This window comes from Syzygium oleosum, unplaced genomic scaffold, assembly GCF_021117445.2.
Source record: "Syzygium oleosum isolate NSW1041296 unplaced genomic scaffold, Sole_v2.1 Sole_v2.14, whole genome shotgun sequence".
Classification (NCBI taxonomy): domain Eukaryota; kingdom Viridiplantae; phylum Streptophyta; class Magnoliopsida; order Myrtales; family Myrtaceae; genus Syzygium; species Syzygium oleosum.
The window spans coordinates 4,053,467-4,125,555 of NW_026607498.1; the positions used below are offsets into that span (position 1 = coordinate 4,053,467).

The 72,089-nt window shown below is 41.5% G+C and overlaps 1 long non-coding RNA gene and 1 pseudogene across 2 annotated transcripts; both read right to left on the bottom strand.

Annotated features, from left to right (window-relative positions):
• Window positions 1-18,734: 18,734 nt before the first annotated feature.
• Window positions 18,735-51,032, bottom strand: LOC115663243 (uncharacterized). Of its 2 annotated transcripts, XR_008817922.1 has the most exons (3): window positions 49,233-49,869; window positions 19,493-19,893; window positions 18,735-18,978 (listed from the first exon to the last, which is right to left on the bottom strand). It is a non-coding gene; the product is annotated as an uncharacterized LOC115663243 (long non-coding RNA). The 2 variants fall into 2 exon arrangements; XR_008817921.1 differs by lacking the exon at window positions 18,735-18,978 and having other exon boundaries at window positions 19,019-19,893; window positions 49,233-51,032.
• Window positions 51,033-62,919: 11,887 nt separating this feature from the next.
• LOC115661402 (uncharacterized) lies at window positions 62,920-63,445 on the bottom strand (annotated as a pseudogene).
• Between the last annotated feature and the right edge of the window lie 8,644 nt (window positions 63,446-72,089).

Here is a 72,089-nt window from a genome sequence, read left to right on the forward strand (position 1 = left end):
TCCTACTTTAGGAACTCTGTCTTGACAAAGATCTGTCACATGATAGATGAAGACAAACCTATTCTTGAGAAAGCAATTAGAACAGAGATAGAATGGTATCCAGGAAAATGCTTGACGCAGAAGCTCCTCAAGAAAAAGTTGTCAAAGAAGCTAAAACACGGGATTACCCAGGAGTTTTCCAAAAGAGTCCCGATGGTGGAGAAAAAGGCTGGTGACAACGCTAAGATGATCACCAATTTTCACCCTTACACACATTTTTGAGCCTAACGATCTTTTCGTTTCTCAACTCCGTGAACCGAGCCCACGTTACATCCCTCATGAAGTCTCTTCTGATTAGGGCACTTGATTTAACGTGAAATTTCAAATGTTTATAAACAACGCTCGAGGAAGTGCGAGCAAGACTATTTCTATCTCGTTTTGCAGGGTTCTTGACTTGTAAACCCGGAGATGATTGCAGAATATTTTCTTTCATGGCCTTGACTTGGACAGTCACCTTTGTTAAGCCATTGACCAAACCTGCATTACGACCCTGAAGAAGACATCTCAAATTGGCAGCGTCGTACCGCTTGCGAGAAAACTCAGACCCTTGTTGATGTGATAGTGGTCAGATTGAGTGCTTTCGATGTTCCCGCATTAATGGACGGGACAAATAACCCTTTTCAATGAGAGTGAGTGAAAAGTCCTTTCTGACCGAACATTCCTCGTTCAGCATCTCGAGAAGTCCACCTTGCGAGCGAATATTGTCTTGATTGATAATTACCCTCGGTGGATGTTTGGTGATGCAAACATGGCAAAATCATCATGCATGAACTTTCAAATGCGCATTCTGGAATAGTTTAGCTTGTCTATCCTTGATGAATGCATGCATGTTTGCGCTAACCCTCTTTGACAGGTAAAATATCCTCAAAGACTCAAAGAATATATGACCTTTGGAGCGTCTCCAAAGATGTCACAAAAATTTCTTCCGTTCCTCAAGTGGAATTGACACAGCATGCTTTTGCAGCTCAGAGTTCTAATCCCCAGTGATAGAACACGAAAATTCGGGCGTTGGAGAAGCCCTCATCATCATTCCAAGAGAAATGCCCCGAAAAATGTCGGGTATTCAGCAGATGATGCATCAAACCTCCGGGTAAGAAATCCCAGGTATTTCATCATAAATTCTTTTCAAACTACCCAGAAGGTAAACAAGGTGTTCCTTTGAAAAAAGAAAAGCATCTTGACTAGCTGGTCAAGATATTTCATACGATATTCAAGAATAGCCTCAGTTGTCTATTTCTCCGATGAATACGTATGTCTTTGTACAAAGAAAAACTTGTCTGACAGGAGACACGCCCTTAAGAGGCAGGAACGTGCCCAGGTAAGTACATTTTACCCATGCCCGATTCCAAAAATCCATGTACCTACGATTGTTATGGTACCCTTTGAACATCGGATTGACCCCTTTGTTCACCCTCTGAACATCGGATTGACCCCGTTGTTCACCCTCTGAACATCGAATTGACCCCGTTGTTAACTTTCCTGAGCATGGAACTGACTCCCTCTGTTCACATCAAATCCTCGGGCGAGGACCCCCAGGTGCTCATCGTTTGAGCTTTTTCAAGACCTGCCTGGCGAGGACCCACCAGAGCAAACAATCAAATCCTCGGGCGAGGACCCCCAGGTGCTCATCGTTTGAGCTTTTTCAAGACCTGCTGGCGAGGACCCACCAGGTAAACAATCAAATCCTCGGGCGAAGACCCCCAGGTGCTCATCGTTTGAGCTATTTCAAGACCTGCTGGCGAGGACCCACCAGGCAAACAATCAAATCCTCGGGCGAGGACCCCCAGGTGCTCATCGTTTGAGCTTTTTCAAGACCTGCTGGCGAGGACCCACCAGGGAAACAATCAAATCCTCGAGCGAGGACCCCCAGGTGCTCATCGTTTGAGCCTTTTCAAGACCTGCTGGCGAGGACCCACCAGGCAAACCGTCAAACCCTCGGGCGACGACCCCCAGGTACTTTGACAAACAAAATCCAGTCAGTCAAGGCGACCGAAGAAAGGTTCGGGTCCTAGACAGACCAAACAAAATCCAGTCAGTCAAGGCGACCGAAGAAAGGTTCGGGTCCTAGACAAAAGCAATCCCCGTCAAGGCGACCGAAAAAAGGTTCGGGTCCTAGACAAACCATTTTTCCCGTCAAGGCGACCGAAGACAGGTTCGGGTCCTCGACACACAATATCAACTCTCTGGAATTACTCTACCTTTCGGCAAGGTAAGTAACCTCAGGTATGTTTTTATTTGCTTTAGCATGCATCATCTTATCGCATCATAAAAATGGGACTCTAGTCTCGCCAAAAATAGGATTCATTGAACATGCATGGGCCAAATTTATGTGCCATTTTATCTTTGAACGTAACCTCTGCGAGCTCAATCTCTGCGAGCTCACCTTCAAAGAGGGGCAGCTGTTGACACCTATTTTTAATTTGCCCAAAATTAATTGCACAAAATTTATGAGTTAATTTCTTTAATTCCTAAAACAAAAATATTTCAATTTAAATGCATTGCATATAGAAATTAGGCACATTTTGCATTAATAGAGTCTATTAGAGAAGATTAATTAAAAAATCAACAAAAAAAAAAAAAAATTTCGAGTCGGGCCGGGTCGGGGCCGGGCCGACCCGGCCCTTTTCTTTTTTCTTTTCTCTTTTCTCCCCCCCACGCGGGCCCAGCCCACGTCCTTTTCTTTTGTTTTCTCCCCCGCGGGCCGGGCCCGGGTCCGGCCCAAGACCTTCTCCTCCTTCCTTCTCCTCCGCCGACGTCCCTTTCTCTTTCCCTGTTCACCCCGCGGTGACGTAGAACGACGAGCGGCGGAGCAGCTCCCGCGCCGTCTCCATCGAGCCGAGAGGAGGGCCGGGGGAACACGCCACAGGGACTGGCCATTAAGGCCAGTCCCGTCTTCCCTATCTCCCGGGCTCCCTCTCTCTCTCCTTCTCTCTCTGCGTCCTCACAGAATCGACCCCCCCTCTGCACCGGCCTAAACGGTCGCGAAAGTCGCGGGCCAGAGTAGGCCGGTGCAGGCCGTCGTCAGCAGACGCAACGGAGCAGAGAGTGAGCGTGGTCGTCGGCCTATACAGGCCAGAAGAGAGAGAGATAGGGGCGGTTTTTCTCGGTCGGTTTTGAGCAGAGAGAGAACAGAGAAACCGTGAGAGAGACCCAGAGAAATTGAGTGAATTCGAGAGAAGACAGAGTGAACAGGGAGCCTCAGTCAGCCTTGCCGTTGCGCGTAACCTCCGGCCGCCGAGCCAGGGGCGGTTTTTGAGAGAAAAACATAGAGAGAGAGAAAAAGAGCACCGAGAGAAAACAGGGAGAGAGAGAGCAAACCGAGAGCTCGCCAGAGCAAGAAGGAGAACCAGCAGTGTCACTGTCGCCCACGGAGCATCCAGAGACCCCTAGAACGTGCCGTCGACCGGTGAGTCTCTCCCGGCCGAGAACCGCCTCTGTTTTCCCCTGTTTTCCGGTGTGGTTGGGCCGGGACTCGCGCCGGCCGTTTCATACAAATCCCGGCCCATACCGACGTCGGTCCCGGTCCCTGCTCACCGTTGGAGGCGAACCAAGGCCGTCGGAGCCGACCGAGTCGCCTGAGGAGGCCGAAATCCCTTGATTTTTGCCGCGCACGCTACCTGCTCGATGAAATGCCTCAAAGAGGCTGGTTTGTTTTTGGCCGCCGGCCGGCGAACGGGTGATCGGACGGTGACCGGTGGGTGGAGAGGTTCGTTTTTAGTCACGGGGGCCGATTTGGGGGTGGCGCCGGTGCTGGGTCCGCCCGGCGAGAGGCCGATTTTCGACTTCGCCGGCGGTGCTCCCACGGGGTTCGATCGACCCGGTTCACCGGCCGGACCCGGGTCAACGCCCCGGGTCGGATCCATTGACCCGGGTCGGTCTGACTGACCCGGTTCAGCTGATCCGACCCGGGTCAACGCCCGGGTCGGATCCGTTGACGCGGGTCGGTCTGACCGATCCGGTTCAGCTGATCCAACCCGGGTCAACGCCCGGGTCGGATCCGTTGACACGGGTCGGATCCGACCCGGTTAATATTATATTATTATTTTATTTTATTTAAAAAAAATTAAATTAAAAATTTTAAAAAAAATTTAAAAAAAATTAAATTTTTTTTTCCTTCTTCTGTATTATTTTTTTTTCTTTCGAAAAAAAAAATTTTAATTAAAAATAATCTTTTTTTTATTTTTTTATTTTTTTATTTTATGTTATATCTAAGTGTTTTAATTTATTGTATTATTATGCATGTTTTTGTCTTGTTTAAATTAGACAAGCCCGAGGTTGCGCGGTAGTATTTTGCATGTTAGTTTTTATTATCGCTGTATTATTATGCATGATTTTAATACAATTGCATGAGCTGTTGTGTTTTGAATGTCATCTGACTTAGTTAAGGTTAGAACCTTAGGCTGCATGAATTGTTGTGTTCCTGATTGCTGATCGTTTCTGATTATGCACTCGCTTGATCACCTCACTTGTTAGGAGAAAGGTCATAAAATCAATCCAAATTGCCTGACAAATGTTTTCAGAAATGAACAGGGTAAAATGGTACCGAAAGGGCATTAATTATCCAACTAGTGTAACCAAGTCCCCGAACTCATTTAATCTCTGGTTCATAGGAATAGGGTGATTCTCCCATCACCCTATTTGGGTTTCTAATCGACCCACCCCAAATCGATTAGTGGCGACTCCTTGATATAAACCACTTGCATGTTAAAAACTTAAACCCTAAGTCGCGATATGGTATGGGCTTGGGAGAGCCCGAGTTAAGTCCCGAATCTAGACTTAGCACGTACCAGGCGAGCCCCCTTTTTTCATGTTCGATAAAAAAGGGCTCGAGAGTTCGGTCGCGACACTTTGATTCTTTTTGTCAGATTCATTCTTTTTGTGTTAAATCATGTGAGTACTTAGTTATTTCTAGAGCTGGATTAAACCGATTTTCAAAGCCAAAACTTTTTGTTATACAACTGATGTACAGCAAGTATTTTGGATGAAAAAGTACCCATCGATGAAGGCTTGTCTAATCTTTCGTGGTGCCTTCAAGATATCCTAGGATGTTTTATCAAGCGTTTACGCTTTTCTTTTGACGCCTAAAATAGGGGCTTTCTTTACTACTTATTTTATTCTGATCGGAAATCTTAAAGCATGAATAAGTACTACCAAAGTGCACAATATACTTCATTTCCCGTGATTTTCTTTTCAAATTCTATTCGACGAAAGCACGCCACATACATTCTCACACGATTTAAACCTTTTAGGAGGCTGGCGTCCTTCGTGGCATGACCGGCACTGGTATAAATGATTTTTGCAATTTTTTTTTCAAATTTTCCAGAATTTCTCTTCTTCTATTTTTTTTTCCTTTTGCCTTTTTCTTTTTCTCCTATTTCCTGGTCATTGGGGCCCTAGTGATCGAGGTCACTGGCCACAGCCCTCGCCAAAGGTTGATGACCTCCGTCGACCATCGCCGAGGCCCCGGCAAATGATGTAAGGAAGTAGGAAAAAAGAAAAAAGAAAAAGGAAAGCAAAGAAAAGTAAATAAATGGAAAAAAAGAAAAAGATCAGAAATTTTGTTTAAAAAAGTTGCAACAACAATCATGTCGGTGATTTCCGGTTAAAATTGACTGGAATGACTATATTGACAAATCGTCAAAAGGTTTAGAACTAAATTGATCAAATTGAAAAGTTTAGGGCTGAATTGGTATATGTACAATAGGCTTAAGATTTTTTTGGTAATTTCCTGAATAGGAAACATCACATTCTATTCCAAATAGAAAGATGAAACTTTATTGAAACTCTAATAGGGCTCAGATCCTAATAAATAGATAAGACTACTAATTCAACTAGAAGAAAAATCCCAGCAGTCTGCATCTTAAAAACATCATGTTGTTCATTTAAGTTTTGTATACACGAGCGAGACTCGTAGTTACCATGGACAATAGTACCAAGATCAATCCAGATCTTGAAACAACCTTGCTGCATAGATTAACAATCAAAACCAGCATTACAATAGAAAACTTTAACATATTCCCAATGGTATGACTGCCATTTCTCAATGAAAACAAGTATACTGAAAGCTATCCACTTTGTCACATTAATGGCATGTTTGCGTATGCTTCAATGAAAGCCAAAAGTTTCCGCTTGAATTTAAAGAATTATTTAAACTTCAAAAAATTATGAAAAAGAATATGAATTTACGTATCAAAATTTGTATATTGTGAAAGTTTCGGTTGTTACAAATTTAGAAAAAGTCAATATGTGAACGTCGCAAAATGTGGATTGAAAAAAAAAGCAAAAAATAGAAGCCCGTCTTAACACGCCTTAAACATTCACAATGAATCCCAAGTGAGTGAACTGAAATACCTAAGCACAAGCATGCAGCACAACATCATATTCTTACTCCACGGCTAAAATCCAATCCCTTCCAAGAACAACTCATGGGATGCTCTGAGTAACAGTACTTTCTTTTGTTTCCGAATAAAAGGCACTTGCAACTTGCGAGGGTAGTGTCAAGACTGTTGGGAACAATCACGTTGTTCCTTAATTCTGAATTTGCAATAATTCTAGTACACGGTTTCCAGTGTTAGCCGTGCATACACAATGGAAATGGAAGTTTTTGCTCTCCGTACAGATATTTGATACGTTAGCTTCCTGGAATTTGAAGAATGGACCTTCCAAGAATGGAAAGTCGAGGGTTAAATAAATCAACGGTTGAAGCTTCCTAGAATGGCAAGTCATGACTTGCCATTCTTGGAAGGTCCATCCTTCGAACAGTGATTTGTGATAGGGACGGGCCTCATGTCTTCAACCGTTGGTTTAACTCTCGAGGGGATCTAACGGTCAAATGTGATGAACCTTTGCAAAAGTCAAGTCCACCTTAACTAGGTTAACAAATAAATAAGTGCAGAGCAGATGACCCCATATATACTGCAACGAAGAGCCTGTTCCCCTTACTTCTTCACAGAACTCAAAAACAATCACAGAGTTCAAAGAGCTTCAACTTCTGTTGAACATGGCTGATCATCTAGAGACACCCGAAAGGTACTCAATTCATTTGAATGAATATATTCTCAAGAACTCTGCTTAGAGCGCGAGTTAAGTAGTTTTTTCTTTCTTTTTTTCTTTTGAATCTATTTTTCTTTCGGTTAATGTAACTTTGATTCGATACAGAGACGGCGAGCAACCACAATAGCGACAACAACGAGAAAGTTTTGATTCAACCAAGCGATTTCACATCTCATTCACCTCGTTCAAACTGCTCGTCATCACGCATTTTAATTCGCAGCATACTAAGCCGCTGAGCGACGCGATTTTGCAGCTTTACATCATTTGCGAAGTCATATATCTCATAGGACTTATCAAAGTGACTGGCCCCGCGAGCCCAAACCCGATATATCGATGCTTGTATATCATTTTCGGGACTCTTGGTTCCGAGTTGCTTCTCTAGACGAGCCTGTGTTTGTCCATGTGGCTGATCGTCAATATGTGCTTGCTAGTGTTTGCTTTGGCACGTATGCTCTCAGGAGGTTCTGGCCATTTTCGAGAGATTGTTCAGCTATTCGATGATGCGCCATTTTCCGAAGTTCAGTTGGATTCTTAAAGCTCCTACAATCATACTGTATTTGGGTATCAATCTTGTTGCATATCATTTGTAATAGATACTTCTAATATATTTTTGTAGACCCATGAATATTTTTGGGTCAATCGTCATAGGTTATATAGATAATTATGAAGCTTTGATATTTCCATGTATAAAAATGGAACAAAACTCAATTTAAGAAAATCGTGGAAAAGTATTACACAAAAATTTCTGACAGCACATGGTCATCTAGCATTAATGGACACCATGAAAGATTGATTATAGCTTAAATCATCCCTAAACCAGTTTTCAGTGAATAACTATTAAAATTACAAAAGTAAAACAGAAAAAATGGAAAGAATTCACGGGCCACTTCAAATCTTGATGGATCGGAATATTTTTAAATTTTTAAGTATTTTCAGATATTTTATATATACAAGAGTAGAAGTTTATATGATATATATCTTTCTAGACGTGGTCTCTTCGACTAAATTAGATCGAATTTGTGGCACCAAGAGAAAAAACAGGAGATTTGTTCTAGTAGCTTAGTTCGTTAAATTATTTTGGTAATTTCTTATTTGCTAATTTTTTTCATGTTTAATTTGTTATAAATTGGTTAGTTTTTTTGGTACGCTATTTTCCATAGTTAAGGAGAAAAATTGCTAAGAATTGGAGGTCGAGTTAGGTTGGATATGAGTTAGGTCCGGTTCGGATCGGGTATAGGTTGCTAAAATTGTTTTACATAAAGTTGGTCAACTGAGGTCGGACCCGTTTTTGACCCAACCCAACCCAACCCACCCTTTTGATAGGTCTGGCACCTAATAAGTGTATTGGTTTCACCAATGCATCAAAACAATCAGCAAAGAAGAGAAATGTATTCTCACCTCAAGATAAAGCATGTCATATTCACTAGATCTCCATGCACAAGTTTGCAATTCTGATGTAATGTTCTCATAGCAATAATCAGCCGACAAAAGTAAACTTATGTCAGTTATAGTTAACAGGCCTCCAGCAAAATATGACATAAATTCCTTTGGATGAAGCCTCGAAGTAGAAGTAAAGACCTAGTTTTTTGGAAGTGATAGGGTCATTAATCATAAATCCCAATAAGCAAAAGACGCCAAATACCCTCATCCACATCCACCCAACCCCCTTTTTTCTTCTCAAAAGAACAAAAAAGCAGATGAAGTATAAGAAAAGGAAACCATGCAATCTCTCTTGCAGAACATCAAATGGCAACTCTCACTTGCTCACAGTGCATCTAACTTCACATCAACCATCACAGTTCACAGTGAGATGACCCATAGTTACCAAATCACTGTATAGCGCAACCTTAATGTTGACAAACCTCCCGACAACCTTCGCGCAACTTGTCCAAAGCCGAAGCAGCATCCTTAAGACGAGGTGCAGCCCAACCTACCTTGCCTACAAAAAGGAAATTAAACGAAAAGTATCGTTAGTAACTCCTGTAGCTTTAATAAAGCTGAAAGCCAAAATGAAAAGAGGAAAATTATAATGTAACCAGAAAAGACCGAAGATCCATTGACTAGAACAAAGGCATCCACAACATGTTCATGACCATCCCGACACTATCATTAGTAGTCAGTAGAATGCTTATAAGCACGAATAAATTGGGTATGAAACGCATGAAATTATTAAACTGGGGAATCCAGTTTTGCTTTTCTTTTTTGTGAAAAGTCTACTCTCTGCGTCATTTGATAAGAAAAAAGCCACATATCTTTATGCAGATACTTATAGACGATGAGGATGTTCACTTCTATGAATATAAGGCCCAAAATGCTTCTCGACCTATGACGACGCTTATTAGTCTCAGTGTACACTAGTTCCAAAATATGCTCCTGAAGACATTTTCATAATCTTAGCTTATGCCTATAGCTTGTAAGAACAACTAGCCATCTGTAAATGCTCAAACTGAATCAGTGAGCAATTACTAGGAGCAAAAATTTAAAACCAGCTCTTGAGTCATGTATACATAAATTCCAATCGCAACTTTCGAAATTTAAAAAGGACATACATAATCATGGATACAGATCCAGAAAGAATACCTATGAAATCCATGAAAAGAACATGAAGTTTCAGAAGATGAGGAGCTGGACATCTAATTCGAGCTGCCATCAGCCTGCGGATGTTAGCAAAGTCATCATATATCAAACATGACTGATGCTCCAATCATCTCTTGTAAGAAAAACACAATACCTAAACAGCCTGCCTAAATTAAATTTCTACCCACATACTGAGAACAAATTTGTAAAACACCGAGAAGATTATCCGATGGAAAAGAATTACAAGCAAAGCATTATTCACATGAATGGCACCAACTTGATCATCAATTTTTGTTGAGAAATGAAAGAGGATGAAATCGTTCAACTGTAAAAGAACAGCACTACCTCATAAGATTCCTCATTTCCTTTTCAGCCCATGTTTTTACCATTTTCCTTGGATTATGTTTTTACCGAAGCGGCTGAGCACGATGGAGCTTTGGCGGCTGAGCGACCCGAAGGACGGAGATGGGTGAACGAAGGAGAGCGGCGACCCTCTGTGGGCTGGGTGAACTGAACGAAGGCGCGCGGGCAGGGGCATTAACGAGGAGCCGTTAACCAAGAGGACCGGTTTGATTCAATATCTCAATCCCCGAAAAGGAAAGAGGTTCTTTTAGGCAAGGTTTATTTCTCGGAAAATATGATATTTTTTTAAAAAAAATTTCGGAAAGTAATTTTTCAGAAAAATGACAATATTTTCGGTATTCGGTTGACATCCGAAAATAAACTAGGAAATATTGTTCGTCGTTTGGTAAGGAAAATTTCTTTTGATTTTTTTAAATAGACATATACTATTCAGACACTAGTGACTTGAATTCGATATAGACACTGGGTCTCAAGTCCGGATCCCTGACTCCCGGGCACGAGCACAGACACTAGTCTTGGGTCCACCTAAACTGAGCCCGAAAACTCAATGCTTGTGCTCGGTCTACAAAGTTCTGGCCTAAGTCCCTGGCGCTTGGGCCTAGGTCCATCAAGGTTGGGCCCTAGACCCAAACCTAGGTCAATCGAGGCCGGGCCTGGGACTTCGATATCTATGTTCGCGCTTTGGTCCATTGAGGTTGGGCCCGGAACCCTGGCGCTTGGGATCAAGACGCGATGCACGGTCCTAGATCTAATGAGATCGAGCCCAGGACCCCGGTACTATACTTGGGTCTCTAGCATCCGAGCCCGGGTCCCAAGCGCCTACGTCCGTGTCCATCGAGGCTGGGCCCGTGCCCGAGACGCCGGCACTTAGGCCCGAGTCAATCAAGGTTGGGCCCGTGCCTGAGACGCCGGCACTTAGGCCCGAGTCCATCAAGGTTGGGCCTTGACGCCTGCACTCGGATCCATCGAGATCGAGCCCGAGACCCTAGCGCTAGGGATAAGATTCTCAGCATCCGGGACCCCGTTGCGAGTGTCTCAAGTCCTCGACACCCGTACTCGAGTCCATTGAGGCCAAGCCAGGGTCTATGAAGCAAACCTTCCATGACCTTTTCTCTGTACATGTGTTTGGGGTTTCTTGCTTGCGAGACAAGTGAACATGATCTTATGAATTCACATAAGAGAATTTATAATACCGTAGCTTGGAAATGAATCTCTGAGTTGGGACCGTTTTCCATATAGATACAAGGGTAAAAAAAGAGGCGTGAACCACTGCAAGAAGAATGATGGAGCGAGAGATTACGCGCTCACGGAAGGCCTTTCGAGGAGATTTTTTTTTTGTTTTTCTGCTAGAAGGCCTTTCAAGGAGATGCGCGTTATGTCGGTGCGAGAGAGAGAAGGAAGGAGCCAGGAAGCAGCAACAAGGTGGAGAAGTTCAATGCTGACGAGAAGGAGAAAGTCCAGCTACAAAAAAAAGTAGAGGTTGTAGAAAATTTGCCCAGCTTGAGAGTTTCTCTTGAATTGCGTGCATCACATTTAGTTATAAATAGAGGAACACGGAATATGATGAGCAAGAGAACACGATAGAACTATTGTATTCCCCATTCCAAAACCATCCCTCAGTCCCTTACATACGTCAATACGCCACTTTACCCGTACCTTTATCGAAATTCATTTAGAATTTGGACCCTAATTACTCTAACATGACAACTCAACCCTCTCTCTTTTTTCCAAATCTAGAGGTCTCGGTAGTTTTCTTTTCCTGATACGAAATTTATCATTTGAATTCATACTTGGTGTGTTTTAATTTAATAGGATTTTAAAATAAAATCACGAGATATGCAATGTATTCACTTCGGTCTTTAGCCATACTTATTAATGCTTTGAGATCTCCCATGAGACTAAATTAAAAAAAATTATATTGTAAGCGTAAAAAAAAAAAAGCAAACGCTTTTAAGAAGTCATATGGTATTTTAGAGGCGTCACAGAAGATTAGACAAGCCTTGATTGACCGACTTTTTTCTCATTAGAAAAGCTTTAGATTTTTTGGGATAAGTACATTGGAAGTCCTAAAACTTATCACGAAAGTATAATTAAGTCATAAACTTTCAAAAAGTTCAATTAAGTCATAAAACTTATCACGAAAGGGCAATTGAACCCTAAGAATTTTAATAAGTACAATCAAGTCCTAAAACTTGTCAAATTGATCCAATCAAGTTCTTCCGTTGATTGCAATTTTTGAAAGTTTTAGGACTCGATTGCACTTTCGTGACAAGTTTTAGGACTTGATTGCACTTATTGAAAATTTTATTATTCGATTACACTTTCGTGATAAGTTTAGGATTAGATTGTACTTTTTGAAAGTTTTAGGACTCAATTGCACTTTCGTGATAAGTTTTAGGACTTTTAGTGCACTTATCCTTGAATTTTTGTAAATACTCGTTGTACATAAATTGTATAACAAGTAAAATAAAAATTGGCTTTGAAAATCACTTTAATCGAGCTCTTAAATAGCTAACTAAGTTGTAAGTACTAGCATGATGAAACACGAAAGGAAGCAGAGATTTAGTCAAGAGTTAAAAAAATAGGAAGCAGTTGCCCCGCGCATGAATAAAAAATAAAAATAAAAATTAAGGGTTGAGGATATGCGTTTCAGGGCGGGAGTTCATGACCTTAACCGCTGATCCATGTCCTCATAAATCACCGGTTGAGACGAAAATCTTAGATGAGTCATCCTTAGAGGAAATTTTCCACGAAGAGGCTGCCCCCACCAAGAGGAACTTCTAGGAACTCTTTTGGATTGTAGCCTGGTGGGGGGCAGACAATCCTAAAGAGTTCCTAAAAGTTTCTCTTGGTGGGTGCAGCCTCTTCGTGGAAAATCAACCGTTGATTTATGAGGACATGGCCTCAAGACATGGCCTCTCAACCGTTGATTGGAGTGGTTGATAATCTGGACAAGTCAAGAAATGGCTTCACACCTCTCTCTCTCTCTCTCTGTCTCTCTCTCTCTCTCTCTCTCTCTTAGATCATGCGTCGGACTATCTATAAATGCGCACGAGCAAGCCCCCATTGCTTTGCTTCACTCGCATACACAGAACAAAAGCTCGAGATCAGAAAACGTTCAAGCGAGTGGAGGAGCTCCTGGGCACCTCCAAAGTCTCTTCCTGCTCTTCGAATCCTCCTTAGCCTCTGCTCTTGCTCCCCCCTTCTCCACAGCATGCCGAATCAAGCAGCAACTCCAGAAAGGTACGTAATCCATTCATGTGAATATGCTCTTCAGATCTCTTTGCTAAGAGCACGATAAAGCGGCCGGTTCCTTTTCTCTTTCAAATCTATCTTTTCTTCCAATGAATTTCTTCCCGATGTAACGTAGGGTCGACGAGCAACCACAACAAGAGCAACAACAAGAAAGTTTCGACTCCACCAAGAGATTCCACATTGCATTCACCTCATTCAAGCTGCTCGTCATCACGCATATCAATTCGCAACATACCGAGCCACTGAGCATGGTGGTTTTGCAGTTTTATATCATTTGCGAAGCCATCTATCTGATAGCTCTGATCAAAGTGACTAGACCTGCACGCCCAAACTTGATATACAGGTGCTTGTACATCGTTTTTGGGACTCTCGGTTCCGAGTTACTTCTCTGGACGAACTTGTCTCTAGTTATATGGTTAATTGTCAATATGTGCTTGCTAGTGTTTGCTTTAGCATCGTCCGGTCTACTCACGCAAGCTTTCGACCATTTTCGAGAGATTGTTGAGCTATTTGAGGATGTGCTGTCTTCCCAAGTTTAGTTTGATTTCTAAAGCTCCCACAATCATTCTGTATTTGTTATGAACTTTGTTGTTGTTGTTGTGTATCATTTGTAACAAGTACTATTGATTTTGGGAAAAGATGATGTTATCATATGCATATTCTGAATTTGTCTGGTTGAAGGAATAAGTTAGGAAAATTGATCCTTACCTTATTGCCATGTCATGTACCCGATCATTCTAATATCATTTGATCCTTTTTCTTGGCCTGATTGATTTTTTCTGGAGGTAACAAAATGGGTTAAAATGGGTCCACTAACCCAATTTTCCGTTCATTTTAGTTGGGTTGACTTTTAAAATTAATCACTTTTTTTATGAATTGATTAAAATGAGTTGTAAGAAACAAAGGCTAACTAAAACTTGATCTAAATGGATTCGACTCAGATTATATTTAAGTTAAGGTTTAGATATGTTACTATTTTACTTGTCACACTTTTCTTTTCTTCATTTCTCTCCTTCCGAGGAACATCTAAGATAGAGAGTGATTTCAATGATTTATTTTGGTAGACCCATGATTTTTTTCTTTGGGTCACTCGTCACAAATCACATGGACGATAATGAAACTTTGATATTTCGGTTGTGTAAAGATGGAATAAAACTCAAATTTAATAAAATTGTGAAAAAATATCGCACAAAAGATTTCTGGCAACACATGGTCATGACCATCTTGAAATATTAATTGCAGCTTAATTCATCCCTAAACCAGTTTTTAATAAATAGCTATTAAACTTTAAAAAAAAAAGAAGAAAGAAAGAAAGAAAGAAAGAATTCACGGGCCACGTCATTTCTTTGGTTGCTGTACATTGGGGGGCATATCTGGAAGTTGGACTTGGACAGTCCAAGTTGGACCTAAACAAGAAAGAAAAAGGTAAAGGCCTTTGGATTATAGACCTATGAAACTTAAAATTTGCGTACGAACAGAATTCAATAACCTCCTTTAAACCCAAAATCCATTCAAGTTACTTCATTTATCGAAGTGTATGGTGTTGAACACCATCTTAACGTTCCAACTCTCGATGGATTTGAAAGATTTCAAATCTTTGAGTATTATCAGATTTTTTAGTATTTACAAGAGTAGAAATTTACACATATAACCACCGCCCTCGGCAGCGGTTGCGGGGCTTCGGGCTCTCTCCTCCCCCACGAAGGGTAGGAGTTCGAATCCCGCGGCCGGCGTTAAAGATTCTTAAGCGTGACGTCGTGGTGGTGGGTCCTCTAGCTAGCGTCACTCTGGGTTTACCTCCCCCGACTTTGGCTGTCGGCCGTGCGGGGAGGTTCCCGGGTTACCAAAAAAAAAAAAAATTTACATCATATATGTATCTTCCTAGGCATGGACTCTTCTACTCAATTAGATCAAACTTATAGCATCGGGAGAAATAATAGGAGATGTGTTTTACTAGCTTGATTCGTTAAATTTTTTAGCAATTTCATTTTTGTTAATTTTTTTCATTTTTAATTGGCTATGCTATTTTCCATATATCAGGGGAAAGATAGCTATTGGAGCTTGGGTTAGGTATGGATGGGGTCCGGATCGAGTGTAATACGGATCAATAAAAGCGTAGTCTTCGTATAAGTGTTACATGTCACTTCTAAAGGTATTGCGTTGCATGACCATATAATATCATCAGACATAAAAGTAAAACAAGCCAAAATTTTAAATCCGTACAACACACCCATCTTTGCATAGTACATAATAAAGATATTGCCATGGCGAATTATCAAAATAATGTAAATAATCACAAAATAGTACTGACATAATCATTTATTGCTTCAATGCCATTGAGGCATTTCCCTTTTCTCACATGTCTCCCCTCAACCGTTATTTTTAACAAGATCATCTCACGATCTATTCTATTCATACAATTGACAAGTTTCAAAAGATATTTGTTAACTCCATACTCATAGCTTTGTTTCCGAGGATCCTCTCTCTCTCTCTCTCCCCAAACATAAATTGCATGGTTAAGGTACAAGTAATCCAGGTTATTCCATGTGCTTTGCTCTGCTGAGTTCCAATTTTTATACGATCGATGTTCTTGTCATGGACACACACTGAGTTGGTCTAAGTCCAAAATCGAAAAGCATAAAGAAGAAAGATCTAAGACTAATAGTTCAAACGAGAATATGAAACATCACATTCTACACCAAAGAGAAAGATGAAACTTACTGAAACTCTGATAGAACTCAAAGCTAGATCTTGATCATTTGAACTTATGGCCACGAACAACTAATTTGATTATTTCGTCTGCCATCAAAACAACATCGTGCTGATCATTTAGCTTTGTTCTGCACGAGCAAGCCTCGCAGTTACCATGGACGACAGTACCAATATCATTCCAGATCTTGAAACAACTTTGTCGCATAGCTTACCGATCGAATCCAACATTACAACAGCAAAATTCGAAATCTTCACAGTGGGATGACAACCATTTCTCAAGGAAAGGACAAGTATAACGAAGCTATCCTCTATCTTGGATTAATGGCACGTTAGTGTATCTTCAACGAAAGCAAAAATTTTTATTCACTTTCCCGCCCGAATATAAAACATTATACAAGTTTCAAAAAATTATGGAAAAATTATTTAAGGATTTACATGTCAAAATTTGTATATTGTGAAAGTTTCGGGTTTTACGGGGTAAGAAAAAGTCAATATGTAGCCATCGTAACCACAAGCACGCCACGTGACATCATCACCACAAGCACGCCACACGACTGCATTTTCCTACTCCATGGTCCCAATTTAATCCCTTCCAAGTATAAGTCATGGGATGCTCCGAGTAACGGTACTTGCATTTGTTGAAGAACATGTGCATTGCTTTAACATGTAGGCTGAACTTCCGTATGCTCCCTAGGTTTACGAATAGTCGCACTTTGATTACTGTTTATATGCGCATTAAATCGAAAAGAATAATTGCCTATTGCCTCTCTCAAAATGCCTACAAGCATAGTAATCCTGCCTTCGGCCCTTCCTCACTGATAGGATATTTAAATATTAAATCACGCATTTATCCAACAGTTTAAGTTTTTTGAATAGTCGGCAATGATCCTACAAAATTCCACGCTAATTAACAAAAGAAAGAAAAAAAAAGGCACTTGCAAGCGTAGTGTCAAAACTGCTAGGATCGATGATGTTGTTCCTTAATCCTGAATTTGCAATAGTTCTTGTACGCGCTTTCCAGCGTTACCTGTGCACACACGCGACGGGAATGGAAGTAGGCGCTCCGTACTGAAATTTGACGGTTGACGAAGACACGGCCGAAGTGTCTTAGAAAGTTCATTTGAACAAAGTAACTCCCCTATTCTTCATTATTATGGATACGTCACGACAAATTTGGGCCATCGTGGGATTCCCCAAATCCTTATCGAAGATATGGGTACCCTCCCAAACAAAATAAACGAACGAATAAATGGCAGAACAGATGGCCTAAATATACTGCGATGAAGAGCTCGTTCCGTTTACTCACATAACTAAAAAACAATCCCAGAGTTCACAGAGCTTGGACTTCTCCCGAACATGGATGATCATGCAGCGACACTCGAAAGGTACGTAATTCATTCCTGTGAACGTGTTCTTAGAACTCTGCTTAGAGCACGGATTAAGTAGCAATTGTCCTTTTTTTTTTCTTTTGGATTTGTTTTTTTTACTATTAATTTATTCTTGATTCGGTACCGGGACGACGAGCAACCACAATAGTAGCAGCAGAAAAATTTTGACTTAACCAAGAGATTTCATATTGTATTCACTTCGTTCAAGCTCCTTGTCATCGCACATTTAAATTGACATCATACTGGAGTGCTGAGCCATGCGATCCTGCGCTTTTACAATATTTATGAAGTCATCTATCTCGTAGCACTGATTAAACTGATTAGACCGGTGAGTCGGAACCCAATATACTAGTACTTGTACATCATTTTCGGAACTTTTGATTCCAAGTTGCTTTTGTGGACAAGCCTATCTCTGTCGATGTGGCCAGTCGTCAATATGTGCATGCTAGTGTTTACTTTAGCATGTTTGCTCGCATGAGATTGCGACCGTTTTCGAGAGATTGTTCAGTTGTTTGACAATATGTCGTTTTCTTAAGTTCAATTGGATTCTTAGAGCTCTTGCAATCATACCGTATGTGGGTGTCAATCTTGTTGCTTGTCATTTATAATAGATAATTCTGATATTAAGAATTTACTTTTTTAGACGCATGAATATATTTGGGTCAATCTTCACAGGTTATATAGATAATTATGAAGCTTTGATATTTCCATGAATAAAGATAGAATAAAACTCAATTTAAGAAAATCGTGGAAAAAATATCACACAAAAAATTTCTGGCAACACGAGGTCATCTAGCATGAATGGACACCTCGAAAGATTGACTATAGCTTAAATCATCCCCAAACCAGTTTTTAGTAAATAACTACTAAGATTTAAAAAAGCAAAACAGAAAATTGGAAAGAATTCATGGGCCACTTCAAATCTTGATGGATCTGAATATTTTTAAATTTTTAAGTATTTTCAGATATTGTTTTAGTAATTTATTATTTGCATTTTTTTCATTTTTTATTTGTTTTTAATTGGTTTGTTTTTTTAAGTGCTATTTTCTATATCTAAGGGGGGAAATTGCTAAGAATTGGAGCCCAAGTTAGTTTGGATATGAGTTTGGTTCGGGTCGAATCGGGTATATGGGTCGATCAAATTGTATAACATAGAAACATGGGTCAACTTGGGTCGGATCCATTTTCGACCCAAGCCACGCTTTTGATAGATCTAGCAAATATCCAGTATATTGGTTATCCTCTTGTACTGCATTGCATGGATTTACGGCAATTATGACTACAATTGCAACAACAACCAAATTCCTAATAGTTATACATATATACCTGTGAGATTTGTTCCGCAAGGACGATGAACTTTCTCCAGTAGCCATCGCATGATGCCTAATCGCCAAAAACAAGAGATTAGATGCTTGGGTGCGTTGTTAATACAGATTTAGGCATGGTGTTCCGCCTTTTGATAGCATAGCCAGTCTTTGACCCTGCCTAAACAGTCGTCGGATAGATATCGGAGTCCCAAAACAATGCTTCATCAACTCCTGGTCCGGCAAATTTCACATCTGCCTGGTGATTGCATAGCCAATCTTTGACCCTCACCTCAGTAAAGCAATAGGGCATTAGTCTCATGATAGCAATGCCAAACCAAGCCAGCCAAGCATTCTCAATCAAACAGATAAAATCTACTCATTTTCTCACCCCCGAAAGTATGTGAAAAATATATAATAAAATCACAGAAGGTATCTAACTGTCCATAGAGGACCGGAACCGGGACTCGATTAGGTCATAGGCTCTCATAGACAGCTCCTACCAAGACCTCCTTCTTTATAATAACTAGCGGAAAAACAAAAAAAACAAAAAACAGAAGCTGCTATACAATTTGCCTTGGAAGCATATACCGACATCATCTTATAATGATACCCAGACACAATACAAGACAACATAAACTCATCCCTCTCGCTTTACTCTCAGCTAAAACTGGGCTACTGCAGAAAAGTGCAAAGCCATCTCCGCATCTGGTAAATTAACTTATCCAACAGGTGACTCACTCTCTCTATTGGCAAATGCCAAAACACACGTATATTAATACCACAGCTACCCAGGACTACCTAGTCTCTTGGGCTTTGGCCAACTTCTCCCTTCTTTTCTTCACAGCCTTGGGGACTTTGTTTTTCCTCGCCTCCCTTTTTTCCTCTTTGACCTTCTTTTGCTTGTCCTTCCTAGCAGCCTTCTTGTCAACAGGAGCCTGCACCTCAGTTTCGGAAGCCGACTCATTTCCTTCTGAATCTTCATCTACATCTGTATCAGACTTGGACTTGCTACCGCCAGCTTTAGTATTGTTGCCAGGATCGGTCGGCTTTTCTATAGCATTAGCGCCCTCCTTCGTGAGAGCCTTATGTAACCGGGGAATATTCTTGTAATAGATCTCTCCAGTGTCCTTCCCACTTGTTATCCAAATCACGTCCTCTTCCACATTTTTCACCGAATCTAGTGTCTTCGGTATATATGACTGAAAGTGAAAGCATAGAACATCTCAACTTCAATAACTCGATCACTTAGGCTTTTCTCCAGAATTAAAGGTTCTCACTGCTGAGGTAAAAAGCATCAAGAGAGTCCATTACATTGGAGGAGAGAGAGATGTAGGAAAGAACAGATATTGGAGGGAAAGATATTGTTGAGAATTTTTTTCTTGGCACAGAGCAGGCTCGAGATCTCAGATTTGTAACTCTTTTACAATGATGAGGCCGTGTCCATGGCCTCATCCCATGATCTCAGACATTTAGCATGCAACTTTCAATCTTTTGCCGAAAATGTACTTTACCTGCTCGACAGTTGCACGGTCAGCCTTCTCATTACTTTTAATTTTGCCAATAGCCATATCCCGTACACTTTCTCGAATTGAAGCTGTCACAGTGCTGGACATGCCAACATTCATGATTCACCCTTCCCTCCCACTCCTGCAGTATTCATCATACAGTTCATTCTTTTAACAAGTTAGGTGCAGAAGGAAGTGGTAGATATAGTACTAGTACGTTATATATCAACACATGCTTATTCAAGTATCAAAAGTTCCATACCCAAAAAAAAAAGTATCAAGATCTAAAATAACTTGTAATGTGCCAACCAAATTGACAACAGCATGAACTCAACATTTCTTTTCCAGTGAAAAGTGTAGAAATTTGGAAAATTGAAAGTTCTTATGAAGTTCCATCACAATTATGGAGGATGGTGAAACTCAAAAGTCAAGTCTCCGCGTGTGGGGATCGATTTTTTGCATTCCCTGTGCAAAAGTCAAGTCGGGAACAATAGGGCCACCCCTCTTTCTATAAAATGCATGAAGCAAATCTCTTTTACTTCACCTTTCATAACCCATACACAAAACAAAAAGCTCCATATCGGGATACGTTCAAGCGAGGTGGAGGAGCTCCTGCCGGAGAAGCAGTTTTTGAATCCTCGGTCTCTGCACGTGCTCCCCTTCTCCAAAAAATGGCTGATCAAACAGCGACAATCGAAAAGTACGTGATTTATTTGTATAAATATGCTCTTAAAAACTTTGCTCATAGCTCTGATTGAGTAGCCAGTTTTTCTTTCTTCCTTCTTTGTAATCCATTTTCCTTTCCATCATTTTCTTTCCTGATTTGCTACGGGGACGACGAGCAACCAGCACGTCAGCAATATCAAGAAAGTTTTGGCTCAACCAAAAGGTTTCATATTGCATATACCTCGTTCAAGCTATTCGCCATTGCGCATTTCAATTCGCAGCCTATCGAGGCGCTGGGTCACACGGTTCTGCAGTTGTACATCATCTGCGAAGTCATCTATTTCCTAGCATTGATCCAAGTGACTGGACCCGCGAGCCCGAACCTGATATACCAATACTTGTACATCGTTTTCGGGACTCTCGGTGCCGAGTTTCTTCTCTGGACAAGCCTGTCTCTAGCCATGTGGCTGATCCTCAATACATGCTTGCTAATATTTGTTTTGGCATCATCCGGTCTACTCACGCGAGTTTTCAACAGGCTTCAAGAGATTGTTCAACCGTTTGACGATGTGCTGATTTCCGAAGTTTAGTTGGATTTTTGAAGCTCTTGCAATCATACAGTGTTTGTGTATCAATTGTGTTGCATGTCATTTGAAATAAATTCTTCTAATTGAGGGAAGAGAGAATGTTACCATATACATGTTCTTTACTGAACATAGTACACTGTTTGTAGATTTTACGTTTTTTGAAGCTCAGTTTGTCATGTTGCGTGGACTTGTTTTTTTGGCTTTTGATCCTTTCTTTTTCCTTCTATTATAGTTTCATTGGTGTCTTGTGCTCAAATTTTGTGACTTTTTGGTCTAATAGCTTTTCTATTATATATATACATTTATTTTATGCACAAATAGTAATATCCTTTAAAAAAAACAATTAAGGTACCATTCTCAGAACAAGTGCAATAGGGATGCTAACACCTTCCCTTAGCGAGATCGACTCCCGAACCCGTGCACTCTAAAAAAAGTTTTGGTGGCCAATCATACCAGATAAAAGATTGGTGGCAATTCCCTTTTTTTATTATTTATTTACATTTGTTGGTGACGTCCGTTTTTTAGAAAAGCAAGTACATTATTGTTTTCGGATAGAGTCATATCATAAAAAAAACCCCTATTTTCTAATCTCTCATCTCTCTCACTACCCTTTGCATTAATTCGCACCGTAACATTTTCATTATTTGGAATAAGAAGTAAAAAGGTTAACTATCCAACTTAATCAACACTAATATTGCTAGAACAATATCCAAACATCAATTTGCATAGCTTCACTAATTAAATGTACCTTGATATACGGTCATATATCTAAATCACCAATTAATAAGCAAGAGTCATATAGGGTCACATATTTTTTTAAATTATCAATTTATCTATAAATTTAGGTATGCACAAACATGATTTAACGACAAAGTAAACGGTACAATTTTCTAGTGTTTAAAGAATATATATGTTAAAGGAGTTCTAACGAAATTTTAATTTCTTTCCTTAATCAAAGCCGATTTTTATTTTTTGTTATGCAACTGATGTGCAACAAGTGTTTGATGGAAAAAAATCAATTGACGAAGGTTGTCTAACCTTTTATGGTGTCGCAAAGATACCCTAAGACTTTTATCCATTAATTTAATCCACCATTACTTGTCTTCGGATCAAATTTAATCTAATGGTGGCCATGAATGTGTATTACAATCAGGGTCGACGAGCAACCATAGTAACAACATGAAAGTTTTGACTTAAGCAAGAGATTCAATATATATTCACCTCGTTCAAGCTACTTGTCATCACGCGTTTCAATTCGCAACATACCGAGATGCTAAGCCCTGCGGTTCTACACTTTCACATCATTTGTGAGTCATCTATCGCGTAGTACTGATTGAAGTGATTGGACCCACGAGCTGGAACGTGATATACCGATACTTATACATCATTCTCGGGACAATTGATTCCAAATTGTTTCTCTGGATGAGCTTGTCTTTGGCCATGTGGCTAATCATCAATATGTACTTGCTGATGCTTGCTTTGGCATGTCTGCTCACGCAAGATTCTGACTGTTTTCAAGAGATTGTTTAGCTATTCGAAGATGTGCCAATTGATTTTTTAAACTCCGGCGGTATACTGTATTTGGGTATCATGTTGCATGTTGTTTCTTATAAATCTTTGGATTTTAATAACTTATTTTTGTAGATCCGTGATTATTTTTTGGTCAATCGTCACAGAGTCCGTAGACAATTTATGACGAAGGGATGAAACTCAAATCTAATTGCGGTGTATATCTTCTGAGTTCAACAATTCAAGTGTGATATTTTTCGGTGCATTGTTAATACTGATTTAGGTATGGTGTATATCTTTTGAAAGCATTTCTTGACTTTTTCATTTATCTCTTGGGGGTGCGGCCTTCAATTCGAGACATCTTTTCCCTCTCAAACAAACGGTAATGATATCGGAGACTCAAAATGATGCTTCACAAACTCTTGCTTTGGCAAATTTCACATCTGCCTAGTAATTGCATAGCGAGTCTTTAACAACCCCCACCTCAGTAAACCAATAGACCTTTAATCTCATGATAGCAAGTCCAAACCAAGCCAGCCAAGCATTCTCAATCCAACAGATCAAAACTACTCATTTTCTCACCTCCGAAAGTATGTGAAAAAATCAAATTAAAAACGCAGAAGGTATCTAACTATCGATAGTGGATTGGAACCGGGATGCGATTAGGTCATAGCCAACTCCTACCGAGGCCTCCTTCCGTATGATAACTAGCAAAAAAAGAAGGCAAAAAAAGATTGAAAAGAAGAAGCTCCTATACAATTTACCTTGGAACAACATACCAACATTATCTAATAACGATGCCCTGACAGAATACAAGACGAACATAAACATTTCCCTCTCGCTTTACTCTCAGTTAAAACTGGGCTACTGCTAGAAAGTGCAAAGTCATCTCCACATCCGGTAAATTACACTTATACAATACGCGACTTGCACTTACTTGAACACCAACACCGAAGTCTTCTAGACTTTGATAGCCAATTCTTGCCCATCAGATTATGTTGCATGATAGATATTTGCTTAACAAAAGTCAGAGTGACAAAAAAGTCCAGAGACTATGCAGCAGTAGCAAAAGTATACATCACAAGTGAAATCGTGAAATTATAACAATGACGTGGAGAAGTTTCACCTACAATCAATTGGTAAAAAAGAAAAAGTAGCAAGTACTGCTGACTTTAGATAATAATATACATCTTTGCCAGTGGAAATGCAAACATTCATACTTGATGGTTGAGCATCTTGAAGAGAACCATCCGAGTCCTCTGATCAATGACCTGCACATATAAGCATCTGCGCTAGACATGGAACATTCACCCTTCCCTCCCACTCCTGCAGGATTCATGCATACAATTCATTATTTCAACAAGTTAAAAACTCATGAACATATTAAGAAGCTAGAGAACATATCGGTGTCCACCAAGTCATGTTTAAGATGCAGAAGGAAGTGGCAGATTTAGTCCTAGTACACTACAAATCAACACAAGCTTATTCAAGTATCAAAATTTGACCTGAAAAAAGAAAGTATCAAAATCTAAAATAGCCTATGTTTATGTGCCAACCAAATTGATGACAGCATAAACTCAACATTTTTTTTTTGGCTGAAAAGTGGAAAAAGTTTGAAAATTGAAAGTTCTTATGAAGTTCTATCACAATTATGGAGGTTATTGAAACTCAAAAGTATAAACAGCTGAAACGGGTTGTCGCGACCGAACTCCCGAGCCCTTTTTTAAACGACATGCAAAAAAGGGGGGCTCGCCTGGTACGTGCTAAGTCTAGGTTCGGGACTTAACTCGGGCTCTCCCAAGCCCATACCATATCGCGACTTAGGGTTTAAGTGTTTAACATGCAAGTGGTTTATATCAAGGAGTCGCCGCTAATCGATTTGGGGTGGGTCGATTAGAAACCCAAATAGGGTGATGGGAGAATCACCCTATTCTTACGAACCAGAGATTAAATGAGTTCGGGGACTTGGTTACACTAGTTGGATAACTAATGCCCTTTCGGTACCTTTTTACCCTGTTCATTTATGAAAACATTTGTCAGGCAATTTGGATTGATTTTAGGACCTTTCTCCTAATATGTGAGGTGATCAAGCGAGTGCATAATCAGGAACGATCAGCAGACAGGAACACAGCAATTCATGCAGCCTAAGGTTCTAACCCTAACTAAGTCAGATGACATTCAAAAACACAACATTCATGCAATTGTATTAAAAACATGCATAACAATACAACGGTAATAAAAACTAACATGCAAATACTACCGCGCAACCTCAGGCTTGTCTAATTTAAATAAGACAAAAACTTACAAAATAATATCACATTAGATTAAAACAACAACAATATATCACATAAAATAAAATTTTTTTTTTTTTTAAAAAAATAAAAATAAAATAAAATAAAATAAAATAAAATAAAAAAAATAAAATAAAATACGAAATATTTTTTAAATAAAAAAAACAAATAAAAAAGAAGAAAGAAAAAGAAAGAAAAGAAAAAAAAAATTTTTGAAATTTTTTTTAATTTTTTTTTTTTAAAAAGCAGTAAAATAAAATAAAATAAAAATAAATAAAAAAAGGGATCCGGACCAGGTCGGAACCGACCCGGGTCAACGGATCCGATCCGGTCGTTGACCTGGGTCGGCCTGACGGCCGGACCGACCCGTGTCAACGGATCCGACCTATTGCCGTTGACCCGGTCGGATAGCCGAACCGGTCGGCTGGACCGACCCGGTCAACTGATCCGACTGAGCGGCCGTTGACCCGGCCGGACGTGCTGAACCGGGCTACTGACCGACTGAGTCATCAGATCCGACCCGGGCGTTGACCGGGTCGGGTCAACCGAATCCGGTCAGCCGAACCGGTGGGAGCAGCCCCCGTCGGAAGCCAAAAACGGCCTCTCACCGGGCCGACCTGCACGGCGCCGCCCCAAATCGGCCTCCCCGGGAGTAAAACCAAGCCTCTCCACCCACCGGGTCACCGTCCGACCGCGCCGGCCGGCGACCAAAACAAAACCGGTTTCATTGAGGACTTTTGTCGAACGTATGGTGTGCGCGTCCAAAAACAACAAATCCGACTGTTCCGGCGAACCGGAGGATTCAGCGGACCAACCTACCTTCGGTGAGGACACACGGACGGCGGGGGATGACGGTATGGGCGGGATTCGCGCGAAACGGCCGGGCGCGAGTCCCGGCCATACCGAGCGTAAAACAGAGCAAACGAGGCGGTTCGGGCCGGACCGAGAGCTCACCGTCGACGGCGCGTCCGGGGCTTTCCGGTTGATCGGGGCGACGGCGACGCGGCCGGAACCCGCAAAAACCGACTTTCCCTTCTTTCTCTCTCAATTTTCTCTCTTTCTCTCTCAATTTTTCTCTCTCTGTTTCTCTCTCTCAATTTTGCCAACCGGCTCTCTCTCTCCCTTTGGCTATTTATAGCCGGACGACGGTGCCCCTCTCGCTCCGTTACGCCTCGTAATGACGATGTCCGCACCGGCCTACTTTGGCGCGCGACTTTCGCGGCCATTTAGGCCGGTGCAGCAAGGGATCGTCAGGTGAGGCGCAGAGCGCATTTAACAGGAGCCGAGAGGGAGGGAGGAGATAAGGAAGCCGGGACAACGGGAGGACGGACCGGCAATTAATGCGCCCGCCGGCGGTGTCTCTCTCGGCCTTTCCTCCGCCGAGATAGCGACGGCGAAGGCGGCGCCGCCGTGCGTCGGCGTGACGTCGCGAACGAGGGAGAACAGGGCGAGAGAGCGACCGAGGGGAAGAAGAAGAAAGGGTCGGGCCGGGCCGGCCAGCCCCTGACGTGCGGGGAAGAAAAAGAAAGAAAAAAGAATGGGCCGGGCCAGCGGGAGAAGAAAAGGAAAAAAAAGAGGGCAGGTCCACTCCACCCGCCCGAAATTTTTTTTTTTTTTTTTTTTTTAATTTTTGTTTAAAATTTAAGAAAATATGCTCTAATAGGCCCTATTAATGCACATATGCCTAATGTCTATATGCAATGCATTTAAATTGAAATATTTTTGTTTTAGGAATTAAAGAAAATTAATTCCTAAATTTTGTGCAATTAATTTTGGGCAAATTAAAAATAGGTGTCAACAGCTGCCCCTCTTTGAAGGTGAGCTCGCAGAGATTGAGCTCGCAGAGGTTACGTTCAAAGATAAAATGACACCTAAATTTGGCCCATGCATGTTCAATGAATGTTATTTTTGGTGAGACCGGAGTCCCATTTTTATGATGCGATATAAGATGATGCATGCTAAAGCAAGTAAAAACATACCTGGGGCTACTTACCTTGCCGAAGGGTAGAGTAATTCCAGATAGTTGATATTGTGTGTCGAGGACCCGAACCTGTCTTCGGTCGCCTTGACGGAAAAAATGGTTTGTCTAGGGACCCGAACCTGTCTTCGGTCGCCTTGACGAGAATTGCTTTTGTCTAGGACCCGAACCTTTCTTCGGTCGCCTTGACTGGGGGAAATCGCTTGCCTAGGACCCGAACCTATCTTCGGTTGCCTTGACTGGATTTCATTTGTCTCGGACCCGAACCATTCCTCGGTCGCCTTTGTGGGAAATCGCTTGCCTAGGACCCGAACCTATCTTCGGTCGCCTTGATGGATTTCATTTGTCTCGGACCCGAATCTACCTTCGGTTGCCTCGACTGGGAAATCGCTTACCTAGGACCCGAACCTTTCTTCTGGTCGCCTTGACTGGATTTCATTTTGTCTGTCCGGGACCCGAACCTTTCTTCGGTCGCCTTGACTGACTGGATTTTGCCTGTCTAGGACCCGAACCTTTCTTCGGTCGCCTTGACTGACTGGATTTTGTATGTCTAGGACCCGAACCTTTCTTCGGTCGCCTTGACTGACTGGGTTTTGCTTTACCAAAGTACCTGCATCATAAGGGGTACCTGAAAAGACTTGATGTGAACAGAGGGAGTTATTCCTGTGCTCAGGAGGGTGAACAAAGGGGTCAATCCAATGTTCAGTTGGTGAACAACGGGGTCACTCCGATGTTCAAAGGGTACCATAACAATCGTAGGTACATGGATTTTTGGAATCAGGCATGGGTAAAATGTACTTACCTGGGCACGTTCCTGCCTCTTAAGGGCGTGTCTCCTGTCAGACAAATTTTTTTGTGCAAAGACATACGTATTCATCGGAGAAATAGACAACTGAGGCTATTCTTGAATATCGTATGAAATATCTTGACCAGCTAGTCAAGATGCTTTTCTTTTTCAAAGAAACACCCTGTTTACCTTCTGGGTAGTTTGAAAAGAAATCTGATGAAATACCTGGGATTTCTTACCCGGAGGTTTGATGTATCATCTGCTGAATACCCGACCTTTTTCAGGGCATCTCTTTTGTGATGATAATCAGGGCTTCTCCAGTGCCCGAATTTTCGTGTTCTATCACTGAGGATTAGAACTTTGAGCTGTCAAAGAGGGTTAGCACAAACATGCATGCATTCATCAAGGATAGACAAGCTAGGCTATCCCAGAATGTGTATTTGAAAGTTCATACATGATGATTTCGCCATGTTTGCATCACCAAACATCCACTGAGGGTCAATCAAGACAATATTTACTCGGGAGGTGGACTTCTCAAGATGCTGAACGAGGGATTCTCAGTCAGAAAGGACTTTCCACTCGCTCTCGTTGAAAAGGGTTATTTGTCCCGTCCATTAATGCGGGAACATCGAAAACACTCAATCGACCGTTATCACATCCGCAAGTGGTCTGAGTTTTCTCAAGCGTGTACGACCGCCAATCCGAGAGGTCTTCTTCGGGTCGTAATGCGAGGCTTGGTCAATGGCTTAATGAAGGTGACTGTTCAAGTCAATGCCATGAAAGAAAATATTCTGCAATCATCTCCGGGTTTACAAGTCAAGAACCCTGCAAAACGAGATAGAAATAATCTTGCTCGCACTTCCTCGAGCGTTGTTTATAAACATTTGAAATTCCACGTTAATTCAAGTGTCCTAGTCAGAAGAGACTTCCTGAGGGACGTAACGTGGGCTCGGTTCACAGGTTGAGAAACGAAAGGATCGTTAGGCTCAAAAATGTGTGTAAGGGTGAGAGTTGGTGATCATCTTGGCATTGTCACCAGCCTTTTTCTCCACCGTCGGGACTCTTTTGGAAAACTCCCTGGGTAATCCCTTGTTTTAGCTTCTTTGACAACTTTTTCTTGAGAAGCTTCAAGCGTCCAAAGATTTTCCCGGATACCATTCTATCTCTCGTGATGATCTTTGTCAAGACAAGAGTTCCTAAAGTAGGAATTTGTATCGAAGAAGAACTCAAGTTTAACCCTTTGGGGTCGTCTTTTCATCGTTTTTCTTCTTCTCCTTTTTCTTTTTCTTTGTTTTTTATTCATGGGCATTGGCCTTGCTTTTACCAGGCACACCGCTTTTTCATGCCCCTAGTTTTCAAAGCATTTTTTTGTCGCTCTTTTGGTATTGTCAGACTAGCCTAAACAAGTTTGAGCAGAACAATGTTATTAGGCTCTTGGAGTCTTCATCTTGATTCGGTACTTTAGACCCTGATGCTCAAGCTGTGGTGACTTTTGCTTTGCCCCGGTGTAGGGGATGATCACCAACTGGGTTGGTACGAAATGAAATCGCCGGCTCAATTGGGCTAGCAAGGGATATAAGTGTATGGGATAGAAGAAGAACCGCTCTTCGTCATCCTAGGGCACTTAAATTTTTGTGAGAGTTCATCTGCAATAAAAACACTCAAAGATTAATGCAAATGAAAGCAAGAAAATTTCTATTCATCTTTTCACCTTGTGTGAGCTGATGCAGCTGATGATCATAGAAAATTTTAGATATTACAAACTCCTCATCCTTCTTGTCTTGGTCATCACTGTTATCAATAAGATGTTGGCATTTTGGACAAGCTTTAGTTTGCTGCTTCTCTCTTGACAAAGCCCTCTTAGCCTCGATTGTTCGGCCGTCGATGGTGTGCTTGTCTTGGAGGACTCGTCGAGGACCGCCGGATCCGTAAGGACGACAAGGCCGAAACCACGGGAGTAGTGATCGAAAGGGAGGGACGCTCCTCTTGCTCCCTCCGAATTTGAATTCTCCCCGTGATGCTTGATTTACCTCAAGGCTGCCCCAATGTGGGGTGGTTCTTGACAGGGGTGATTTAAAAAGAACCTCCAAGTGTATGGGCTCAAATGGTCAAGCAAAGGATTAATGGTAGTGTATGGGGCAGAGAAATGAACTGCCTCTCGTCATTTTGGCTACCGTACCTTATGCGAGAAATCTCTTTACCTTGTAGAAGTGAAACCTTTTTGCTCATCTTGCAAGGGTTTGGTACTTGAGAATGTGTTTAGGCTAAGGATTGCCTCTCATCATCCTGAGACACCTCGTTCAATACATTGGAGCAGTTCGACACCATTCGTCGAATTGTCAAAATTTTCACAGGGAATTGGTGAATTAAACAGGTAAAATTACCATGCGAAATTCTTTCCAAAAGACATGCAATGCACTTGGGGGAAGGTTAAGCATTTATTTGCTTTAACATGTTTCCTCCTTCTTTTGATTCTTTCAACTCTTAAAGTTTTAAGGGAAAGAAATACTTACCTACGCTGTAGCAGCGACGAGGTAAACCTGTAAAGCAATAAGAAAGACCGTGTCAATGAACGGCTCTTTGAGGGAATAGGAATTGGGAACGATACAACATTACCCTTCGTGATTCCCCTCATTTAAGATTAAATTGACAACTCCTTGAGTTTTCTCGGATGCTGATAATTCCCTTCTGACAAAAACAGGAGTTTATGTTAGAAATGAGATGATTGAGGGTAAATTGAGAACGATACAAATTACCCTTCTTCCATTTTGCCTTCAAAGCTAGCAGAGTCTTTTCTCCTCTTTACTTTGTTCAGCCTTCTCTGTCTCACCTCTCCTCCATACTCTTGGTCACGAAGCTCGAATGAGATCCTCTATAATTAGAGGTACTCCCGAATAGAGGGGTTCTATTGTCGGCGCATGCCGTGTCAATGCATCGTTCCAAGATGTTGAGGAGTTTCTTGTGGATGCTCGATTCTAGATCGCAAGGCATGTGCAATTGCTTGCATGGAGAACTTCGCAAAGAAAGCTAATCTCTCGCTTTAAAGGTCTTTGACGAACATGGGCATGACTACCATCGATACTTCTGTGGTTGTCAGGATCTGCCTTGACGCCACTTTGTCATGTGCGAAATCCTTTCCGGTTAGATTTGCCACCAAGACTGTCCTTGTTAATAACTTTTCTGCCAATTCCCTTGTTATAAGTTGGGACACGGTTATTTCAAGGATAGTACTTCTTCACAAAGATCCGAGTTGACCGGGTTGGAGAATTGGCGTCCATCCATTTCGTCGAATCAAAGCTCCTCCCGGGAGTGTCTTTTTCACGACATAGGGACCCTTATAGTTAGGAGCGAACTTACCTCCAAGCTCGGGGGTAGTGGTAGCACCTTTCTTAGGACAAGATCGCTCGCTTCAAAGTGTCCGGAGCGTACCTTCCGGTTGAACGATCCGGCTACCCTCTCGTTGATAGCATTGTCCATGACAAAGAGCCTTCAATCGCTTTTCATCAATCATATTCACTGCTCCAATCTTTTGCCGCTTCCATTCTCGCATCGACAGGTTTCATTTGGGACAATACCCGCATGAGGGGATTTCTACCTCAACAAAGTGTGATCGCTTCCATGCCATATACCAAGGAAAAAGGGGTTGCCGTGGAAGTCCGAATTGATGTTCGTAAGCCATTAATGCGAAAGGCAATCTTTCATGCCAATTTCGGTAGTTCTCGCAGCTTTGGCTAAGATCTTTTGATGTTTTTGTTGGCAGCCTCAACAGCTCCGTTCATTTGGGGACGATAAGGAGACGAATTCAGATGGCGGATTTTGAATTCACTGAGTAAATCATCAACAATCTTGTTGTTCAGATTTGTCCCATTATCTGTAACTATGGCTCCAGGGACGCCATAGCAGGCGATTATATCCTGCTTGATGAATTTCATCACATTCCGAGCAGTGACATTGGCATATGACGTAGCCTCGATCCACTTAGAAAAATAATCAATTGCGACCAAGATAAAGCGATGTCCATTTGATGCTTTCGGATTAATTGGGCCGATCACATCGATGCCCCACATTGAAAATGGCCATGGCTCAGATAACTGATGTAATTCAGTTGGTGGGGTATTTATCTTGTTTCCATGGATCTGACAACGGTAACAATTTCGAACGTGTCGGATGCAATCGCTTTCTAAGGAAAGCCGTAATAACCTAGTCTTGTTATTTTCCTAGCCAACATGTGTCCATTCATGTGTGGACCGCATACTCCTTCATGCAATTCCTCGCATAATTCGTGTTGCTTCAGTTGTATCGACGCACCTTAGCAAAATAGAATCATAGGACCTCTTGTACAAGCTTTCACCACTGACGAAGAACTTCGTCGCCATCTTCATTATGTACCTTCTGTCTGTAGAGCTAATCCCTTCAGGGAACTGCTGCTCCTTGATGTAATTCATGATATCGGAGTACCATGGTTTACCATCGGGTTCTTCAGTCAAGGTCATGCAATGGGCCGGTTTGGTTAGAACTTCAATTTTCAGAGGTTCTATTTCCAAACCATTGGTAACCTGCAACATGGATGATAGTGTAGCCAGTGCATCGGCGAATTGGTTATGAGATCTAGATAGGTAGTCAAACGAGATCTCGTTGAATTCTCGAAACCAATTCCTCCAGATAGTCACGATAGGGTACTAGCTTAGTATCCCTGGTCTTCCATTCACCCACGACTGGAGTATAATTAAGGCGTAATCGCCGAACACTTTTAGCTTGGATATTTTCATATCAATTGTCGCTTGTAAACCGAGAATACATGCTTCATACTCGGCTATATTGTTGGTGCAAGGAAACACCAATTTCGCGGCCACAGGATAATGTTGCCCATCTGGGGATATCAAGACCGCCCCAGTGCCAGAGCCAGACAGGTTTACTGCTTCATCGAAAAACATGGTCCATGTGTGTTCCTCCGTTGATAAAATGCGATCATCTGGAAGACCATCGTCATGCGTTTCCCCAGGGCATTCAGCCAGCATATCAGCGATCACCCGGCCTTTCACTGACCTCTGCGATGACGTTTGGATGTCAAATTCTGAAATTAGAATCTGCCATTTAGCTAATTTTCCCACTAATGCTGGTCGGTTGAGCAAATACCGGATAGGGTCGTTTTCGATCTGAGGAACGCCGGTGGTGCAAAGTATATTGTCGGAGTCTATGCAACACCCACACCAATGCGACGCATGTTTTTTCTGATTCGGAATAATTCTGTTCCGAAACGGTGAACTTCTTACTCAGATAATTGATTGCTCGTTCTTTTCCATCATCGGGGTGGCTCTGGGCCAATAGAGCTCCTAATGATTCACTGTGAATCGTTAAATAGAGAGTTAGAGGATGCCCTGGAACTGGTGGGATTAGTACCGGGGGACTCATCAAATACTGCTTCAGCTTTTCAAATGCTTCCCGACAATCTTCATCCCAGTTGATTTGAGCGCCTTTCCTGAGGAGTTTGAAGAAAGGCCGCGCAGTCTCAGATAGTTGGGAGATGAACCGAGCAATATAGTTCAACCTTCCCAAAAGGCTTCTGACTTCCTTAACTGTGGACGGGGGTTGCAACTCACATATTGCTTTAACTTTCGAGGGGTCGACCTCAATCCCCTTGCTACTCACGATGAATCCGAGTAACTTACCAGAGGTCGCCCCGAATATGCATTTTGCAGGGTTCAGGAGTAATTTGAATTCACGCAACCGGCTGAATAGCTTCTTCAAAGCTTCAATGTGATTCTCTCCGCACCTGGTTTTGGCGATCATGTCGTCGACATAGACTTCAATTTCTTTGTGCATTAGGTCATGAAAGAGAGTGACCATAGCACGTTGGTATGTTGCCCCAGCATTTTTCAAACCAAAAGGCATAACCCTGTAGTGAAAAGTCCCCCATGGAGTGATAAACGCCGTCTTCTCCTTGTCTTCATCGTTCATCCTTATCTGGTTGTATCCAGAGAATCCATCCATGAAAGAAAATAATTCGAAACCAGCAGTGCTATCCACAAGGACGTCTATGTGGGGGAGCGGGAAGTCGTCCTTTGGGCTGGCCTTGTTCAAGTCGCGGTAATCCACACAAACTCGAATTCGACCGTCTTTCTTCTTCACTGGTACGATGTTCGCTACCCAATCAGGGTATTGCGAAACTTCGATGAACCCTACTTTCAACAGCTTCATCACTTCTTCTTCGATCTTTTTCGACAGTTCGGGTTTGGTCCTTCGTAACATTTACTTTTTGGGAGGCATGTCGGGATTAGTAGGCAAACTGTGCTCCACAATCCGAGGGTCCAGTCCTGGCATATCAGAATAAGACCATGCGAAGACGTCTTGATACTCTTTGAGGAGAGCAGTTAAACGTGTGGCTTTCTCTTCGGGAAGGTTGGCCCCAATCTTCACTTCTTTTGGCTTCTGAGTACCACCCAAATTGATGGTAACAGTATCTTCGATTGTAAGGAGTTTAATTTGTTCATATTGCTCCCAATTTCTTTGGATTCCAGCGGGATCATCGCTTGAATCGTCAGAATCGCTGCCGTCAATATCTACATCATCAGGCTGGACCGTACTAACTCCCTCGCAAGTCGCAAGATTATACCTGAAACACAGGGTAACTTGATTAGAAAAACAAATGGAGATATGGATTTTTTCATTGTCCTCTTCCACTTAGGATATTTTTTTGAGGAAATTGTGAAACGTCTTTGATTTTCAAAGAGGCTTTTTTTTTTTTTTTTTTTTTTTTAAACGAGGAAGCATGAGATAGCCCGGGCCTCAGAATACTTTCCTTTTCGTGGCTGGATATCATCAACGGGCCGGTTTGGTATACTACCTCATGCCCTCAAAACATTATTTATTTACAATACACGGATTTACAACTTCAAAAGAGGGTGAGTTCAAAAAGACATTCCTTCCAGCAGAAATGACTACGAAAAACAAAACACAAGGATAGCCCCTTTTCCAGGATTCATGCGAAAGGAGAAGAGGAATTCTACTCAAGCGGGCTTGCGCCCATTCCCTCCACCGGTCCTTCGTCTATTGCGCCGACGAAGAAATCTTCGAAATCATCGTTCCAGGAGTCTAGCTCATCGGCTCTTCTCTTCACTGGTGTCAGCTTTTCCATGTCGTCCCATTCGATAGGAATGCTGTTTCGTTGGTCTTCATAAAAACTTGATGGCATCTCGGTAGTCAACGTAATAATCGAACTTACCACCTGGGCCGGCCCAGGGTATCCATAATTTTCTTTCCCTTGCGTGCCTTATCAGAAAGCTCAGGGGCAGCGTCACGAAGGCTAGGTACCACCAAGAGGTCATCTTCACCATGACACAACCATGGGGCACGAAAAGTGAATGCCCTAGCATCCAAAGAGATCTTGAATTCTATTCTTCGGAGCGTCACAATCATCCAAATGAGTGCCCGACCTCTCCCGAGTGAAAGTCACAAGATCTCGGAGGGATCATAATTAATGAAGTATTCGGGAGTAGGGTGTTTTGGCTTCCTTGTGATCAGCCCCTTTCGCAAAAGGATAGAAAATATCACATCCATGGATTTGGGAACCGGCGAGTATCGTCGTACATTGCCCTGCCACTGTAGGAGTTGGACATCTCGCCAAGTCGTGTTGGGAAGGGCTCCCGATGGCGGGTTTTCTTCGGGACGATTTACTTGGGTCACCTGCTCCTGATCGGGAAACGGCAGTAATACATCCGAGATTTGGCCGATAGTATCCATTAACGACGCAAGCAAATCTCGTAGCTCCCCTAACCGACACTGCAAACGTGCAAACAAATCAGGCGGGTTTGTACTTGTCTGAGAGGCCGAGTCTTCTTGTATGGCTCCTATAAAGATGTCGTCAAATAGGGTGACCACATTATCCAGCGCTTCTTCTCGTCCACAATCTTCCTCAATCGGTAGCTCGTCTGGGTTCCGATGTCGGTCAATAGCAATATTTAGGGAAGCATCGAGGAGTTCGGTTGACTTGAAGATTCGGCAGGATGCTTGAACCCCTCTCCTGATTGTCCTGAGAGGTTAAGATAAATTTTTTCATCCTGCAGTAATTTAGCAGGTGACGGGAAAGTTTCCCGGATATGGGGAAGTGGCAAACCGACTTGACCCGCTATATGCCCCTTGTTGGCTGATGGGTTTCCTCCGCGATACCCTAGACCAGCAGTGCGGTGATTCTTGGCAGCCTGAATAGGCTCTCGAATGCCCCGGCCTCCTCTGCCGAGTCCTTGACCTGGGGTGAAGCCATTCCCAACCATAACTTTCCCTACCATGACCGAGGCTTTTGACATATCGGGGACAAGAGGAGCAGTTCCTCGATATCCATGTACAGTCGAAATAAGCTCGATGGACTGATAGCTAGATTCGACTTTACCGCTTGGTTCGACATACGGGATGGCGGTTTCTTGGTAGATTCGATGGTCTTCCTCTCCAAGGACCGTGATCAGCTTCCCTTGGGCCACAAACTTTACGCTTTGGTGAAGGCTTGAAGGTATAGCTCCGGCAGAGTGAATCCAGGGACGCCCCAGTAGAAAGCTAAAGGCAGTGGGGATGTCCATTACTTGAAACAGGATGCTGAATACTGTTGGGCCAATCTCGGACATCGAGATCGATCTCACCCACAGTTGTCTTTCTTCATTCCGTCGAAAGCTCGGACGGATGTTTTGGAGGCACGGAGCTTAGATGTGTCCACATTAAGACGGCGCAAGGTTGCGCGGGCAAATATTCAAGTGCGGACCCATTGTCTATCAGAACTCGAGCTACGTGGGAGTTTCTACATTTGACGGAAATGTAGAGACCTTTAGTATGTCCCCTTCCTTCAGCGGGAAATTCATCCTCCGAGAATGTTATCTGATCCTTCAAAAGGATAGACCCCACAAATGCTTCTAGCTTGGTGTGCTCGATTGTCTCGGTACGTTTACTTCGCTGAGTACCTTCATCAGAGCTTTCTGATGCTTTACAGACGTTTGGAGGAGCTCTAATAAGGAAATCTGAGCGGGCAACTTACGTAGCTGATCCACCACATTATATTCACCGGCTTTAACGATGGCCAGGAATTCTTTGGCTTCTTCGTCGGAATAAAGCTTCGGAGGCCGAGCGTCGGCTTGGGCATACGTTCGTCCTGACCTGGTGATTAGGTCCACATCCAATTCGTAGGACCATGGGACCGCTTTGTCATTCTCGTAACGGTAGGGCTGAGGTATTTCGATCACTATATGCTCTGCGGATAAGGGTACCTCAATCGTCAGCTCCTCCTCCTCGTCTGGGCTATCAGACAAAGGTTCATTCACAAGCGTGGGGATGGTTTCACTTGTTTCGGCATTCAGTGCTGAAAATTCTTTGTCCCAGTCGATGATAACCTCAGAGATGGTGGCTACTATATCGGTATAGTCGGCGTACACAATCAAACCTGCTTTCGCCTTTGCCGGCAACCCTTTCTTTCATTAGGGACAGAGGCGTGATTTCACCGATAGGATAATACCCTGCTTTCACTAGAGCATTATAAACATCAACAGTGCGTACTCTCTCACTCTTGAATCGACAGACGTTGAAAGTAGATATGGCATTGATTCTGTTTTCATGTTCGGGTAGCGGGTTGTTCTGTATGTTTGGCTTGGATGTCTGGAATGAAAAGGCTTTGGTGTCGAGCAAGTTTTGGATTCGGTGTTTGAGGGTATAGCAGTCATCAGTCGAATGCCCCACCTCGCCCATGTGATAGTCACATTTTTTTGACGGATCATAATTCGAAAAGCTTTCTGAGTTGGGTCGTTTTGGTTCGGTAGAAAGCAGGTTTTTCTTCCGGAGTATGGCGGGACTTGAGAAGGGATCCAGCGTGGAGTGAATTGTCTTTTCTTATATCGCCTCCGAGGCGGGCGACTTGAGGTAGGTCTTTGCTGCTCACTTTGTTCACACGGATGTCCGAGGAGGATGAACGATCTGGGTATACGCAATGTTTCCATCCGTCGGGGCTCCTTCTCTTTTCGTGTGTGGAGTCTCTTACTTGTGGAAGTGGGATTCGTGAACCATCCGTCACGCTAGCCCCATTTCAATTCGTTCACCCACGGGGACGAGACGATTAAGGGATTCGCGTGGCGCCAACCGGGCGGTGTACGTATTCGTATGGAAGCGATTTTATGAACAACTTTACTTGTTCATGATCAATGAGCTGTGGGGTAACCTGGGCGGCCAAGTTCCTCCATCTGGTGGCATACTCCTTGAATGACTCGCTTTTCTTCTTTTCCGTGCGTTCCAGATCGTCACGAGTGAAGGTGACGTCAAGGTTGAACTGATATTGCTTGAGGAATGCATCAGCGGCATCATCCCAAGACTTAAAAGCATCCACATCTTTCGACATATACCACGTCAAGGCTGGCCCCGTCAAACTCGCTTGAAAGGTCTGAATCATGAGGGGTTCATTGTCAACGTACTGGGTCATCCGCACATGATACATGTGCAAATGATGTCTGGGGGCATGAAGTGCCATCATACTTCTCGAATTCCGGCATCTTGAATTTTTCTCGGTACTTTGACCCGTTTGTATATGGACAGTCAAGTGGAACGGCATGTTGCGGGCCTTGTAGCTGTTTCAAGATTTCTTCGACCTTTGCAAGGCGTTTGTCCTGTTCGTCATCGGACATGCTTCGAGTTCGAGCTTCCTAACAGCAAGGGGAAGCGGATCGTCCTCTAGCGGGGGCATTTTATTGTCACTGGCAGAAGCTTTGTCTTTTCCGGTAGACGGTGGTGATAACACCACCTCAACTGCTGCAGGCGTAGGTGTAAGCTTGCCATGAATGGATTCCACCTGCTTTGTGAGATTTTGGATCGCATTGATGACCATTTTCATCTCATCTTCCATATTATTGAGGCGGACATTTTCTTCGGCCATTTTTTGTAACTACCTGTGAAAACGCGTATATGAATAAGTATAATGCCCAATAAAGAATCATTCTATGACTTAGTCATATTATTATTGCATAATGTACTTATTTGCAAAGAAAAAAGAGAGAAAAAAAGGTTTTATTTATATATCATTACAGGTGGCGTCCCCGGGGTTCGAACCCCGGTCGCCTCGGACCCTGAGGCTACATCCCCGGATACCACTGGGCCGAAGGCCGCGGTGGTGTCAGTACGGGGCAAAAAAATTATTTAAAGTATAAAAAGCGGCCCGAGCTATATTAACATTTGTACAAACCATAAACATTTTTACAGGAGATATTCAAAACCCCTAAACATAAATACAGGGACATATAAAAGACAGGGCTTTTAACAAGAAGATGCCCTTTCCCGGATGCTCTATCTATAGACGATGGGGAAGCTACAGTCTCTCGGAGCCGTTTATTTTCACGGACAAGCTCCGCAATAAGCGTATCCTTCGTCCCCACGGTCCTCTCGAGCTGGTCGATCTGTGTTTGGCGACTGGGCTTGTTGGGTACATCCGGGACTTTTGGTTGTAGCTCTGCCGGGATTTTGTGATGTATGATGTAGAATAAAGAGGCATGGTGGACTTTTTCTTGCCCTTTCAACAGTTTAGGCACAAGAATGATCTCAGGTTGACATTCAGTCCATTTTCTCTGGATGACACCAATTTCGTCAGCCGTAATTATAATTTGAGCGAGTGAATCGGGTTCGAAGCAAATCTGTCGTAGAGGTGGCGGGATCTCCTGGAGGGCCTCTGTACTGGCGAGCTACCCGGTAGGGGTAGTATGAAGTGATGCCAGATAACCTGAGCAAAGGGACAGGGTTGTGAAACTGGTGAGCATACCGAACCTGACCCTCATGGAACCATTTAGCATGCCACAAGAAAGCCTCGGGATCGGGGTTTTTCAAAAAATCTATCCAGGTAGAATAATCCTTATGAGGGGAATTATTTTCTAAAACCTCGAACCTTTGAATCGGGTGCATGAAGTCATCGACTTCAAAAAGCCGCATGAGATGCCCAAAACCTCTCAAATGAGATAAAAACCAGATTTGTAAAATCTCCGGGCGGCCCGCATAATTTTATCATCATTTTGTTTAAAACGGTTCAAAGACAAAATGTTTCGCTAGAACCGAGTTAACATAACCCAAGCCGGTGCAAATTTGTTTGGCCACATACGCAATTGAAGGGTTTATTGAATTTCTACGATGGGGGAAAATGACACACCCAACAAAAGCAAGGATAAAAATTTTAGCTTTTTGGCTCATGGGTTGACTTTCAAAACGTTCATTTAGGAAAAACCAAGTGCATTGCAATAGGCTTTAACGACTCTTTTCACGGTATTGCTATCGGTTCGCAAAACCGGGATAATTCGGATAGAGGGGACACACCCAAAAGTGGTTTGATGAGTTCAGATCCCAAAGGCTTTCCAATGACAACGCTGTACTCCTCCAGGGTCGGGGTCATCTCAAACTTACCGAATATGAAAGTGGATGTTTGTGGACACCAGAAATGTGCTAATGCTTGCATCATGCCAGAATGGATGTTGATTTTGAGCAAGGGGAGTAGGCGACCAATTCTTGCTTTAACATACTGTTGGCCATTTTGATCGAGTCGGTCCCACCATGCCAGAAGCTCTTTTTTAGGAGTGGGGACAAATTGGACATCAGCTCTTCCCATCGTGTATAAAATGCAATCAACGGGTGGCCTAAAAAAAACGAATCAAATGAATAAGTACGCTGGATAATAAAATGAAAAGGGACAGAATATATACCTTTCCTTGAACTATGGCAATCACAATGACATACACATGAGGAGTGAGGTTCGATTTCTATCTAGATCGGCCCAAAGAAATGAAGTTAAAAGGGTGCCCGACCGTCTAGCCTCGCGTTGGTGTCAAGTCCTTTTAACCTCGGCCGAATCGAAAGGAATATCTTATAGTCACGCGAATAGCGGCTAAAGATACTTCTTTACGATTTTTTAGAAATAAATTCCGGGGAAAAGAAAGGCGACCTCTACATCGCGGACTCGCGTTCGAGGTCGTATCTTTCTTAACACCATCCTAGGATGCCCTATCGCGGCCCAGGTCCGGCAGCGTGGTTGTGTGTACAACGGTGTAGTGCTAAATCATTAAAGCATGCACAACAAATTATAAACAATCAATTCGAACCTGCAAGAACAAATAACACCTTAATGTCAGGTTCATACCTGGAGTCCTTGCTGCCAAACAAAAATCATTTTGAACAGGATAAAATTTTTGGCCTAAGTCCACTTTAAAAAAAACAAGTCCCCAGCGGAGTCGCCAGTCTGTCGCGACCAAACTCCCGAGCCCTTTTTTAAACGACATGCAAAAAAGGGGGGCTCGCCTGGTACGTGCTAAGTCTAGGTTCGGGACTTAACTCGGGCTCTCCCAAGCCCATACCATATCGCGACTTAGGGTTTAAGTGTTTAACATGCAAGTGGTTTATATCAAGGAGTCGCCACTAATCGATTTGGGGTGGGTCGATTAGAAACCCAAATAGGGTGATGGGAGAATCACCCTATTCCTACGAACCAGAGATTAAATGAGTTCGGGGACTTGGTTACACTAGTTGGATAACTAATGCCCTTTCGGTACCTTTTTACCCTGTTCATTTATGAAAACATTTGTCAGGCAATTTGGATTGATTTTAGGACCTTTCTCCTAATATGTGAGGTGATCAAGCGAGTGCATAATCAGGAACGATCAGCAGACAGGAACACAGCAATTCATGCAGCCTAAGGTTCTAACCCTAACTAAGTCAGATGACATTCAAAAAACACAACATTCATGCAATTGTATTAAAAACATGCATAACAATACAACGGTAATAAAAACTAACATGCAAATACTACCGCGCAACCTCAGGCTTGTCTAATTTAAATAAGACAAAAACTTACAAAATAATATCACATTAGATTAAAACAACAACAATATATCACATAAAATAAAATTTTTTTTTTTTAAAAAAAAATAAAAATAAAAAAATAAAATAAAATAAAATAAAAAAAATAAAATAAAATACGAAATATTTTTTAAATAAAAAAAAACAAATAAAAAAGAAGAAAGAAAAAGAAAGAAAAGAAAAAAAAAATTTGAAATTTTTTTAAATTTTTTTTTTTAAAAAGCAGTAAAATAAAATAAAATAAAAATAAATAAAAAAAAGGGATCCGGACCGGGTCGGAACCGACCGGGTCAACGGATCCGACCCGGCCGTTGACTGGTCGGATCGATTGGACCGACCCGGGTCAACGGATCCGACCCGGTCGTTGACCGGTCGGATCGGCCGAACCGGCCTCACTGGACTGACCGGTCAACGGATCCGACCCGGTCGTTGACCCGGTCGGATCGGGCTGAACCGGGTCGGCTGGACCGACCCGAGTCAACAGATCCGACCGGGGCGTTGACCGGGCCTGGCCAATCGAACCGGTCAGCCGAACCTGGGAGCAGCTCCCTGTCGAAGCCAAAACGGCCTCTCACCGGCCGACCTGCACCGGCGCCGCCCCAAATCGGCCTCCCGGGAGTAAAACCAAGCCTCTCCACCCACCGGGGTCACCGTCCGATCGCATTCGCCACGGCCGGCGACCAAAACAAAAACCGGTTTCATTGAGGGACTTTTGTCGAACGGATGGTGTGCGCTTCCAAAAACAACAAATCCGATTGTTCCGCGAACCGGAGGATTCAAAGGACCAACCTACCTTCGGTGAGGACACACGGACGGCGGGGATGACGGTATGGGCCGGGATTCGCGCGAAACGGCCGGCGCGAGTCCCGGCCATACCGAGCAGAAAAACAGAGCAAAACAGGCGGTTCGGGCCGGACCGAGAGCTCACCGTCGACGGCGCGCCTGGGGCTTTCCGGTTGATCGGGGGCGACGGCGACGCTTGGAACTCCGCAAAACCGACTTTCCCTTCTTTCTCTCTCAATTTTTTTCTCTCTGTTTCTCTCTCAATTTTGCCGACGGGGCTCTCTCTCCCTTTGGCTATTTATAGCCGGACGACGGTGCCCCCTCGCTCCGTTACGCCCGTAATGACGACGTGCCGCACCGGCCTACTCGGCGCGCGACTTTCGCGCCATTTAGGCCGGTGCAGAGGTGGGATCGGTTCGGTGAGGCGCAGAAGCGGACGAACGAGGAGGTGAGAGGGAGGAGGAGATAAGGGAAGCCGGGACGGGGAGGACGGGAGCGGCAATTAATGCCGGTCCCGTCGGCGTGCTCTCTCGGCCTTCCTCCGGCCGATAGCGACGGCGAGGAGCGGGCGCCGCCGTGCGTCGGCGTGACGTCGCGAACAGGGGAGAACAGGGGCGAGAGAGCGACCGGCGAGGGGGAAGAAGAAGAAAGGGCTGGGCCGGGCCAGGCCCAGCCGTGCAGGGGGGAAGAAAAAGAAAGAAAAAAAGAATGGGCCGGGGCCCAGGCGGGGAGAAGAAAAGGAAAAAGAAAAGGGCCGGGTCGGCCCAGCCCCGACCCGGCCCGAATTTTTTTTTTTTTTTTTTAAATTTTTGTTTGAAATTTAAGAAAATATGCTCTAATAGGCCCTATTAATGCACATATGCCTAATGTCTATATGCAATGCATTTAAATTGAAATATTTTTGTTTTAGGAATTAAAGAAAATTAATTCCTAAATTTTGTGCAATTAATTTTGGGCAAATTAAAAATAGGTGTCAACACGGGTAGATGGTGGAAAGGAGATTTACTAGTGCCTTTTATTTGACTGTTACCACAAGTAGACCTCATGCAGACAAGGTATATGTTTCAAGCATTGCCACTGGATAAGCATCAGCACTCAATACAGCCACTTGTAAAAAATGTTAGTGGAACCTATAGAAAATTTCTCGTGGCAGTAAAGGCAAGGTTTAAGAACTTCAATAAGAAGTCTTAACTTCTCAGGTAATTTGATCAAAATTGTGCAATCTAGGAAAGCAACCATTCTGAGTAGCATATTGCTGTAGTCACACTATATCGGTACAAAATCAATCACAAGATTTTCCAGCCCTTTCAAAAGAACAGCCACTAAAAAGAGAAACCAAATCCTTCTATATTTTGAAAAATCATCCTTGTTTATCTTTATCTAAAAGAAGTTCTTCGAGCAGTCCTTTCAGTGTTTTCCTGAGGAAGAGAGATTAAAAATCCGCTCCGTTTCACAGCTCATTTAGGATGCTAAACCTATGATTCAAATTTAATCTCGTCAAAACGATGTAGCCACATTTTTCTCCTCCAGTGTATTCAAGCATAAAGCTCAAATCCTCCAAATAGCTATGATATGACTAATAATTCAAATAGACAGAAAACCCCACTAATGTTACCACTTCTACTGGAATTGGGGATATATGCAAACGGGTATTTACACCAAAACTTGAAAATAAGACTAGTATTTTCGCCACAAATGAGTCATTTGATCTCATGGTCTGCGTTATAAAATCATCACCTTGTTCATTTAACTTTTGTTTGCAAGTAAGCCTCGCCAGTTACCAAGGACAACAGTACTAAGATAGTTCAGATCTTGAAACGAATTTGTTTCTGTAGCTTACCAATCAAACGGGACAATTATTTAAAAAGTCTTAAACAGTCCTAAAAAATTTTGGCAATTTGCCAATGTATTCCTTCTTCCTGCTAATTTTGAATGGAAATTGCTGACGTGGACTCCAGCGTACTATGTGGCACGATCATCACTGCCGGCGTTGACGTGGACTATTTTTGCAATTTTCTTTAAAAACTTATGAAGAAATTTTCTTCTTTCCTTTTCATTTTTCATTTTTTTCCTATTTCCCTCCACAGGTCGTTGGGGCCTCGGCTATGGTTAATAAAGGTCACTGGCCTCTAGCGAGGACCGCGATGCCCTTGCTAGATTTAGCAAGCCAATTTAGATCTAAACATTTTAACAATTTATCAATGTAGTTCTTCTAGTTAATTTTGGTCAGAAATCGTTGACGTATACGCTAGCGTCCTATGTGGCATGGCCGAGTATGACTAACATTGACGTGGACAATTTTGCAAATAGGAAAAAATAGAAAAATTTAAAAATTTAAAAAAAAAAAACTGCAAAAATAATTAACGTTAGCAATTTCCTGCCAAAATTAGTTTGAAGGATTACATTGGCAAATTTTCAAAAGGTTTAGGATTAAATTGGGTAAATTGAAAAATATAGGACTTATCGTCATTATACAATAGGTTTAGAACATTTTAGATAATTTTCCCCATAATCAAATCCAATATTACAATGGCGAAGTTCAACATCTTCACAATGGGATGACAACTATTTCTCAATGAAAGGACAAGTATAATGAGGCTTATCCTCTTCGTCAGACAAAGGGCATGCTTGTGTACGCTTGAACAAAAGGAAAAATCGCCTGAATTCAAAATATTATCAGAATTTTAGAAAATTATGAAAAAACAATATATGGATTAATGTGTCAAAATTTGTGTATTGTGAAATTTTTAAGTTACGGGGTAAGAAAAAGTCAATATGTGTCCGTTGGAAGATGTGGATTAAGGAAAAAGCAAAAATTAGAAACCTATCTAGGCATGGCCAAAACATTCATGATTATGCACAGTGAGTGAACTGAAATAGATAACCACATGCATGTCACACAACTTCATATTCTTACTCCATGGTTCAAATCCAATCCCTCTCAAGAATAACTCATTGAATGCTCCGAGTAACAATACATGTTATTATTGCCGAACTTCGGTATACTCACTGAGTTTTCGAATAGCCGTATGCTGATTCCTGTTTATATGTTGTTAGAATTGAGAAGAGAAATAGCTTCTATCCACATAAAGAAGTATTTGCAAGCGGAGTAATCCTGCCTTTGGCCCTTTTTGAATTTGCAACAATTCCTGCCTTCTTGGTACACGGTTTAGGTGACGGTTGACGACGTTAGGTTCCTTGACTATGTGACACGGCAGAAGTGTCTTGGCAAGTTCTTAGAAGAAAAAAAGAAATAAACAACACCCGTTAGATCCCACGAGAGTTAAATCAACGGTCGAAGCAAATTATGGTTTTGTCCCTCGTCTAATGTTATACCATTGCTAGCCCCGAAACCCACATGCCTTGCGTTCGAAACAAAATAAAAAGAAAATTAAATACATAAAAGAATGCTTTTTATACTTGGTCTTAGAAGATAGCTTTGATCTTTCGTGAAACATAAAAAAGATTTTTTTATGCATAATAAAATAAGTTTTAGATCGTAATTTGGAGAGTGTTAGAAGTTTAAGGGATTATCGTGATGGAAAACATGAGATTCAAATTTCGCCATTTGCCTACGTTGTTTGATTTTAATTCATGATGGGCTTTTCAAGGAATTCAAATGCGCGAGGAAGTGAGGTGTTGGGAATGGAGGGAATTTGGGGATGAATGGGAAGTGGGTTGAATGTATGGTTCATTTATTTGAAGGAAAACCGTTTTCGGGATATTGTTTTCTGACTTTCTAATATTTGGATGACGGAAAATAAATCAATTTACGGAAAACATTTTTCATAATATGGAAACAACAAGCTTAAATTGGGGGAAACGACTTTCCCTTCTAGCAATAAGGAAATGTCTATCATGCAACAATAATATGATGGGCAAGAATTGACGATCAAAGTCTACTAGACTTTGGTGTTAGTGTTCAAGTAAGTGTGAGTCCCGTATTGAATAAGTTGAATTTACCGAATGTGGAGATGACTTTGCAGTTTTCAGCAGTAGCCCAGCTTTAGTTGAGAGTAAAGCGAGAGGGATAAGTTTATGTTTGTCTTGTATTGTGTCAAGGTATTGTTATTAGATGATGTTGGTATATTGTTCCAAGGTAAATTATATAGCAGCTTCTTCTTTTATGTTTTTTTTCTTTTTTTCCTTCTTTTTGCGGGTCATTATAAGGAAGTAGGCCTTGGTAGGAGTTGGCTATGACCTAATCGAATCCCGGTTCTGATCCACTATCCATGGTTGGATACCTTCTGTGATTTTAGCTTGATTTTTTCACATACTTTCAGGGGTGAGAAAACGAATAGTTTTTATCTGTTGGATTGAGAATGCTTGGCTGGCTTGGTTTGTAATTGCTATCATGAGATTAAATGGCCTATTGCTTTACTGAGGTGAGGGTCGAAGACTGGCTATGCAATCGCTAGGCAGATTGTGAAATTTGCCGGACCCGGAGGTGATGAAGTATTGTTTTGGGACTCCGATATCAATTGCATTCGTTCGTTTTTTTGTGTTACCCAACCCCTAGACGACTCTTGAGGTAGGGTCATTGGCTTTGAGTTCTGATAATAACCTTTTAACAGTTGGAGCCTTTGGAGCCTTCAAGGGATTGTGGGGTGATTTTTGACTCGAAAATAATCATGGATCTACAAAAAATAGATGATGAAAATGACAGGATTTATTACAAACAACATGCAACAAAATTGATACCCAAACACAAGTAAATTGTTGGAATTTCAAACATCAGTTGGCACATCGTTGATCAGCTGAACAATTTCTTGAAAACGGTCAGAATCTCACGCAAGCAGACATGCCAAAGCAAGCACTAGCAAGCACACGTTATCTGCTCCGGAACCATGGACCACCCGCTACAGGACCGGTTCCAAAAATTGGAACCGAGAACCGCCCATCGGTTCCATGGACCCACCCGAGAACCGGACTGCCGGTCCGATCTGGTTCTTGGGCGGGTCCATGGAACCGGTCTCAACAGGTTTTCCTAGACAAATAAAAAAAAATTTCTGTGGACCAACATCGGATCAACAGAACAAAAGGAAAAGAATATAACTTTTCATACAATTCCTACACTATGATCGATTATATTAACCACATCATCGATAAATCAAGTGGGTACCCATTAATTATTAGGAAAAATGACCAAGGTATCCCAACTACACAAGAGCTTCAGACATGATAACAAATTTTCTTTTTTTTTTTTTAATTTTTTTTGTTCAGATTTTTTTAATTAAAAATTTAAAAAATAAAATATATTATTATTATATTACCGGTCCGGTCCGGGTGGGCGGGTGGGCGGTTCCACACCGGGAATCGGGAACCGGCCCAAACAGTATCGGTTCCAATTTTTGGAACCGGGAACCGGACCGGTTCCCTTGGGAACCACCGGTTCCGGTCCGGTTCCGGGCGGTCCAGGTGGATCCCGGTTCTTTTGCACACCCCTACCTTGAAGGCTCCAACCCTTGTTATTATCAGAGCTCACAGTCAATGACCCTGCCTAAACAGTCGTCGGGGTTGGGTAACACCCAAAACGAACAAATGCAATTGATATCGGAGTCCCAAAATAATGATTCATCAACTCCTGGTTTGGCAAATTTCACAATCTGCCTTGTGATTGCATAGCCAGTCTATGAACCTCACCTCAGTAAAGCATTAAATCTCGTGATGGTAATTCCTAACCAAGCCAGCCAAGAATTCTCAATCCAACATATCAAAACTATTCAGTTTCTCACCCTCCAGAGTAAGTGAAAAAATCAAACTAAAATCACAGAAGGTATCTAACTATAGATAGTGGATCAGAACCGGGATTCGATTAGGTCATAGCCAACTCCTACCAAGGCCTCCTTCCTAGGGGTAATCAGTTTCCGGTTCCAGTCCAATGGAACCGATCACTTTTTTGTCCCACTACTTGATGCCATCTTTTTGTGTTCCCCACCACTCTTTTGGAAAAGATATGAGTAAAAGGACTCTAACTATGTGCTCATATATCTTCTACGATATACAAAAATTAAAAAAGTAGATTTATAAATTGCAGATCAAAAACAATAAACTAAACCCACCAATCATCGAGAGATAAGGATTATTTTGCAACCATGAATGATCAAACATCAATAATGATCCTCAAATTAAAAGACGAACCAAAAAACTACTTTTTCTTTTGGTTGGGAACCAAAAAAGTACTTCACTTAGGGTTTAGTTTACATTTTAATAATTTTTTCAAAGAAATAAAAAAAAAGTATATGTAGTCGGTTCGGTTCCCGGCTCAAACCGGACCGACACTTTCGGGAACCGGACCAAACCGGCCAGTCCAGTCCGGTCCGAGCGGTTCGTTTTGCACACTCCTAGTCCCTAGCAAAAAGAAGGTTAAAAAGAAGAAGAAGAAGAAGAATCTGCTATACAATTTACCTTAGAACATTATACCAACATCATCTAATAACGATAACCCTAACACAATACAAGACAAACAAAACTTATCCCTCCAGCTTTATTCATAGCTAAAACTGGGTTTCCGCTCAAAAGTGTAAAGAAGTCTCAACATCCGGTAAATTAAACTAATACAATACGTGACTCACACTTACTTGAACACCAGCACTGAAGTCTTGTAGACTTTGATTGCCAATTCTTGCTCGTCAGATTATGTTGCAAGATAGACATTTGCTTAACAAAAGTCAAAGTGACAAAAGGGTCCAGTGACTATGCAGTAGTAGCAAAAGTATACATCACAAGTGAAATCTTGAAATTATAACAATGATGTGGAAAAGTTCCACCTACAAACAATTGATAGAAAAAAAGAAAGTAGCGAGTACTGCTGATTGTAGATAATACTTGATGGTTGAGCATCTTGAAGAGAACCATCCGAGTCTTCTGATCAATAGCCTGCACAACCATATCCATGAGAACTTCTCGGAGATGCTAGTATCACTTCAGTAACTTTTAGGAGTGGGATGGGGCACTGCAATCGCAATAACTTTTAGAAGTGGTCTTACTTCTGAATAATTATTGCAAGAGGGGACATGAACCAATGCATACACCCATCAAACATTTTTTTTTTTGGCCGAACATCATACAGTTTACTCAGCTATGATTCAGTCAAACCGAAATATTGATTTAGCAAAGAGACAGATTAAGCTTGCAATAGGGTTCGTTTCAACTTCAAAACTATTGATGATAAAATAAAAGTAACTATAGTTTGTTTTCCTATATCCATGAAGAATGATAGATTCTGAAAATTAATTCCGCTCGTGCTTCTTGCCGAGTACAGAAGATTTCACCCTGGGATAGAGGTGCAAAGCAAAAGGAAGGAGGCCAATAAGAAACTGACTGAAAATTCTAATAGATCTTTAAGATGGACACATATTTACAGGGGATATATTGTCTTGAGAAAAATCCAAGCAGCAGATTACACTTAGTACAAAGAGACCGTATTGTGGCTGTTGTTACAACGGCAGCATGGAGAATTTTCATCGAAATATTTACCAAACGCTCTGTATAACGTTGATCAATCTTTTGATGAAAATGTACTTTACCTGCTCGACAGTTACATGGTCAGCTTTCTCATGACTTTTAATTTTGCCAATAGCCATATCCCGTACACTTTCTCAAATCGAAGTTGTAACTTTGCTGGACATGCCAACATTCACCCTTCCCTCCCACTCTTCCAGCATTCATTCATACAATTCATCCTTTCAATGAGTTAAATTCTCAGCAACATATAAGAAGCAAGAAAACATATGAGCGCACGCCAAAACATGTTTGGATGCAGAAGGAAGTGGTAGATATAGTATCAGTGCACTATATATCACCACATGCTTATTCATGTATCAAAAGTTCCAATCCAAAAAAAGTATCAAAATCTAAAATAGCATATGCTGATTACCAACCAAAATTGATGACATCATGAACTCAAGATTCTTTCTTTTTGGTGAAAAGTGGAAAAAGTTTAAAAATTGAAATTTCTTATGAAGTTCTATCACAATCATGGAAGTTGATGAAACTCGAAAGTGTAGACAGCACATAAGGGGAGACAGTAAAAAGGAGATTCACTAGTGTCATTTATTTGACTGTTACCGCAAGTAGACCTGCTATAGACAAGGTATATGTTTTCAAGCATTGCCACTTGATAAGTTTTGAGCACTCAATACAGCCACTTGTAAACAATGTTAGTGAAGCCTATAGATAATCTATCATCGCACTAAAGGCAAGGTTTAAGAACTTCAATGAGAAGTGTTTGCCTTCTCAGGTAACTGATCAAAACTGTGCATTCTAGGAAAGCAACCATTCTGAGCAGCATATTACTCCAGTCACACTATATCAGTACAAAATTAATCACTAGATTATCCAGCCCTCTCGACAGAACAACCCGTAAGAATAGAAACCAATCCTTGTTATACTAAAAATTCCTCCTAGCTCATTTTTATCTATAAGAAGTTCTCCAAGCAGTCCTCACAAGTGTTTTTCCAAAGAAGATAGATTATGATCCAGTCTGTTTTCACAGCTCATTAGGATGCTAAACCTATGCTTCAAAGGTTAATCTTGTTGTAACGCTGTTGCCCCATTTTTCTCCTCCAATTTATTCAAGCAAGAAGTGATGTTCTTACCTCTTTTTCTTATTACATTCAATTGAAGCACGGAAAAGAAGGAGAACTGTGACTTTAGGCTTTTCAGGCAAGCCAAACACGTTGTAATCATTGAAGAAAACGTCTAATCCCCAACAGCAGAAAGGAGACCTCAAAATTCACTCTCATGCAAGCTATAGATTGGTCCAAGTGATTTAGCAACATACAAGAATTAAGCATGCTCTTGAATTACAAACTAAATACAGATATTGTGAATTAGTTAAATGAAGTAAATAAAAAGGATAGTCAAGCAACAAGAGAGAGGAACTTTACCTCCTCCTCCTCCTCGTCTTCTTCTCCTTCTTTAATTCCTCCATTCATTATTTCTAACCGTACTTGCATTGACTCTTCTTCCCTCGTCTTCTTCTCCTTCGTACGCTCCAAGCTGGGCAGCTTCGTGCTCTAAGCTGGGCGGCTTCTCGAGTCCCAATGCTGTCGGCGACACTGTAAATATTAAAAAATTAAAAAATTCAAGATGAGTAATTTTAGAAAGTATTTTTATCTTATTAGATATAAGAATTTACTTTCTTACATTTATGAATAAATATTTTCCTTGGTCAGAAAGTGATTTCAATTGATCAATAATTTTTGGCGAACCAAACGAATAGAAATCTGAAAAATTAATTTTTAAAAAACACTTGCACTCAAATAGACACACCTTAAAATATCAGATGGCAGCGAAATTTTGTCGCCCTGCCATGAGCAAACAAGGGAATTTGCCCATCAACATGAACCGAAATTCGTCGTTGCCAAAATTCGTTGCCCTGCCATGGGCAAAAAGTTTCCTGTTGTTTGGCCGACACATTTCCAGCCGTCGATTTTCTCCAAGATCTGACGGTCCAGGCCTGACCCTGGAAATGAAGCCAAGACGACTTTTGCAAAGTCGAGTCCTCGTCATTACATAAATATACAAACAAATGTAGAGCCGAATATTAAAAAAAACAAAAAAGAAGAAGAAAGGTGGTACACAGACCCCCTATATATACCCTCCACCACCAATTCCCTCTACAACTTGATCACAAAACCCAAAAACAATCACAGAGTTCATTAGCCTCCTGCATCTCCCGGCCACGAACATGGCCGATCATTCAGTGACACCCGAAAGGTACTTATACATTCGTGCGCATATGCTCTAAATGCTTTGCTTATAGCGCATATTAGCAGCTAGTTTTTTTTTCCTTTTGAATTTATTCTTCTTCCAATTAATTTCTTCCTAATTCGGTACAGGGAGAATGGACAACCACAACAGCAGCTCCAACAACAAGAAAGTTTTGATTCAACCAAGAGATTTCACATTGTATTCAATTCGCTCAAGCTGCTCGTCATCGAGCATTTCAATTCGCAGCATACCGAGGCATTGAGCCACCTAGTTCTACAGTTTTACATCATTTGCGAAGTTATCTACCTCGTAGCATTGATCAAAGTGACCGGACAGGCGAGTCGGAACCCGATATATCGGTGCTTGTACATCATTTTCGGTACTCTCGCTTCTGAAGTGCTTCTGTGGACGAACCTGTCTCTGGCCATGTTGCTGGTCGTCAACATGTGCTTACTAGTGTTTGCTTTGGCATGTCTGCTCGTGCGAAATTTTGACCGTCTTCAAGATATTGTTCAGCTAATCGACGATATGCCAACCAGCTGATCAATGCTATGCCAACCGATATTTGAAATTCCGGCAATGTACTGTATTTGGGTATTAATTTTGTCCCATGTTGTTTGTAATAAATCTTCTTATTTTCATAATCTATTTTTGTAGATCCATGATTATTTTTGAGTCAAAAAGTCACCACAAAGTCCCTTGAAGGCTCCAACCCTTGTTATTATCAGAGCTCACAGTCAATGACCCTGCCTAAACAGTCGTCGGGGTTGGGTAACACCCAAAACGAACAAATGCAATCGATATCGGAGTCCCAAAATAATGATTCATCAACTCCTGGTTTGGCAAATTTCACAATCTGCCTTGTGATTGCATAGCCAGTCTATGAACCTCGCCTCAGTAAAGCATTAAATCTCGTGACGGTAATTCCTAACCAAGCCAGCCAAGAATTCTCAATCCAACAGATCAAAACTATTCAGTTTCTCACCCTCCAGAGTAAGTGAAAAAATCAAACTAAAATCACAGAAGGTATCTAACTATAGATAGTGGATCAGAACCGGGATTCGATTAGGTCATAGCCAACTCCTACCAAGGCCTCCTTCCTAGGGGTAATCAGTTTCCGGTTCCAGTCCAATGGAACCGATCACTTTTTTGTCCCACTACTTGATGCCATCTTTTTGTGTTCCCCACCACTCTTTTAGAAAAGATCTGAGTAAAAGGACTCTAACTATGTGCTCATATATCTTCTACGATATACAAAAATTAAAAAAGTAGATTTATAAATTGCAGATCAAAAACAATAAACTAAACCCACCAATCATCGAGAGATAATGATTATTTTGCAACCATGAATGATCAAACATCAGTAATGATCCTCGAATTAAAAGACGAACCAAAAACCTACTTTTTTTTTGTCAGAAACCAAAAAAGTACTCCACTTAGGGTTTAGTTTACATTTTAATAATTTTTTCAAAGAAATGAAAAAAAAGTATATGTAGTCGGTTCGGTTCTCGGTTCGAACCGGACCGACACTTTCGGGAACCAGACCAAACCGGCCGGTCTAGTCCGGTCCGAGCGATTCCTAATTTGAGCGGTTCGTTTTGCACACCCCTAGTCCCTAGCAAAAAGAAGGTTAAAAAGAAGAAGAAGAAGAAGAATCTGCTATACAATTTACCTTAGAACAATATACCAACATCATCTAATAACGATAACTCTAACACAATACAAGACAAACAAAACTTATCCCTCCAGCTTTATTCATAGCTAAAACTGGGTTTCCGCTCAAAAGTGTAAAGTCATCTCGACATCCGGTAAATTAAACTAATACAATACGTGACTCACACTTACTTGAACACCAGCACTGAAGTCTTGCAGACTTTGATTGCCAATTCTTGCTCATCAGATTATGTTGCAAGATAGACATTTGCTTAACAAAAGTCAAAGTGACAAAAGGGTCTAGTGACTATGCAGTAGTAGCAAAAGTATACATCACAAGTGAAATCTTGAAATTATAACAATGATGTGGAAAAGTTCCACCTACAAACAATTGATAGAAAAAAAGAAAGTAGCGAGTACTGCTGATTGTAGATAATACTTGATGGTTGAGCATCTTGAAGAGAACCATCCGAGTCTTCTGATCAATAGCCTGCACAACCATATCCATGAGAACTTCTCGGAGATGCTAGTATCACTTCAGTAACTTTTAGGAGTGGGATGGGGCACTGCAATCGCAATATCTTTTAGAAGTGGTCTTACTTCTGAATAATTATTGCAAGAGGGGACATGAACCAATGCATACACCCATCAAACATTTTTTTTTTTTTTTTGGCCGAACATCATACAGTTTACTCAGCTATGATTCAGTCAAACCGAAATATTGATTTAGCAAAGAGACAGATTAAGCTTGCAATAGGGTTCGTTTCAACTTCAAAACTATTGATGATAAAATAAAAGTAACTATAGTTTGTTTTCCTATATCCATGAAGAATGATAGATTCTGAAAATTAATTCCGCTCGTGCTTCATGCCGAGTACAGAAGATTTCACCCTGGGATAGAGGTGCAAAGCAAAAGGAAGGAGGCCAATAAGAAACTGACTGAAAATTCTAATAGATCTTTAAGATGGACACATATTTACAGGGGATATATTGTCTTGAGAAAAATCCAAGCAGCAGATTACACTTAGTACAAAGAGACCGTATTGTGGCTGTTGTTACAACGGCAGCATGGAGAATTTTCATCGAAATATTTACCAAACGCTCTGTATAACGTTGATCAATCTTTTGATGAAAATGTACTTTACCTGCTCGACAGTTACATGGTCAGCTTTCTCATGACTTTTAATTTTGCCAATAGCCATATCCCGTACACTTTCTCAAATCGAAGTTGTAACTTTGCTGGACATGCCAACATTCACCCTTCCCTCCCACTCTTCCAGCATTCATTCATACAATTCATCCTTTCAATGAGTTAAATTCTCAGCAACATATAAGAAGCAAGAAAACATATGAGCGCACGCCAAAACATGTTTGGATGCAGAAGGAAGTGGTAGATATAGTATCAGTGCACTATATATCACCACATGCTTATTCATGTATCAAAAGTTCCAATCCAAAAAAAGTATCAAAATCTAAAATAGCATATGCTGATTACCAACCAAAATTGATGACATCATGAACTCAAGATTCTTTCTTTTTGGTGAAAAGTGGAAAAAGTTTAAAAATTGAAATTTCTTATGAAGTTCTATCACAATCATGGAAGTTGATGAAACTCGAAAGTGTAGACAGCACATAAGGGGAGACAGTAAAAAGGAGATTCACTAGTGTCATTTATTTGACTGTTACCGCAAGTAGACCTGCTATAGACAAGGTATATGTTTTCAAGCATTGCCACTTGATAAGTTTTGAGCACTCAATACAGCCACTTGTAAACAATGTTAGTGAAGCCTATAGGTAATCTATCATCGCACTAAAGGCAAGGTTTAAGAACTTCAATGAGAAGTGTTTGCCTTCTCAGGTAACTGATCAAAACTGTGCATTCTAGGAAAGCAACCATTCTGAGCAGCATATTACTCCAGTCACACTATATCAGTACAAAATTAATCACTAGATTATCCAGCCCTCTCGACAGAACAACCCCTAAGAATAGAAACCTATCCTTGTTATACTAAAAATTCCTCCTAGCTCATTTTTATCTATAAGAAGTTCTCCAAGCAGTCCTCACAAGTGTTTTTCCAAAGAAGATAGATTATGATCCAGTCTGTTTTCACAGCTCATTAGGATGCTAAACCTATGCTTCAAAGGTTAATCTTGTTGTAACGATGTTGCCCCATTTTTCTCCTCCAATTTATTCAAGCAAGAAGTGATGTTCTTACCTCTTTTTCTTATTACATTCAATTGAAGCACGGAAAAGAAGGAGAACTGTGACTTTTGGCTTTTCAGGCAAGCCAAACACGTTGTAATCATTGAAGAAAACGTCTAATCCCCAACAGCAGAAAGGAGACCTCAAAATTCATTCTCATGCAAGCTATAGATTGGTCCAAGTGATTTAGCAACATACAAGAATTAAGCATGCTCTTGAATTACAAACTAAATACAGATATTGTGAATTAGTTAAATGAAGTAAATAAAAAGGATAGTCAAGCAACAAGAGAGAGGAACTTCACCTCCTCCTCCTCCTCGTCATCTTCTGCTCCTTCTTTAATTCCTCCATTCATTATTTCTAATCCTACTTCCATTGACTCTTCTTCCTCCATAGATGCCTGAGTCAGCCAAACTTCAAGTGCCGAAAAGAAAAACTCTGTGAGGCTGGTTACGATGCGAATGTAGTGAGCGAGAGAGAGAGAGAGAGAGAGAGAGAGAGAGAGCTACCAGAATAGGGACGCGAAGTAGGATGATCAACTGCAACGGACTCGAGAGCCGGAGCTTTGCGGCGGAAGCGACGAGCTCAGCTGAACTCAACGGCACGGAAGCAGCTGAGCTCGACGGAGCTTCGGCGGCTGAGCGACTCGACGGGCGGAGATTGGTCAATGAAGGGGAGCGGTGACTGTCTGTCGGGTGGGTGAGCTGAACGGAGACGCGCAGGGACAGGCAATAGCGATTAACAAAGGAGCCGTCGACCGGGGACCGGTTGGATTCGATCCTCAATCCCCGAGAAATGGCTTTAAAACCGGTTCTTTTCCTTTTAAAGTAGACTCTTGTTTTTATTTTCCTATTCCAAAACCGTCCCTTGATCCTTACATACGTGGATACGCCCTTTTGTTAGGACCTTCGTCAAATTTTAAGAGTATATCTGACAAAGGAAAATATTTTTCATAAAAATTGTTTTCAACGAAAAATAGTTTGTCATAATTTATTTTGTGATTTAGGAAAGTGATTTCATTCTTATCATAAGGAGAAGTCATTTTCCCCTCAATCCAAGCTTGTCGTTTCAATATTATGGAAAACGTTTTCCATAGATCAATCAATTTTTCGTCATCCAAAAACTGAAAAGTCGGAAAAAAAAATTTGCGAAAGCAGTTTTCCTTTAAACAACGGCCTGTTTGGTTCAGCATTTGAATGCTGCTTTGGGGCTCTAAAGTTTCTTGAGCAAATGCAAAGTTGTTTGACAAATTTTTTGGCAAGCTTTTGAGGAGATGGAATTGCATCTCCAAAGCTTAGAAAGGGCCTTTGGTTGAATGGAGTCTATGAGGAGCCTTGAAAAGTTACATTTTCGGAATGCAATCGAGCACTGTTCATCACGCACTGTTCATCGTCTTCCAAGCAACTGGTCCGGCGGCCGGCGACCGCCGCCTGAGGGCTAGCAACCCAGCGACAACCGCTTGGGGATCGCGCGACCCCGGCAACGCAGCCTGGGGTCGCATGACCCCAGGCGGTCGTCACCGAGGTCGCGCGACGCTGCCTGAGGTCGCTAGACCTCAGGTTGACTCGCCTGAGGTCACACGACCTCAGGTTGCCTCGCCTGAGGTCAAGCGAGGCTGGCCGGCGACCAGATTTGGCCGTCGGCAGTTGGCCGGCGACCAGATCTGGCCGTCGGCGGTTGCCGACAGTAGTGGTGGTCGGTTGGCCAGTTTTTTTTTTTAAAATATCAACAAAAGTCTTTTACAAATAATTTTTATCAAACGGTATTTAGACCAAAGTTGCTTTCAAATGTGATTTTAAAAATACACATTACTAAATACTACTTGCATTTCGAAAAACCCTTTTAGCTCAAAAGTCTTTGTATTTTGCCAAAGGCATTCCTCCAAAGCCGAACCAAACAGGCCCAACATAGGCAAATGGGGAAATCCGAATCTCATGTTTTCCATCACAATGATCCCTTAAACTTCTAATACTTTCCAAACTTTTTGTCTAAGTTAGTCATTTTTATGTTTTGCGAAAGATCAACATTATCTTCTAAAACACCTTACCAAAAAAAACATTATCTTCTAAAACCTTACCCAAAAAAAAAACATTATCTTCTAAAATAGACCAAATATATTCAAAGCGTTCGTTTATGTATCTAATTTTCTTTTCATTCTGTTTCTCGCACGCAAAGAATGTGCGTTTTGGGCTAGCAATGATATAACATTAAGACGAGGGACAAAACCGTTAATTTGGAAGGAAACTAAACCTCTAACACTTTGTTGAAACGCGGTTTCTCAAATGTCTTCACTTTCTAAACTCAATAACCGATTAAAAAAAAATACTCAATAACCGATGACCAATTATTATTGAGTGTTTTCTTTGACGTTGGACAACGTTAAGTCATTTTGAATTTAGGACACTGCACGAGTGTCTTGGAAAGTTCTGGTGAATAAAAAAAGAAATAAACAATCGAGTTTATCCTTAGAAAGTGACTTGGTGTTCAAAAACACCAAACTTGGCGCAAACTTGGGATTCCCAAGAAATCCAATCACTAAGGGCAAGGCTTCAAAACACCGAGTTGGTGTTTTTTGGTGTTTTAGAACACCAAGTCTGCGCCAAGTGAAAGTGACTTGGTGTTCACAACATCAAACTTGGTATTTCCCAAGTCTGTGCCAAGTGATAGTGACTTAGTGTTCAAAAACACCAAACTTGGTGCAGACTTGGGATTCCCATGAAATCCAATCACTAAAGGGCAGGGTTTTAAAACACCAAGTTGGTGTTTACAAAACACCAAATCTGTGTCAAGTGAAAGTGACGTGGTGTTCAAAACACCAAACTTGGCGCAGACTTGGGGATTCCCATGAAATCCAATTACTAAGGGCAGGACTTCAAAACACCGAGTTGGTGTTTCCAAAACACCGAGTCTGTCCCAAGTGAAAGTGACTTGGTGTTCACAACATCAAACTTGGTATTTCCCAAGTCTGCGCCAAAGTGATAGTGACTTGGTGTTCAAAAACACCAAACTTGGCACAGACTTGGGATTCCCATGAAATCCAATCACTAAGGGCATGGTTTTAAAACACCGAGTTGGTGTTTACAAAACACCAAATCTGCGTCAAGTGAAAGTGACTTGGTGTTCAAAACACCAAACTTGGCACAGACTTGGGGATTCCCATGAAATCCAATTACTAAGGGCAGGGTTTCCAAAACACCGAGTTGGTGTTTCCAAAACACCAAGTTTGGTGTTTTTGAACACGTGCGCCAAAGTGAAAGTGACTTGGTGTTTCCGAAGTCTGGGCCAAGTGACAGTGACTAGGTGTTTAAAAACACCAAACTTGGTGCAGACTTGGGATTCCCATGAAATCCATTCACTAAGGGCAGGGCTACAAAACACCAAGTCGGTGTTTCCAAAACACCGAGTCTGCTCCAAAACACCAAGTCTGCGCCAAGTGAAAGTGACTTGGTGTTCAAAACACCAAACTTGGTATTTCCCAAGTCTGTGCCAAGTGATAGTGACTTGGTGTTCAAAAACACCAAACTTAGCGCAGACTTGGGATTCCCATGAAATCCAATCACTAAGGGCATGGCTTATATATATATATATATATATATATATATATATATATATATATATATATATATATATATATATATATATATATATATATATATATATATCCACCTCCTCACACAAAACTCAAAAACAACCACCTAATTCATAGAGCTCTAGCTTCTCCGGAACATGGCTGATCATACAATGACACTCGAAAGGTACATAGTTCATTCGCGTGAATATGCTCTTGAGAACTCTGCTTGGGGGTCGGGTTTAAGTAGCTAGTTTTTTTCCCCACTTTTGAATAATGCTTTTTTTCAATTATTTTCTTCCTGATTCGGTATAGGGACGACGAACAACCACACCAACAGCAACAACAGGAAAATTTTGACTCGACCAAGAGATTTCATATCGCATTCACCTCGTTCAAGTTGCTTGTCATTGGGCTTTTCAATTCACAGCATACCGGAGAGTTAAGCCATGCGTTTCTACAGTTTTACATCTTTTGCGAAGTCATCTACTTCATAGCACTGATCAAAGTTACTGGACAGGCCAGTCGAAACCCGATATACCGGTGCTTGTATATCGTTTTTGGCACTCTCAGTTCCAAATTGCTTCTGTGGATGAGCTTGTCTCCAGTCACATGGCTGGTTATCAATATGTTCTTGCTAGCATTTGCTTTGGCATGTTTGATCACGCGCGATTCTGACCGTTTTCTAGAGATTGTTCAACTGTTTGGCGACGTGCCACGCTCCGAAGTTCAGTCGGATTTTTGAAGCTTCTGCAATCATACTGTATTTGCGCATCAATCATGTTTCATGTCATTTGTATTAGATACTTTTGATTTCAGCAATTTATTTTAATAGACCCATGATTATTTTTGGGTCAATCATCGATTATATAAAGAATCGAATTTTGATATTTCCTTGTATAAAGACGGAATAAAACTCAAATTTAAGATTATTGTGGAAAATATCACACAAAAGATTTCTGGCAACCCATGGTCATTTGGCATAAACGGGAGCCCGTTCGGCTTTCCTTGGGCGTGTATCTTGAGAAAATATTCGGTGGTCTGAGCTCTCCTTCTTCCTCCTCCTTCGTCCACCCCCGCCCGACCTCCGCTCCTCCCCCGCCGTCTCCACCGGTAGAGTCGCCGGCGCCGTGATTTGGCCAACAACCGCTGCAACCAAGCCGAGCATGGCCGGCAACCTCTGTTTTCTCCATCTCATCGCTCTACAGATCTCGAGGTTTGGCCGTTCATGGCCAAAATCATCGGCGTCGCTCGTACATGGCCATCTTCGGCGTCATGACAATTGACGAACACATTTAGGTGTCGTCTAGTTCGACCACTGCTGCGTATAAGTCGAGCCACGGCCATTTTCCTCTGTTTTTCTCCGTCTCGTGATCTCAAGATCCGCCCGTCTTGTTCATGGCCGCGTGCAAGCTCCGTCTTCCCCGACATTTATTCCTCTGTTTTTTCTTTTGCTGTTTGAGCTCGCAGTCCATGGCCGTCCGGATCTCGAGCTCGCCGTCATGGACAAGCTGCGGTTGCCAGATCTGTGGACTGAGTCGCCTCGCGAGCCATGGACGAGACCAGATCCGGAGGCACGGCTCCAGTCCAGATCTGGACGGGCAACGACCGCAAGCCGCCGTGACGATGGAGGATGGCTCCGCCATGGACGGGCCCGACGACGAGGGACGATGGAGGAAGACGGAGCCGACCAGCCGACCGCAAGCAGAACGGAGAACAGAGCTCTCCGGACAGAATTTTTGTTCATTTTAATTCTATTCCACGTCAGCATACACATGTCAATATACGATTGGATTTGAGTAAAAATGGGTAGAAACTAAACGGTATTCAACAACCTCCCCAAAGTTTTGACTCCTTTCAATTATCGAAGTGGATGGTGTTGTTGGACACGGTCTTAATGTTACCAACATTGATGGGTCTAAACATGATCAAATCTCTGAGTATTTTTATATTTTTTTAGTGCTTATAAGAGTAGAATTTTATATAATACATATTTTCAGACATGGTCTCTTGTGCTAAATCAGATCCAATTTCTAGCACCGGAAGAAATAATAAAAGGTGCGTTCTAATAGCTTCTCGATTTTTTTAATAACTTCTTATTGTGTAATCTTTTTTTCATTGTTAATTCGTTTTCAATTGGTTAATGCTTTTTTTCAGTATGGTATTATCCATATTTAATAAGAAAAAGTGCTAAGAATTGGAGCCCCAATTGGGTTGAGTTGGGTTTAAGGTGGAATCTAGGCTAGTTCGAACATGGGTTGCTAAAACTTGAATTTTCTATGTAAAATAATTACGTGTCACTTCCATAGATACTGTGTTGCCTAGCCCTATTATATCGTCAAAATAAAATAAGCAATGAATTGCTCGCGTGAATTAATCAATGAATTGTAAATAACCATAGAATAATACTTACATAATCATTTATCGTCGATGTATTTTTCCTCTTTCCTCACGTCTCCCCTCAATTTTTATCTTAAACAAGATCAGCTCACAATCTTTTCTATTCATAGAAAAAAAAATTTCCTTGTTTTTTGAAATCATCATAGCCATGGCTAAATGATATTTCTATTCACTCCATTCTTTACATCAAATATTATACTTATTTGAGGAAACAAAATGACTTCTAGCCTAGCAAATGATTAAAAATTTCATGTCATAAACATGTAGTTGGAAGTTAAAATATATTTATCAATCAGTTATGGAACTACTTCACGCTAGCAGTACGCACCTTCTGAAATCCTACTATCTGATCTAGTTCACAGTTCACTATTATAGCAATTGCCAATTCATACCTCGAGAACGAGGCATTAGCATACGGAAGGGGATCATACATGGATCGCATTAGCGATGTCGGAACACTATCGGAAGCGTTACATTTGATATCCAGAGGGGAAAAACATCTGGTTTTAGCTGGTGAATTGAGATGTATTTTCGCAAGTGCCATAGTGAAGCCATGTTGACCGACATTGACAAACAATTTATAGTGTCCCAAAATGAGGTAGAAAATATCATCCGTGACATATCAGCACAGGATAACCTGTGAAGAGAATGAACTGTTCTCTATTACTGCTGTTGAGACAAAAGAGACTTGCAAGAACAGGTCACAGACCTGGGATCGGTTGTTTAGTTACGTCTGCTTTGGCACTCTTCGAGCACAATCTACGAAACTTCTTACTAGATGAGCACATTTCAAAGGGTCTTTAGCATGCTCCTTGTAGCACTCCAAGCAAGCATTGTTCTGAGCCAAACGAGGCATTGGCTTCTGGTACGGAAGCTTGAACTCCTTATCAATAGGTTCCTTGGCTCTTTCAGTTACCTCGCGGAGCATGTTCTCCTTCTGTTTTTGCAGCCTCTCGACGATGCTCTCGCTTTCTTTAATAACTGATCGAATAGCATCCAACTCTGCAATTGTATAATGTGCAGGAGGGCTAACTGGCAGGAAAAATGGAGGCTGAATTGTCAATCCAGGAGAAGTCCCCTTGATGCTTCGGAATCATGAGATGGTTGTTTCCAATTCACCTTACTCTGTGGATGTTGGGGCTCTTTTGGTAACCTTGGCTTTATCTTTCTTCTTGTTTTCCTTCTCAACTTCTAGTCATTGTCAAGAAGTCATCTACGAGGTCATTACTCATTTGAACTGTAAAATCCCCCATAGTACTGCAATGCCTGCAAAGAAGTGAATAATGAAAACCCATTCAAATAGTGATCAGAAAAGTCTTTACTCTGAATATCAAATGTTATGGACTCTTACAGAGTTTAATCAGGAAACAAGAGCTCACTGGAAATCCAAAAGCATACCCACAAGAAAAGTGGCTTCTAAGCCACTTTTCGGTACTTCATACAAATTGATAGCCAAAAAGCATAAAGAGCACTTTGATAAAAGCACTTTGACAATTGATCATAACGAACTTCACCAAGCTATAAAAGATTACACCGAATTTGCATGAGAATAGTATAGTCAATCATTAAACTTCCTCTTATGCATCCCTATTTCCAGTAGGACCCAACAAACACAAGGCAATATAAAATGATCTAATTAGTGTCAAAGGACAAGAGTTTGATACTTAAGCCAAGTCATATAAAACAGAAAAATATTACCAAAATGATAAAAGCCTCAGTGAGATAAGAGAAAAGGCAGCCACTGTATTGGCAAAAAGCCTGTGTATTTAGAAGCTTGCAATAACTCTAGTAATATGTCTTTCCAGGAGACATCATAATTTGCCAGGGATATCGATCAATCAAAAACTGAATAATGTGAAAAATCTTGTCCTCTCCCTTTCGGCATTTGATTAAGGACCTCTGGTTACTCAACGCATTGCACATTACCATACTAATTTGGATAGAATTGCCAATCAGTATATAGCCTTAGGGATCATATGGCTTACATTGTTTAGAGATCTTCATACATTCTTCAACACGATAGAAGATAATAAATTTTTTTGATCACCATCTGAAGCTACCTACAAAGACTGTATAAGACAATAGCCCCAACCAAAAGACTGAAGTAGGCACCTGAGTGCATCGCTCCCTGCAAACTAAGCTCTCTCTACAATTAAAAAGGCAAACTTGACAGCAGTAAATGCATCAGCACTATCCAGACACATATTTCCATCCTTCATCGAGGATGAATAGATAAATATGGGAACAAAAATTCATTAACTGGCCTTTGGCAAGAGAAAGTTGATAAGAAAGAAAGATTAAAAGAGAATGGTATTTGTTCTCTTATGATGGTGTGTGAAACAATGTACATGAGAAGCCTTTATATAGGCTTAGAGGAGTAAAGGAGCTTAGCATTCTTCCTATGTGGGACCAAAGAGAAAGAAGAGATGTAAAGGAAAACCTACAAAACTATACAACATGTTCTAACACCCCCCTCAAACTCAAGGTGGATCAAATAACGAGAGTTTGGAAAGAAGAAATTTAAATGGTTGTGATGTAAGAGCCTTTGTAAAACAATCGGCAAGTTGATTCTCAGTTCCAAGATGATGACGAGTCAGATGACAATCGATCTCAATATGTTTGGTACGCTCATGAAAGACTGGATTTGCACCGATATGAATGGCACTCTTGTTGTCACAATGCAGAGGAGTAGGATCCAGAAGTGAAATTCCCATATCAGCAAGTAAGCGGCGAAGCCAAACAATCTCAACAGTAGTGTCGGCCATAGCACGATACTCGGACTCTGTAGAGGAGTGTGAGACAATATGTTGTTTCTTGGAACGCCAAGAAATAAGTGAATTGCCAAGAAAAATGCAATAACCAGTGATAGATTTGTGATCAGTGACATTGGAAGCCCAATCAGCATCAGAATAGGCACGCAACTTGAGAGCAGAAGAAGATGGTAGAAATAAGGAACGCGATAAAGTACCTCGAAGATAGCGCAGAATCCTTAGAACAACTGCATAATGAGTTATTCGAGGAGCAAGAATAAACGGCCGACAACATGAACAAGCATAGGCGATGTCGGGTCGAGAGATAGTAAGATAAATAAAGCGCCAACCAAGGTCCGATCGGGTGACATCGAAAGAGGTTCTCCATCGTCCTGGGCAAAACTTCGATTGAGCTCAATAGGAGTGGCAGCAGTACGTGAATCTGATAGAGCATCCCTAGACAGAATATCAGCGGTATATTTCTGCTGAGAAATGAGAATACCACGTGAACTGAGAGCAATCTCAAGCCCAAGAAAATAGCGCAGTGGTCCTAGATCCTTCATGGCAAAATGTTGCTGAAGGTGCCGCTTGGTATGCTCAATATGGTCACGATCATCTCTGGTAATGACCATATCATCAACATAAAGAAGAAGAATAGTACAGCCTGAAGAAGAGGTATGAACAAACATAGCATGATCAGCCTCACTTTGAATGAAACCAGCAGACTGAATAGCATCACTGAACTTCTCAAACCAAGCACGAGGGGCCTGTTTGAGACCATAAAGAGCCCGTTGCAAGTGGCAAACCTGTCCAGAGGTATGAGCAAGACCAGGCGGAGGTTGCATAAAGATATCTTCCTGAAGATCACCGTGAAGAAAAGCATTCTTCACATCAAGCTGAAAGAGAGGCCAACTGCGAATTGAAGCAACAGCTAATAAAGCACGGACAGATGTCATCTTTGCTACGGGACCAAAGGTCTCCTCATAGTCAATACCATACTCTTACGAGAAACCTCCAGCAACCAAACGAGCTTTGTAACGCTCAATACTGCCATCAAAACGAGTCTTAATCTTATATATCCATCGGCAAGATACGAGGGAGCGACCTGGAGGAAGAGGCACAAGCTCCCAAGTACCAGTACTCTCCAAAGCCGAGAGTTCCTCAGACATAGCCTGGCGCCATTCTACATCTGAACTGCCTCGCGATAACTATTAGGTTCTTGTACGGCATGAACAATGAGCCTAAAAAGGATCCAAACTCAAGTAGAATAAGAAGTAGCAAAGCAACATACTTGGGTAGGTGGACGCCGATCTCGAGGAGGATTACGGCGTGGCTCTAGTTGTGCAGAATCGTCGAGGGCAGATACAGCAGGAGGTGCAGTACAAGGGATAGGTGAAGATGGAGAAGGTGGCAATATATCTAGATCCGATGTAGAAGAGGAACTAGAAAGGTCAGGTAGAGGATCAACAGGAAAATCCATAAATGGAATAGGAGACGAAACATGAGGTGTAGTAATTGTCGGAAAGAAAGGGATGTGTTCATGAAACGTAACATCACGAGAAATACATACACGTCGCGCATTTGGGTCATAACAACGATAACCTTTGTGCTCAGTGCTGTAACCTAAGAATGCACATGGGATAGAGCGGGCGGTAAGCTTTGTACGTTCAGTGAGTGGAAGAATGACAAAACAAGTACATCCAAAAACTTGAAGATGATTATAGCTAGGAGGTCGAGAGTAGAGATGCTGAAACGGGGTGTCTTGATGGAGAACAGATGAGGGTAGGCGATTAATTAGATGAACAGCCGTGAGAAGAGCCTCAGCCCAGAACTCAGTGGGAACGGATGTGCCAAGTAAGAGAGCACGAGTGGTTTCTAGAATATGACGGTGCTTGCATTCAGCAACTCCATTTTGAGCTGGAACCCCAGGACAAGATAACTGAGGAAGTGTACCATCACTAGCTAAGAGGGAACGAAAGACACCAGAGAGATATTCTTCCCTCGAATCTAAATGGAAAACTTTGATTTTTGTATTAAATTGTGTGGAAACCATGGAAGTAAAAGACTGATAGATGGTAAAGAAATCACTACGTTGACGCATAAGATAGACCCATGTATAACGAGAATAATCATCAATAAAAGATACATAATATTTGAAACCGCTCTTGGAAGAGAGTGGGGCAGGACCCCAAACATCAGAATGAACAAGATCGAAGATCGCACTAGTTCTAGAGTTACTAACAGGAAAAGGCTTAGCAGATTGCTTGGCCAAAGGGCAGATAGAACATGGAGGAAGACTACCAGAAGAAATAGGACCCAAAGCACCTTGATGGTGAAGGATGGTGAGACGAAAAGACGGAATATGTCCAAGACGCTGATGCCACCAAGCAAGATCGAGGGTAGCCAACACAGGATGAGGAAGAGAGAAAGTTGGAAGATGGAGATGTTGCATAATATAAAGTCCATCCCGTCTACTGCCCTTGCCAATCATCTTGCCACTCAAACGATCCCGCACAAAGCAAGAGCTATTTGTAAAGCTTACAAGTACATCCAAAGATCGGTGAGTTGTCCAACGATAATAAATTGAGAGCCAAAGAGGAACATGTAACACATCGGGACATTGAAATCTTCAGAGACGGTAAGAGTACCCTGTCGGGTAGCTAGTAGAGGAGAACCATTAGCAGTAAAGAAATGTGCTGGTTGCTTGAGCTCAGAGAGCTTAGTGAGAAAAACAGCAGAAGTAGACATATGTCTAGCAGCTCCTGAGTCAAGTACCCAAGTAGTAGAAATATCACCTGAAGGTGGAGTAGCTACAGCGGTGCTTCCAGCAGATGAGAGAGATGTAGAAGTACCAGAATCGGGAAAAGACCTGGGTAGAGAAGGACTCAATCGGGCAAGTTGGGCCTCAAGAGCAGCAATACGGTCATCCGTAGAGGGAGAAACCAGAGTAATAGGTTGAGAGATTGGAGATGCGGTAGTGACTCGTGGTGATGCAGAAAGGCGTGAAGCATTCCTCTTCTTCCAACAATGTGACTCGTCATGACCAGGACGATGACAATACGTACATGAAAGGCGGCAAGGACCACGAGTAGGTGAAGGACGTGGTGGAGCAGCCAAAACTGTAGGCGGAACACGTGGTGGAGCAGCCAAAATAGCAGTTGAATCAGGAACTGCCGAGGAGGAAAGAAGACCAAGACGAGTTTCCTCAGACTGTAATTCTTTGACAGCGTCAAGGAGGGATGGTCTTGGAGAGCGGTGAAGAAGTTGGCTGCGAACACCTTCGTAGGGAGAGCCGAGCTTCATAAGAAAAGAATGTAGACGGTGCCTATCTTGAGTCTGAAGCCGAGTAGATGGACACCAAGTACAGTTCAGGCATGATGGGCAGAGAATAGGAGCAAGAATATCCAGTTGACTCCAAAGTGAGTGCATGTAATTGTAGAAATCTCGAATAGAGCGAGACCCTTGCGTAGCACTGTAAACTTCTTGCTCCAACTGATAAACTCGAATGTCCCCTGTCTGGGTGAACATCTCGGCAAGTTGATCCCATAAACTTTTCGCCTCAACAACATTAGAAAATTGTGGGCGAAGAACAGGATCAATGGAACCAAAAATGATAGCCCATGCCTTCCGATCAGTAACTTTCCATGCTCGAATTTCAGCGGTGGCACGTTTCGCAACTTCATCAGATGAGTCACTTTTAAGAGCACCAGGACAAGGACAAAGTCCCTCAACATGCTCAAATAAGTCGCGGTAAACAAGTGTTGCCATTGCCGATGGTTTCCAAAGAGAATAGTTTGAACCATCGAGTTTGACGTCAATACGGTCACTAGAATCACCCATGACAACAGAAAAAGAAATCACTAGCAAAGCTAGAAATATGGATCGAGGTGATCGAAAGGATCGAGAAAGAAGAAGCGCGGATTAGAACGAGCAAGGATGATGGCCCAAAAGCCCTAAACTCATTATCTTAATTTCTGATGCGGAAGATCCAATTTATGGCAACCGCAGAGCATACTTTAAAAAATAATGAGCTCATTGTCTTAATTTCTGATGCGGAAGATCCAATTGATGGCAACCGCAGAGCATACTCTTCAAGACAATGAACCTGGCTCTGATACCATGATAAGAAAGAAAGATTAAAAGAGAATGATATTTGTTCTCTTATGATGGTGTGTGAAACAATGTACATGAGAAGCCTTTATATAGGCTTAGAGGAGTAAAGGAGCCTAGCATTCTTCCTATGTGGGACCAAAGAGAAAGAAGAGATGTAAAGGAAAACCTACAAAACTATACAACATGTTCTAACAAAAGTAACATTCCGCAAGCCCAAAGTTTGCTAAACCAGAGAGGATTAGTGTGGAAAAACAACCATAAGTCCTGTCACTGAATTCTCTTAACTTTAGCAGAATAGAGGACTCAAGATGGCATGGGCTAATGGTTAGTTACAGGAAATCCAGTAAACAACCTTAAATTCTGTCACTGAAATTCTCTTCAATCTCTGGAAGGCAAGGACCTTGCACTTCAAGATGCACTATAGATAAGCAGTTTATGAACAACAAAAACAGAGCAAAAATTGTCTTTACATCCATTTGAATTTATTTTCTATCTTACATTAAACGAATGGCAAATTGTTCAGCACCAAAATACAGGGGAAACAGTATCATGCCCTGATACAAAGTTGGGAATTGACACAGAAATGAGCTAAAAGTAAGAAATGAGATTCATCATATTATGTTTTCTCATAAGAACAAGTTGCAATCTACAAGATCAAATTTGAGGCCAGAAACTAATGCCATTGCAGTAATTTGGTGAAGATGGACCATGTCATGACTTTTAATTTTGCCAATAGCCATATCCCTTGCACTTTCTCGAATTGAAGCTGTCACTACGCTGGACATGCCAACATTCACCCTTCCCTCCCACTCCTGGAGAATTCATTCATACAATTCATCCTTTCAACGAGTTAAATACTCAGCAACACATTAAGAAGCTAGAGAACATATCAGTGTCCACCAAAACATGTTTTGATGCAGAAGGAAGTGGTAGATACATAGTACTAGTACACTATATATCAACACATGCTTATTCAAGTCAAAAGTTCCGACCCCCCCAAAAAAATAACAAAATCCATAATAGCTTATCTTTGTTTGCCAACCAAATTGATGACAGCATGAACTCAACAATCTTATTTTGGTGAAAAGTGGATAAAGTTTGAAAATTAAAGTTCTTCTGAAGTTCTATCACAACTATGGAGGTTGGAGAAACTTGAAAGTGTAGAGTAGACCCAGTGCACATAAGGTATATCTTTCAAGCATTGCCACACGATAAGCATCAGCACTCAACACATCAATCGTAGAAAATGCTAGTGAAGCCATAGATAATTTCTCAGACACAAGATGGTGCCCCAAACATATAGGATAAATTATCCTATTCGAAAATATATCCGGCCCACCACACATAGCCCTAGATTCATGTCAGTGGTATAACAAAACAAAAAACTGGCTTTGAAAATCACTTTAATCAAGCTCTAGAAATATCTAATCAAGTACCGGCACGACTAAACTCAACAAGGAGCACAAATTAGTCAAGATTTAAACAATAGGAAGCGATTGCATCATTCATAAATCAGACAAAAATCCAAAACCAAACAGAGTCTAAACTCCTCTCGATGCGATCACGATTTTGAAAGTTACGGCTAACCCGAATCAAAGCGCATCTCCAAACCAACCAATCGGAGAACAGCTTGAAGCCAACAAAAAGCACCTCAGGCAGATTACCCAGGCCCCCTCTGTTCCCCTCATTGTTTGTCAAGGGCATCAAGATTTCGAAGAATCTAAGAAAATATTCTTCCTAGCAAGCACTTGGGAATTAAAGCAAGAGTTGTTGTCGTGTAGCTGGGTTTTCCGACACCGACGTCATTCTTGGGTTAATTTATGCAATAAAAAGTAGACGAGATGTTGCCTACTTTCTTAGAAAATCCCAACTTTAAGTGCTACCCATTTATACCGTGAACTTTTAATTGTTTCCCAAAAAATCGCAAGCTTTAACTTTAGTTTCAAATCTGCCCCCATTAACTCTCCATCCAAAATTATCCGTTAGCCATCCAAAAATATGCATGCAGATCATATAGAATCTTTATCAAATGAGATGTGGGATCTTTCAAAGTGGGTCATGCGTGAAAATTTGTATCATGTGGCCGAGACTGACCTTGGAGTTAGATTTAGGACTAGAGTGAGAATTAGTAATTTTTTTTAGACAACAAAAGTTTGTGACAGATTTGGAACTGGAGTAGTAAGTTCGGTGTAAAATTGGGATCGGACCTAAAGTTAGGATTTTTAGGGAATTAGGCCACTAATAACATATAGTTAAGCTATATACTGTTAAAATGCCTAATTCAAAAGTTTAAACTTATAAATGAAGAAAAATTATATGTATATAAAAAGTATAGAAACATTATTGTCAAGCAATGTGGGATGTTTTAACATATATTATAAGAATAAATCGAAATAATTGAAAATCTAAATATATTCATGGAAAATTATATAGTAACAACATTCAAATGAACAAATTGTTTAACAAATCACTTTGAAGTAATAATGACTAACAACTTATATTTGTTGTTTGACTAATAAAATTATTTATGTAAAATGTCGCATGCCGCTTTCTACATATATTATGTTGCATGAACAAATCGTATCATCAACATAAGAATAAAATAATCAAAATGTTTAAGCACAAGACTCAACAACATTAGGACTAATAATTCAACTAGAAGTTATGCAATATTGCTAAGGCTAATAATATTGAAACTCAACAAGGCTTGGATAAAATAATATTGAAACTTGAAAGAGCTCAAATCCTAATAGCTATGATACGACTAATAATTCACCTAGAAGAACAATGGACCGAAACTCAAAAGAAAAAGGGAAAATGATACAAATAATCCATAAACTTTGGCCCAATATGCAATGTAATTCATGAATTTTTTATTTGTTCAATGTTATCCCTAAACTTTAACTCAATGAGCAATGTGGTTTCTGAACTTTTAATTTGTTCAATGTCATCCTTGAACTTTCAATACATGTTCAATTTAGTCCCTAAACTATATGAAAATATTCAATGTAATCCTTCCATTAATTTAAGTTCA